Here is a 56,528-nt window from a genome sequence, read left to right as displayed (position 1 = left end):
CTATGCTCCCAAAGGGGAAGGAAAGCAATATAGGGCTCAACTTGAAGAAAACTCCCTGGCATTTTATGTGGTGCAGAAAAGTGAAGTTACTTCAGATGCCTGTTTTGGGAGACTGCCATCTGAGCAGCTCAGAGCTGTTCAGTGACTCACTGTAAACCAGCTATTTCCATCTTTCTGACAAGCAGACTTCAGACACCCTAAAGTCTTGGCAACCCAAAGATTAACGAAGGGTTGTTAGTACCGGTGCCAGCCTGGTGTAATGTATTTCACACGTTCACAAGATGTGAGGCCTGGGGAACCAGGCTGGCTGTGCACTTTTGAGTCTGGGCTCAAGACGTGACAGGGTCAGAGCAGGAGGCAATCACTGCTGCATCCGTGACTCATCCCTGAGTGCCTCCTTGTCTGCAGGATGATGATCGCCCCTCCTTAGGACACCCAGCCACCGTCACATCAGCAGGAATGGCTGTGAAATGGTTCACTACTCGGGGCTGCTTTTTAGCAAGCCAGGTGCTTTGGCAAAGCTGGTACCCTGGTTGGGAGATTGTACTTCAAGTGCATCACACCTGCATGCCATAAAAATGGGAGCTAGACCTGCGAAGTCCGGAGGATCAGAATAAAAGGACTTTGCACAGTTCTTTGCAGTACGGTAAAATCAGACCTTTTATTTTAACACAGAATCATAGAATGGTTTGAGTTGGAAGGGACTTTAAAGACTATCTGGTTCCAACACCCGTGCAATGGGCAGGGACACCTTTCACTAGACCAGGTTGCTCAAGGCTCTGCTCAAACTGGCCTAAAATGCCTTTTAAAATGTTGATCTTCAAAAATAGCTAGATATCTCAAATATGTAACATTTTCCTATAATGCATGTATTTTCTTGTATTTGTTCTGTTTGCACAGATCATTCAGTGCTGTTTCCATTAACAGGCAGAAGCACCTTTTCTTAATAAAAGAGATTAAATAGTCCTGACTTTTAGGGCGGGAGGCCAGAACAGAGCCACCAACACTGCAGGAAAGGATGACAAAAGCCTCAGGTAGCACTGAAAGCCCCTGGCCTGCTCCATCAGAATGCTGAAGGCTGCCTGAGATGCAGAAATTTTTAACTGTTCCTGCAGTTTCCAAAACTACTTTGAGTGATGCTTTCCCCCGGGAGCGGTACCTGCACAGACACACGTCACAGACTCCGATTATCACTGTTTCTAAAAATCATAGGTCACGACCAAAGAAACTCCAAAGACTGGATGAGAAATCATTAGCATCTGCTTTCAAATAAGACATCTGCAGCTCTTCTTTTTACTTATCTTCTGTTTTCTGAACCTGACACTCCATCCAGGTCACGTACGTGAGCTTTCCTCTACAACTTTGAAAGCCAGAATCTTCCACTAAGGAAGAAAACTGAACTGAGATTTTCATGCAATAAGACGATTCCATTTCCCAAGGAGACAGTAAATATCATAAATTAATGGTATGATCAGGAGAAAGAGCAGCACTAAAGTGTTACAGAAAATGAAATAGAAGTGGCTCACGGGGGGAGAGAGTGGCTCACACAAAACCTGATTTGTTTCTTCTTTTGGGGAAATATTTTTCACTACCCTTCCTCCATCCTCTATTTGATTCTGCCCTGCACAGCCCAAGTGTGCACCACAGCGCTGGGTCTCAGCCCATACCTCCCCTCCTGCATCCTTTTTTACTCAGAGGTGGCCCCAGGCAAACCGTGAGACCAGTGACATCGGTTTTGAGATGGGAACATTAAAGCCCAAGATATGTTTCCCTTCCTAGCTCCTGCACAGGGAAGGACCTGATGTTACCACACTGAGGCCTGGCCTACAGCATATATTTAGACTCAAAACTGAGGAGAGCAGCTCAGGGACCATCAACCAGGGACAACCCCCACAGACATCCCCGAAGGTTCCCAGCATGACAGTCACTGGCTTTTAATGAGTAGCTTCTTCTAGAGGTGCTTTGCTAGTGGCTGGATTCTCTCCCGTTATGCTCCAACACAGCTGAAGCCATGCCGCCTTCCCAGTCTTTCGTCCTCCTCTTCCTCCTTTCTTCCTTTATTTTCCCTTCGTCTTTGAAAGGATTTCACTGAATTCACCTGTGTTTGGTTTTGTTTTTTTTAAATCCTTTTCCTCCCACCTTCAGCTACTTCCACACAGCCTGGACACTAGATATGAAGGCTTTCCAGTCCATGGATCTCTCCTTCTGCCCAAGCGTTTGATGAAAATACTGTTGGCTTTTAGTCACTAAAAGTTTCCCATTGGCAGAAAAGTTTTTCAGACAAGAAGCTGAGAAGATCAAGAACATACAGATAAAAAAAAAAACAGCAGTCCTCTATTAAAAAGGGCACAATATGGGCTCAGCAATTCTCTCCAGCCCCACACCTTTTCCACGCACTTTTATTCTTTTTCCTTTGCTTGTTTCTCCTATTGCTTTTCCATCATTATCTCCTCTACCACTATGTGCTTGTGTCTTCACCTGTCTTGGCTGAAGGGGCTCCAAGCTCTTCCCCTTGTCCCATTTAATCCAAAAGGCACAGTCTCCCCGCCATTTGCCATCTGTCTCCCCTGTCAGCAGTGCAACCAGCTCTCTGCCTTCCCTCTGCCCAGGGAATGGTGTTCACAAGCAGCAGAAAAGCCACAAAGCCAGGATCACGCACCAACAAAACAGGATTCCTGCAGAGACACCGAGACATGCTTGCTTTGGAATGTATGAGTGCTTGACCCTTGTGCTTGCTAGGGAGAAGGCCAAAGGCAACACATCAATTTGTTTCTTAATAAAATAGTGCTTTTGGTCTATTTGTCTTCTACAGATCCCCCTCTTCTCCTCCAGCCCAATCACACCATGTTCCCGAAGTGAGTGACCGAGACCCGTTTGAAGAGCCATGCCTGTTGCTGAAGAGCTGCTGTTCAGAGGAGTTCCTGTTCATGTGCACGCATCTGCGTGTACATATGTGGCTGTATGAGTCTCTATAAAGCTTTAAGGTATGGCATGCATTATGAACATCACCCCCCCCCAACACACCCACTGACTCCTGAGTGTCGCAACTATCGTGAATTAAATATTGCTACTGTGCTATAACATCATATTGCAATATGCAGAACTGGCCATTACTGGCTTTTCCTGCATTGCTGAATATTATCTGTAGGAATTTCCATGGAGTCCTCCACAAGGATATCCAAACCTCCTACATGGTTAAGACATCCCGCCACTACCTGAGAGGAACCACATGCTCTTCTCTTACCTTTGCAATCAAGTTTCTCCCCAGCTCTGCCACTGCTGCTCTCTGGGTACATCTGCTCTGTGCTTCTTTTCACACAATTGCTTGAGAGTCTTTTAGCTTCAGCAACCGGCTCTGCTTCATATTTTAAAAGGGAGGAGGTTTAAGCTTTGCTAAGTCCTCCCAAGGCACAGAATCCATCACTGTGGGTCACTTTATAGAAGCATCCTGCTCTTGTTATCCCAGCCCAGACACTGCCAGCCAGTGCATCCCCACAAGGAGCTGCTGCAGACAGCCCAGACATCTGTATGGGCAGAGCCCAGCAAAAGCTGCATGCTCCAAAATGATCCAGGAGTTGATTCTGGATGAATCAAACTGCAATTCACAAAGTAATTCCTTGGACAAACTTGCTTGAAAATAGACTCATGCCGTAGAATACTGAACTTGCTGGAAACTCACACAGCACTCAGGTGCTTACTAGATCGACTTTTTGGCCTAAAAAAAAATGAGACTAGCAAGACAGTTTATCACCAGGTTGGTGGTTGTTGCTTGTTCTCAGCAGGACCCATTTACACAACACAGATAATTTCAACTATGATTAACAGAGACAGTAAAAAAGATACAAAAGGCAGTTCCTAATTTTCACAGGGATGTACAAGGTGCACATACCAGAGCTGCTAATCATCCATTTTGACTGCTCAGCCTTGAACGGCTGAAAAAGCTGTGTATAGGAACCAGTTTCTGTTTAGGAATAAAATTTCCTTTCTGATGACACACAGAAACGACATTTAGATGCTGCTTCAACAAATGCATTATTTTATTACAGGCAAATATAGGGGCTTTGTTTTCCCTGTTACTGTATGATTTACATCATCTGTAACCTTTCTACCAAAAGGTCTCATTTCAAATGACAGTGAAAATTGTTCTGAGAACTAGATGTGTTAGTTCTGCTTCAGATGTCCAGGGGACTTCATCCATTCACCATTCCCAGGTGCTTAGCTGGAGAGCGATTTCATCCCCCCCCCAAAATTATTGGCTGAAATCTGGGGTAAGTTTAGAGTCACACTATTTTCCTGACAGACACACATAGGAAGTTAGTCTGTCCAGCGTAGCTTTAGTATAGATACCAGCCCTAAACCACACATTCTCAGGCTTCTCTGCCTGCACCCCGGATCTGTCAGTCAGGTCTGATCTTTCTGGGCTGGTGATGCCTAAATCGAGAACCAACATCCTAAACATGAGAGCAAGGAAACCAGAAGGGTTTCTCTCTGTTTCTCCTTTCAGCAACCTCACTGCTTTGCAAGCAGACATGCAGACCAGCTGAGGTGGTGGACTCCCCTCAGTGTCAAGCAAGCCAGCAGACTTTCTTACTTCCAAACCCTTAGCATGGCCACTTCTATACTTTCAAAAGGAAGAGCTGGGGCTAAACTGAACGCAGGCATGCGTGGTGGGGTGATGGTCAGCCCAGCATGGATGATCCTGCACACCATTTCAGCTCCTTTTATTTGGGAAAAGACATTTGCTTTTGATACATTTCTGTGACTTCTTCTATTCTTTGTTAATGTGCTTTCTTCCTTTTATGTAACTGGAAAGCTGCAGCCAGAGGAAAAAGGGGAGGAAGCTTTATAAAGACTTCTAACAGAGAAGATAAATGGAATCTGTTATTACATTATTGGTATAAAACCAAACCTGTGGATTCTGACACAGAAAGATGCAATGTTCTGCTGTTTCCTACCAGATGATTAGAGCAATTTAAGAATAGATTCAGAACCTGCTGCACTTGATGTCTCACGTGGCCTGTGGAGAAATTGGGTGACTTATATTCAGATACAATACTCTGTCCTCTGCAGCAGAAATAACATCACTGTGTTTGGCAGAAGAGCCATAAGAAACCCACTCCTTCCTAAAGTTTTGCCTGCATTGTAGTCCCTAGGCTATGACAGGTTGCCTATACCAATTACCCTTCATATCAAAAAATAGAGGAAGGTGAGAACCCAGAAGTTATTGACACCCCGCACCAACTGGGCAGTGAAATCCAACCCTTTCAACTTCATCCCAATTTGTGCTGAAACTTGTGTGTGTGTATATACGCATATACAGACGCTTCCGTATCCCTCTTCATTTAATATAGGAACTCAAGCTGCTGTTTTGAGTTCTGGCCTCCATGAAAGAAGCTGCTGCTGGTTTCTGAATAACCCAAGAAAAACTGAGGTACCAGATAAACTAAAAAAAAAACAGCAAGGAATTAAATACAATTGTTGGACTCTCCAAAAACTTTCGTCTGAGCTACACAAGTGAAAGGGGAATCAGTTCCTAGGGATAAAGGCTGGAAAGGATTATGCCTTCACTGCAGCCTGTGAGCACAATTGCAAAAGCACTCACAGTTGGGAAAGGTTAATCAACTTAATCTCACCCTGCTCTGCTACAATTCATCTAATACCACCTTGCCAAGGTTTTGCCTTGCAAAACAAACGGGAAAAACGGACTCTGTCACACATGGCAGGCCACAAAAGCCAATTTTCTAGCTAACACAAAATCCACATCCTGCGATACCGGGAGCAAACTTACACGCTGAGGTCTGGGTTTATGCAAGAAAGTAACCTCTGGGGGAAGGAAAAATGAGAAACGTGTACTTTTTCAGTTGTGTTTTTTAAAAGACGCTGTAAGTGTGAATAGAGCAGGAGAACTGATGAGTACAATGGTAAATAATTGCAAATATCAGAGTAATTCAGGTTCTAGGACGTTTCTTTTTGAAGCACTGCCTCTAGCATCAAGCCCAGAGTCAAGTAACTGCAATAACCTGAAGATGATGGAAGTAGTTCAAAGTGGGCTTCACACAGGCACCTTGCCTGGGAAGAGCATGCAAAATCTCAGCCCCACTCAGGTTTATAGCAGCTGCTCATCCAACCCTGCACCCAACTTGCCACCACTCAAGCAAAGGAGGACACTGATGCCCAAAAGCAAACAACCAACTGGATGCTACTGGATTTAAGTCCCACAGTAGCTCCACAGGGACCTACAGAAACCCTGGGTTGCTGCAGTACTGAGACAGGATGTCACCCCAACCCCCAAAGATATTTCTTACAAGCACAGCAACCAACTGGTTCCTGGAGAGAAAAAAAAAAGTAAAAATTATGGATGTGAGCACAAAAATGAACCTCAAATGAACCTGCTGGCAGCTGAAAAACTGGAAAGTTGTTCAGGCCAAAGCACCTGGTTTCTGACAGGTTACATGCACCTAAATAACAGGTAGGAAGTGACCCCGCAGCTGACCAGTTCCATGTCCAGCCACAGTAGCCCTCTCCCCATGGGGTACATCCCTTAGGGTTCCTAGGCTCTCCCAAGGCCAAGCACAGTGCCCAGCAGGGGCAGATGGGAAAAGCAGCCCCTGTTCCCATTGCAAAGACTGCTCAGCACACAGCACCTTCAGGACAAGGTGGCTCTTCCCCTCCCTTTTCTTTTTAATCACAACACCAGGTTTTCACTTCTCTCTGTAGTTTTCCAGTCAGCCGAGTCTTTTGTGCTTTACCTTCTTTCAATCTTTACCGTTATCCCATCCCACATTCACATTTCTGTAGCAACCCAGTTACACACTGCATTTTGATTATGCGTCATCACTTTGTCCTCCACTTTCTTTTCATTTCCAAAATTCAACCATCTCTTTGAATTTCCCTTTTTTAATCTATAGCCAATTTTTCACACACAAAGGTCTTTGCTATTTTTAGATGAACGCAGCCTTCTGCTGACTTCAGTTAATGGGTACTTCCCTTTGCCACTTTATTTCTTTTAAACCTCAGTGACATGCAGACGTACCTCTCAGAGTGGGGGAAGACAAAACAAAACAAGACAGACCAGTTTGTATTTATTCACATCTGCATAGTTATTTAATAGCCACGAGCAAGGATATTCTATGGGTGTGTAAACATACCTTTACTATATGCTACAGAATACCTATATCAACTTCCAGCGAGAAAGACAGTCCCTTAAGTTGTGAAGCTGTGGCATAAAACGTTCATGAAAAGAGCTCGTCTTCTATTTCCGAACAGCTGGAAAAGCCGGGAGCGAAGCTTGTAATCAACCACCAGGAAGGAAATGATTTTGCAACTCCACCTAAGCAAAACACATTACCTGTCTCATCAGCCTTATAATAGCTTTCCAATGTTAATACTTACATGGCAGTACACATGAAGTCAGCTTAGTGTCCTCCTCTGCCTGAACCAACCAACTGGATAAAAGGGACTTTTGTGGAAATGTGGCTAAGTACTTGTCATCTGCTTCTATACAAGGAGGAGGGAGGAAAAACCCTACCCCCAGTATCATCACAAGGTGAAGAAAACATCCTTAAAATCCTCTAGGTAAGTATAGCATCAAAAGAGACTGTCAGCACATTTCTGACGGCTGATTTCCTGATGTAGGATACGAGCAGGTCAAATAAGCCTAAAGAAAGTTTGGCTCTTGTATTCACAGTTCACAGAGCTGATGCAAAAATCTCACTGCCGCAGAAGGGTAACTGGTATACTTCAAAAGAGAAATCCAGAGGAAAAAGTAAAAATAAACCCCAAGCACCAGCTGATGATGTCAACTAATTCTCTCCTTATTCCAGACTGGAAACTAACCAAAAGAAGGGAGACAAAGAGGGGAACAACCAACATTTTAGCAATTAAAGTTTATTAAACTCTTGAGGCAGTGAGACACACAATGAGGTGTTAAAGTCAGTGGACATGAGGCTGCAGCACACCAGCAGTTAAACCCTCTCCTTCCCTCTCTCCAGCTCTAAGGATGACAGTCAGATCTTTAACTCAGAATGGCAGAAAATGTAGTTCAAGGTTACCAAAGCCCCAGAGCGCACAAATGAAAACCTCCTGGGGAACTGGCTGCAGTCCCTCCACTGGAACAGCAGGCTGTAAGATGGGGGCAGGAGGCAGAGTCCTTACCATCACATGGCTGGTATAGCAGAGAGCAAAACAAAACCAAAACAGACTTGCTGCAAGGTGAAAGTGACGTAGGCCAGCAGTCAGAACATCGTATCAGATAAACACTCAGGTTGGGACAGATAATGAAATAATACAATGTAACCTCTTATGTAAAAATATGCAGGCCATAAAATTTCATTCAGACCAGAGAACACCACCATTACAAATTCTGGGCCTCATCATTTGATGGGATTGTAAACAATCTCCCTCAAATTACTTCCGTATCAGGACCAGTAGCTTCCAACATCTCTAAACATTCTCTGCTTTTATTTATACCATCTTACACCTACCCAGTTTTGAGCAGCACTTCTCATATGAACATCTTCACACATCAGTCACTGGAGAAACCAGCAGCAACTGAACAGATACCCAAGCATAAACATGATGAGGTCAGCCAGAGTCTGAGGCACTGTGACACTGGCACAAAAAAAGGTGGAGGATTCCCATTGGTATTCTAATGATGTTATAATCAGAAACACATGTAATAACCTCCTGAAGCTGATGAAAGAATCCTGTCTGGAATTTTCTAACTGGAAAAAACATACAGGAGCAGGTGTATCTTAGTGCATGGAATAGGTTAGCAGTTTCACTTACAGGCAAAAGAAGTCTCAGACTTTCCCTGCTACCTATTCATCCTTTTCCCACCCTATAAACCCTTCCTAGATGATCTTAAGGTCCTTTCCAACCCTAACCATTCTACGATTCTATGATTCCTACACACAACAAACCTCCACTGTAGTGTGTCCAGCAACAGCCAGGGTGCTCAGTACCCTGCTTGAGGCTTCTGCTCCGAATCAGGCAGAACAGAAACTCAGGTCCAAGTCTCCCTTCTTTTAGAAGATGCCCCAGCTATTATTTACCTATTCCTGGGAGGCGCCTTGGGCACATTTTGATCAGAAATACTGTCCAAAACCCTTAAACGTCTTTTTGTAACCAGAAATTGTTTTCCTTTCCAAGAAGTTCTTCCCTGGCACATCTATTGTTTGGACATTGTATCTCTGCTAGAGGCAGTGCCAGAGGCACACAAACCCCATCAAACATAACAGAATCAAGACAATAAATGTTCAAGATTATGAGAGCTAGAGAGAAGTGATGAAGCTTTTCAATTTCAATTCCATATAAATTGAAAAGCAAGCAAAGCAGACAACAACAACAAAAAAAATCACCTTAAAACTACACTGTAGGAGCTGGACTTAGTCCCTGCCTCAGGCGAGTGTCCTACTTCCCTATGACACCAAAATAAGTGAGTATACCCATCTGATGCAGTTGATTGGAAATACTAATGGTGTACAACCCACAGACCCACAAAATGAAAAAAAGATTAAATATTCAAGTTGACAAGGGCATTGTTTTCAAAACAGAAGGTTCCAATTTGTTCTCCTACTGCACCATTTTCATTACCCTCACAAGAGATGGGAGCCCTGTCCCTGCAGGGATATCCATCCTTCCATATGAAGCATTTCTTCATGGAGATGTGAAAAATGAAGTAATCAACATTTCCCATTTTAAAGTAGAATCTGGTTTTATTCAACACAGGACTGTAAATGGATAACATTCACAACAACCAGCATTAAAAAACCGAACCTTACAGTCGTACTTAAATTTCGCTCTACATACTGGTCACTCACATTTCTACATATAAAATTTTGTCAAGTCTTGTTCATTTCCAGATTAACAGATATTGACACCCAACACTAACAAAACACACAGTTTATTCACAACTTCTAGGGGACTTCTAGGGTTGTTAAAAAAGAAAAGCAAATCTTTATCTTTTGTCCCAACATATTCATCACTGGGAGGAACCGAAATGCTGTACATTAGCACAGAAGGAGACATCAACTCACTAAGAGCCCTAACTCCTGCCTACAAAGGGCTCAGCCCAGTACCTCCAACACTGTCATCATCCCATACCCAAGTCACTGCAGTGCAAAAGCTATTCAAATAAATAAATAAATAACAGCAGCAGCCCAACAAGTAAAACCCAAGACACAATTAAATACCTTTACAACCTCTAACTGTTAGATACAACCGAAAGCTTTTTAACCGAACACTTCAGCCCTTAGGGGCCTCTCAACATCTGAGTGCAGCAGACTTTAAACTGTTTTGATAAACTAGTATAAAGGTCTACATACCTTTTTGGGGGGAAAGGGATCTGCACCTTCAGCTTAAGCCCCCCATTCTTCCTTCTTCACACAGCCACTGAAGGTGTGCCAATACAACTGTTTTGGGGTTGCAGTGTTACTCTTCCCCCCATGAGAGGATAACATCAGTCCCCTAGTCTGGCTGTAAGTCCCCAGGGTCAGCCTAGCCAAATGAGGAGCAGTGTTCCATGCCACTGTAATAGGAAGTCCTTCCAAATAATATTACTGAAGAATTCTGTCATATTCAACTACTGCCTGAAGCCCAAACGTAGCACAGATGTATGAATTCACATGTTCAGCATCCCCACTGGTCTCAACAGGCTTACTGAAAATCTAAAGTTAACCATTCATTTAGGCAACTGCAGGGTTGGGGCCTGCATACAGCGTTCCTTTGCAAGGACTTGGTGCCTTCCTTTAGTCTTTTGGGGACTGAGGTTTTCCCTGGTTTTCAACAAAACAGTTAAAAATGAACACATACTGTTGAAGTCAAGCATAAAGCACGGGCTGAATCAAACCAGTGAAGTAACTCATCAAAGACTGAACAATTACTAATCAGCCCTGGAAATTAAATGTTGTGCCAGCATATGGAACAACACCAGTAGCTGATGAGACATTTCTCCACGATATTTTGCGGGACTATTTTAGAACATGCTGCTTTGTTAATCAAGTGTAAAGACTACTACATTGTTTCACAAAACCTGAGAGCATAGTTCAGAACAAGATGTGCCCAGAGCTTTAATAAATACAGTTAAGAATAATACAGTTTAAATTATCTAGCCTTCATGATTTGAGTAGAAATGCCTCATACAAAACCCCCTCCTTTTGACTCTGTACATCTTAAAAAAAAATAAAATAAATCACAGGAACATCCGTTTTCCAAAGGAGATAGCTATACAAAGAAATGATACGTTTTGAAGACATTAAACTGTCTATTCGCTGGGTAACACTAACTACTGAAATGTTCTCTTACAACCTACCACCTAGGTCATTTTTCTTTTCTGATATTTTGGCTCTAAATCTGAAATTCTGAGCCACTTGAAATCAGCCACTTGAAAGAGATTTCTGGTTATTAAGGCCCTGATTTGACAATGACATTCACATGCACACACCAACACTGAAATCAGGGAGTACTCAACAGCGATCACGGTGGCAGCAGGCACTAAAGTAGCTCATCTGATCAATCCTGTAGAGCTCAAGTATGACAGCTCACAGCTCTCTGCTACCCTAAGGGAACACCCTCTCATTTCAACCCAGCCTAGTGGAGCAGCACAACAATTATGTGATGCTCACACAACCAGTTTATAATGCCCTGAAAATTATTAGAGGCCCCCCTGCCCCCCACTCATAGTCTACTTTTTCTTGCTTAGGACTCTTGCACAATCCTAATTGAGGACTAACACCCATCCAGAGAGTCTGTGAAAACTGCTAACTGCAGAACACCACAAGAGTAAATTCCATTTCATTGCCTACCGAAATGCTGGATGTTGTCCTTGGGATTAGAAGGAGGACTGTAGTTAAAAACTAATCATATGGTAAGGTTATTGTCTGAGCAGCTTCAAAATACTAATAGCAGTGCATCTTAATAACCAGCTGTTATTGTCCTCTATAAAGCGATGCCCTTGATGTGCACGAGATGACATAAGGGATACATACTTTGCTCACTGACATTGGGACTTTTCACTGCTGGACTGTGATGATTTCAACTTCCTTATGCTCTCAGTTTGACTTGTTTTTGGAAAACATAGGCATTTTAATTAAAAACATCCTATGAAAAGAAATAAAAAGGCACTTGGTATTTTTCTTTGGCTCAGTTGAGGCGCACTGCTAAAACCTTCCTAAAGTTCCTGTCTGTTCATCTGATGAATAGTTGCCATCTTGAGGTACTTATTCATGTGCAAAAATAAGAGCTTCAGGGATTTACCAGCTGCATTTTTCGCACTGCTTCCAGTAAACGTGCAAAGTTCTTCACCAAACAGAATCTCTTCAATGCAGAATAATGCATTCCATGAAGTTTGTTTTTCAGGGAATAGCTCTGATCACCGATGAGTCCTTAATCCAAATCTAGTTGCATCACTCAGTGTTCTTTAAACCTGGGAAAGGGCAGTAACCAGGCAGGAAAAGTTGAGGTGTGAGGCCTAACAGTCGCTAACTTAAAAATGCAGTCTCCAACCCAGGATCCATCCCTTGCCATGCATTTTTCTATTCCCTGACCATTTTACTTCTACAAAATTACAACCAAGGGACTGAATTTAGATTTTGTGTATGCAAGTGTAACCCCATTGATTCAGTGGATTTTGGTTTTCCTCAATTCAAAACACTGTAAATTCAGAGCCACCCCTTCCTTTAAGGAGAACCTTTGGAGAAAGTTACATTTGAAACTATTCTTAAACACAGAACAAGCAATTGAGTAGCTCCTTATTCCCCACCTGCATGCTCCATGATGAAACCCAGGAAGATTACGCGTTTGGGCAAAACCAAACTATAACCAAGAGACCATGACAGAGATGTGTTTTCAGCTACTCTTCAAAATAAGATGTACTAAAAATAAAATGTTCATTCATTAGTTGAAAACATCAAACTGAGGTCACTCTTTTGATATGAAATTAAAACATACAGAAATGGACATACAGAAACCTCAACAAGTTCAGTCTAAATCTAGGTATTATGGGGCAAAGTCTTAGTAACATGTTTTGGGGCAAAGTCTTAGTAACATGTTTTTAAACAGTTATTAAAGAGCAACAGGCATGCATAACACTTACAGGGTATGATCTGCATTACACCAAAGTTCCTTCTGAATAAGACGGAGCAAGAACTGTAAAAGCAGTCATGGTATCTGTGTTAGTATCTATACAGATACACAAATAAACTAAGTTTCAGGACAAGATGTTTACTGTTATTCAAAGAGTTCCTCATTTGAAACATTGCCCTGAATTGTTGAACTGGGTTAAGAAAAGAATAATTAAAGGATTTACAAACACTCAATGTTTGGGAGAGGAGTTTTTACAACTTAAAAACAAGCAGAAAATTATTTCCTTTTCACAACTAAGAGATCGATTTTTTCATAAAAAACTAGAGTGGTTTTCCACTTTCTTTACCAGCAGATGGGTAAAGAAACCAGCAGAGGGAACCCAAGACTTCAAGAAAACACGGCAGATAAAGACAGTTGAAAGCATAGCATGTTTTAGGGCATAAGGTATTTTAGCTGCTATTTTGAAAAACAGCTTTATGTATAAATAATAAAGCTTTAATCACACAATTAGTCAAGATGAATAACGTCAGTCATGTTTAATTGCAGGATCAGGACTTTCAAGTGCACTTTAAAAGCTGTACTAAGATAGTACCCAGGAAAGTGATTTTAGAAATAAAATTTTATGATTCCCATACACATTAAAGCCCGAAGTTGAACTTCCAGGGCTCCTCACTGTTACGGGTTTCCTTATCTTCAGAGTTTCACTCCTGCATATAGAACAATTCAGAGGTATAGGAGTGGTCAAGAATGACAGCACTGAATACCACATAAGAGGTTAAAGCCCCTCCAGATACCTTTGAAGAAATAATGCTTGAACACAGGCATCTATATGCTGTACTGCAAAGAGTGGGAAAAACCGAACATGAGTTACAAAATGCAGGATTTATTATAACAGCACAGAGCCAAGCCTCTCAAAACCAGAGCTTTACAAAGGCATTTTAACTGTTGCTGTAAAGAAACGTGGTTTTAATAAGTAACTATATATGAAAAAGAGCAGAGCTTTAAATTGCCTTGGGAAAACTACAACAATCTCCCAAACCTCGCTCTATGAGCAAGCATGGAACACCTAATACTGAAAACAGCACAAGCAATGATTCACAGAGCTGCTGACTACCAGTTGCAACATATTTCAACATTTAATTACCTAATTATTAACTTATCCAATTATTAGCTTAGCTATTTTAAACTTTTTAATTATTATTAAGTTATCTAATTTATTTACTTAATTTCCAGAGAATTCACATCTTAAATGTGGAAAAATGTACTTTAAAATTTTGGGCTTAACAGAAATTGAGGAAAAAAAGCCTCACTTGTAACTCAAAGCAAGACTTCCTGCTTTTCTTGTGTCAGGAGAGTGGTCTGAGGCACTCAGCATTAGCTCCTCTGCATGAGAGCAAAGCTCAGTGCAATACTGTGCAGGCACAGGTCTTTGTCTGGTCACAGCCAGTATGGACAAGGAGTACTTCTGACGTGTTTTCACAGTCACCTTGCCCTTTCAGTGAGCACTTCCACCCATGACTTCCAAAGGAGAGGATAAGCAGGTGATGCTTCAGTACTGTCCTGAGGTAGTCATAGCAGCATTCTGCTCTACTGCAGAACAAAGCTTGTACAGACACTTGCCAGAGAAATCTGTGGCAAACACAAACACATAACCTTCAGGCTAACCTACAGGTGGGTGCAGCAAGACTGACTTCAAAGCTACAGCAAGACTTTCCTTGCCTCATGTTGTGTCTTCCATGGTCTTTACAAGCAAAACAGGGCAAGCCAGAAGTGGGAAAAAAACCCAACCAACTTTCCAGATCTTCCTATCAATCATACAGGATCTCCAACAGGAGAAAAAGGGAAAATGGATGTGTTTTGTACCAAGTCACCATGTGTGCTGCAATCCTTTTCCCTAAACATCTGCTCATGGTGACTGTCAAAAGTTAAGATGCCAGTTTTCCGTCAAACCCAGTACAGCAGTTTTAGGGCCCATCTGGAGAATGCAATGTATTAACTTTCAACATCTTCAGTACTGTGGTGATTTTGGTGATACAGCAATGTAGCAAGGCATTTGTTACTACTTCGCTAAACCGGCTCTAAAGAAAATGGAAGTAATTCTTCCGTGAGTGGAATCTGAGGCATCTTCTAGGTCTGTGTATGAAGGTTTACTTACAATTATGCCTGCTGCTATCTGCTCAGCCAGCAATCAACAGATGTGTAGTTGCTTGCAACTGAAGTGCATCAGAACTAATCTACACTTTTGATTAAAATTAGATGAGAATTTCAAAATGAGCAAATTTGCTCTTTAATTGAAGATTTCCTACACAATTGGAAGTTTCTTGTTAAACAGAGTACTGAAATTGCAAAAAGAAAATTTGCATTTTAAGATAGCTTAGCACAGAGGAAATACATGGCAACTAAACAGTATTTTTAGACTTACTAGCAAGGCACATGCATCTGCCATCATGAGCATGTAAAATACGTTGTTCCAACCAGATGGGGAAATAAGACCAGCTAAGAGAGGCCCCAAAGCTGCACCTAAAATATAATATTGATACTGTCAGAATGATGCAATATAAGATTTACTAAGCTGAAAGATACTTATTCTGAATTAGAATATCAATTTTAACTCAGTATTTATCTTATGTATTAAAAGGTTACAGAAAGCTCAAAACATCACTAGTAAAGCTGCAAGCCAATGGGAACCCTACCACAGGTGACGTTGAAAGACTAGAAGTTTGAGAAATGCCTATATTCGGCTCAACAAAATGACCATTCAGTATTAAGCCGAATCCTACTCAATTTTCCCTTCCACGTACCAGTGTGGAATCCCTGATCTGAGAAGGAGCCCAGTGGTATCTACTTTTGCTGTTTGCGCCCAGAGTCTACCTCTCTTCCTTCTTTCCTCCCTCCCTCAGGGACAACTAGAGAGATTTAATGCTAAGTTTGCTCTAGTTCTCATTTCCAAAGCTGTACTGCATCCTGGAGAGAGCCCACATTCTCAAAGATGCTTTGTTTTAACCTACCACAACTAAGGCAGGCTACCTTACAGCTCTGGCTTACCTACAGATCCTGTTCCATCGATGATTGCTGTAACTGTGGACAAGGCTCTTGCATTCCCCTTCAGGCTTTTATGGGTACCCTAAAGAGACAAAGACTGCTTAGATCCACCCTGAGCTGAACTCTGAAGTCCTTTCAACATTATCTAACTCACACCCATCCACATTAGATGTACATTGTGAAGATGCCTTGAACATCTCGGATCAGACCCTTTTATCTCTACTTGAACAAGCCTCCTACCCCAACTACCTACTGTCTACAGTGTTCTCCATTATTAAATCATGTTACTTAAACCACAGGAGCCAAGCAGCTTTCTGTTCTGCACACTGTGGATTCAAAAAAGGACAGCACTTCAGCTTTGCATTATGCCTCAAGGCTGTTTCCAGGGCCATCTCTTCCCACTAAGCCCCATGGAACAAAAGAAAAAGAAAACAAAACACTCCTCAACCCAAACAAACAGAAGAAAAACCCCATTGCTGTGGCAGGAACACCAGAATTATGGATATATACTGAAATGCTAATTCAGAGACTTCCTGAGTCAAAAGAAGGCTTTTAGTTCCAATTTTAGAAGCCAGATCTTCAGAGCAAAATAACTGATAAAGGGAGTAACTTAGTAGAAAGACAGAGAAACTCAATAATTTGGAGAACTGCTAATAAGAAACAGTCCTTTATCTCCACTACACTGAGGAGAATCCAGTCAGGTAATCAGTGACTTACATTTGCTTGTTTTAGATGTTTGACTGTTGACATCTGAGGAATTTTGGTTGGCAGTTTCAACCCTCTTCCCAAGGGTCATGTAGGGATCTTGCCATGTCAGGCTGCACTTTCTAGCTAGCGGCCCCTCCAACAAGGTTAAGGATAAAATGGGTGGCTGCCTTTGTCTTGCCAAGCCCCCATGCCAAGGACAGGCTTTCAGAGGAAGCTTGGAGATTTCCATCCTGCTCCTTCTCCTATATTTAGAGTATTTGTTGTTACAGGATTTTCCCCTTTTGCTTGGTGTCTTAAGGAGCCAAAACCTTTTGAGACCAGACTTCCAAAGTGTACCTAATGAAACGTACCAAGGTCAATGTTTTCATATGGCATTTGTGACTTACTGACTGGATCCAGCTGGAAATGCTGGTATCTAGAGTAACTGTATGCTAAAGGGAAGAAGGCAGCATGGACAAAAGTAAAGGTATGTGTCAGATACAGCTTTTTGCACTGATGGGAATTAAGTCACCAGCTCAACTGTCACACAGATACAGCTCCTCCCCTCTTTTAATGATGTAAATTATAAAAGGGGAGAAGGTATTTGTACAGAGACCTGGCTTTGCACGTAGCCTTCACATTGACCTTGGGCTGCCATCTACAAGATTTGGTCTGCCTTATTAGTAAGCAAGAATAATTTAGAAGCCTCTCGCAAGCATGACAATGCATTCACACCAACACACGAACTCCAGAACAATTTCAGTGGCTGAGTTCAGCACCGCCTATTCTGCCCCTTTGCTCTGGGACAACGTAGCCTGTTCACTGATGACCCTGCAGAAGTCAAAGGGCTCCCTATGGAGGCCACAGCTGCTATACTGGAAGCAGAGGGGAAGCCAAACTCACCAAATCAGCAGAAACAGCAGTCGTGATCAGAGCATAAGGGCCATTCACCAGGGCACCACTGATGAGCAGCATCACTGTCGCAAGTTGACAAAAATGGAACATGTAAGTTGCCCAAAAGACTGTTAACCGTAACACAGGAGACATCACAGCCTTATAGTTCTCAAATGCTTTAATCCTTCCTTGACTCCCCGATCCCATAATAGAATTGGGAAAGGAGGAAAAGCAACATACATTCCTACTTCTCTTCAATGCTCACTCCATGATGTGAATTCTCAAATACAGTGAGATAGGGATGAGTTAAAAGGCAATTCCCAGGAACTTTATTGATCCCAGTAGGTCAGAGAAAGGGGAAAATCTGACCAAACTGACCCTAAGAGCAGGGGATCCTCACAGGATCCACCTGTAAATCTCTTCTCTTTTTGTACAGTACCAAGCACCAGAGGGCCCTAAAACTTTACAAGGCCTTTTGGTAGGTGACACACTACTGTCAGCACTTGTGTTACTTCTGTTTTGAGGTAACAGATAGAAAGCCACAAGTGAATTCAGTCTATACAAGTAAAGTTAACATTGCCATCAAAAGGACTTCAAGTAGTCTTTAAACACCTCTGACATTTGGCATAGGGAATATAATAAAGCCTGTGCTGACACAAGCAGCTCCAGAAAGAAGGCTAATAATATTAACTAAATCACTGCTCCCGTGCCACCCTTTACCCATTTCCTAGCCTGCCCTTCCTTACCCTGTTAAAAAGCCGGCAAGACAAAGTCTAGGGAATTTGATTCCAAACTCCCTCCTCTAAGTGAAAAGACAAAATTAAAATAAATAAGTAAAAAAAGACCAAAGGATCATAAATGAAAATTTCACAGAAAGCCAGGCAGAAAATAATTTTAACATACTCACCTATGGTAGCCTCAAGGCCCATTTTACTGACTGTAGAGAACATGTACAACTGTAAAGATGAAAAAACATGCATGCTGAATACCAGCATATGGAGTAATCTTAAATTCCTCATTTCCCCCATGTTTTCCCATTTCCCCATGTTAACTACAAAATATCTTAGCTGCTATTATGTGAAAGCTATTTCTAGGTTTTACTAAATACGCAGCAGGACTGTTTGATTGGACACAGGAGGGAGACAAGGGGTATGCTCCTATTCCCCAGTATGTCCTTTCAGAAGAAAGGGCTGTTTTATGAGATTACTCAGTTTTAAACTCTCAAACTGCCAGCTGCAACAAAGCATAGAATACTGATCACAAAGGAATCAAAGAAAAAATGCCAGTTTTCCAACAGCTACAGCACAGAAATTTTTGCCTTTAAGCAGGTAAAATTCTGGCTAAGAACTGAACATCAAATTTTACATGAGTGACATTTTCCAATGAACAACATGAGACTTTTCTGCTCATTTAGTAAAGGCAGCCTTGATGTCTATAATTGTTCACATGCTCAACTTTCATGCTGGCTTTTAACCTGCCCTGAACTCTCTATATCCAAATTAGAAGATGCTGTCTGCAGAACCTCCCAAGGACTGCTGTCAAAGTCTCAGCCACAGTTGTAAGAGAGGAGCAAATTCTTACTGTGGGTGCTGCAAGCAATAACATCATTCCGCAGGTTGATGCCCTCTTCTCCAGCCTGTCTGAAATCAGGCCTGCCAAAATTCCACCTGAAAAAGACACAGGTGTGTGAGGAAAACACTCTGTGCACGTTTTACACAAAAGACATCAATTACACTTAATGAAACTCAACTGAGATTAAAACATAATATGACTCTTAATGCACAGCAGCACAGAGGATTAGACTGACAACATAATTCACACTTAGCAATACCCTTATTAACCCAGCTGGTTTTGACTTGGAAGATAACAGAAGCAGACAGTTGTTCTTCCTCACTATTTATTCCAAACAAATATCCAGGATGACAGGTTTTGGGGGCAGAATAGAGATGGAAGTTCATAGAATTATATGTATAAATAATTGTTCTGCTGGTTTTGAATGCAAAAACCTTTTTGCCAGCTGCTAAGTGACCTCACTGCTGGCATTTGGGAATCCAGCTGTGTCCAGATGACTCAATGGTCTCTTAACTCCTAACATGCAAGAGTAAACTTGGCTCTCAAGTGCTCTGTCCGCATCGTAGTGCAACCAGGAGAAATGAGCTATTCCAGATCTTGTGGCAAATTAAATACTTTGTTTTCTCTCCAGGTGCTCACTCCAGGCTCTTAACTTTTCCCTACTTCTTGTGTTTGCTAGCAACTGGACACAGAAGTACTAATCAGAGCATGTGGCAGGAGGGGGCCGGAGGCCAGAGGGAAGGAGCTGCCAAAATGATGTAAAGAGAACCTGATACAGGGAGAAGGAAAGGAAGTTCTCCAGATTCTCAAATATCATGGGGCCTGCCTCTCCCTCCCCAGCTGCCCATCTCCAAAGTGCTCATATCCCACTTGAATTTAAATGTAAGTGCCAAAGATCCAAGCAGCACTTTGTTAAGCTTGTATTCACAGGGATATAAGATGCTGCTGCAAGAAGTCATGTCTCTGAGGTTCTACTGACTCTGGCTTCTAGCCGTCTAGGATGAAATAAGAAGTGAGAAATGGCAGAAGTCACATCCAACACAAGACTGGAACAGTTACTGCAACATACCTTGACACCTGCATCTTGAACTATCAGGGCCTCATAGGTCATGATCCAGTGAAACTTCCGAGTATCAGGAACATCGTTTTCCAGTAGACTGAAACAGGGCTTATTTCCATAAGGAAAGTGGGAGAGCTGGAGAGGGGATGGGGGTGTGCATGTGTGTCATAAATCAGCTGGGCATCAAGATAATAATGCTTGCTGGCACCCGGGGAATTACAGACCAGTCAGTCTCACCTCTGTGCCTGGCAAAATCTTGGAGCAGATTCTCCTGGAAGGCATGCTAAGGCACATGAAAATCAACAAGGTGCTTGGTGACAGCCAGCATGGCTTCAGTAAGGGGAAACCCTGCCTGACCAATGTGGTGGCCTTCTGTGATGGGGCTACAGAAGTGATGGACAGGGGTAGAGCAGTTGATGTCATCTACCTGGACTTGTGCAAAGCATTTGACACTGTCCCACACCACATCCTTGTCTCTAAATTGGAGTGACATCAATTTGATGGATGGACCACTTGGTGGATAAAGAACTGGCTGGATGGCCACACACAAAGAGTTATGGTCAATGGCTCAATGTCCGGCTGGAGACCAGTAACGAGTGGTGTCCCTCAGGGATCAGTGTTGGGACCGCTCTTGTTCAGCATCTTTGTCGCTGACATGGACAGTGGGATTGAGTGCGCCCTCAGCAAGTTTGCCGATGACACCAAGCTGTGTGGTTCTGTTGATACGCTGGAGGGAAGGAATGCCATCCAGAGGGACCTTGACATGCTTCTGAGGTGGGCTGATGCCAACCTCATGAAGTTTAACCATGCCAAGTGCCAGGTCCTACACCTGGGTCGGAGCAATCCCAGGCACAGGTACAGGTTGGGCAGAGAAGAGATTTAGAGCAGCCCTGTGGAGAAGGACTTGGGGGTGGTGGTTGATGAGAAAATGAACATGAGCCAGCAGTGTGCACTTGCAGCCCAGAAAGCCAACTGTATCCTGGGCTGCATCCAAAGGAGCGTGACCAGCAGGTGGAAGGAGGTGATCCTGCCCCTCTACTCTGCTCTTGTGAGACCTCACCTGGAGTATTATGTGCAGTTCTGGTGTCCTCAACATAAAAAGGACATGGAACTGTTGGAACAAGTCCAGAGAAGGGCCATGAGGATGATCAGGGGACTGGAGCACCTCCCGTATGAAGACAGGCTGAGGAAGTTGGAGCTGTTCAGCCTGGAGAAGAGAAGGCTGCATGGAGAGCTCATAGCAGCCTTCCAGTATCTGAAGGGGGCCTATAGGGATGCTGGAGAGGGACTCCTCATTAGAGACTGCAGTGACAGGACAAGGGGGTAACAGGTTAAAACTTAAACAGGGGAAGTTTAGGTTGGATATAAGAAGGAAATTCTTTCCTGTTATGGTGGTGAGGCACGGGAATAGGTTGCCCAGGGAGGTTGTGAATGCTCCATCCCTGGCAGCGTTCAAGGCCAGGTTGGACGAGGCCTTTGGTGATATGATTTAGTGTTAGGTGTCCCTGCCCATGGCAGGGGGGTTGGAACTAGATGATCTTAAGGTCCTTTCCAACCCTAACGATTCTATGATTCTATGATTCATTGTGAGCTATGCTGTCTGCACTGGCATAAATTTAATTATTCAGTGGTCACCTCACAAATTGCAAAGAAATGGTCTCGCCCTTACTGTTACTACTATAATCTTCCAATTTTATCACACAGTTTTATAAGGCATCAAAAAACCCACCAAAAAACCAAAACACCTGTGGCCATTCACTTCTGTGCCCACAAAAAGTACCTAACTATACCAGCTGGGATAATTTTGCTATACTAGAGTGACAAAAGAAAACAAAATGATATTTGGATATGTGGAGCGACCAGGACTCATGGGCCAGAGCTGATGGAGCTAAAAGATTCCATAATATTTAGCTCTTGGCTCTGTCACTTGTTCAGTCTGAAGATGTTTTGCTAGGTTTTCAATGTTCAACTCAACTCTCAGCTTATTACCTTTACTGCCACTCTTCTTAAGTAGACATATTGCACAATGACTAATAATAGTACCATAGCTTTTTCTAAACTGGTGTGATTAAGGATGAAATATAATATTAAAACTTACCAAAGATTCCACCCACATCAAACAGTGTGGAAAGGTCCCCAGCTCTTTTGGCATCAAGATGCTCTAGTGAGAGAAGTAAAACATTTGTCTCATTTCCAGACAATAAAACATAGAAACCTCACCACAGTCTTGTCATGTTAGGGTAAACGCATTTTACAACGGTACTGTTTATACACAGGAATAAGCTACCATAAGATGTCATTGTATGAGAAAAATAAGAATGTACCATAAGCGGGTATTCAGGGATACATGCTTTTGAATGCAACCACAGTAACAGCAAGAGACATTTTACCACTTTAACAAACATACAATCATAGAATGATCTGGGTTGGAAAGGACCTTCAAAGGCCATCTAGTCCAACATGCCTGCAATGAAATGGGACATCTTTAACTGGATTAGGTTGCTCAGAGCCCTGCCCAAACTGACATTGAATGTCTCCAGGTATGGGGCATCTACCACCTCTCTGGGCAATCTGTTAGTGTTTCACCACTCTCATTGCAAACAATTTCTTCCTTATATCTAATCTAAACCTACCCTCTTGTAGTTTAAAACCATTACCCCCTGTCCCATTGCAACCCTACTAAAAAGTTTGTCCCTGTCTTTCTTACAAGCCCCCTTTAAGTAGTGAAAGACAATGATAAGGTCTCCCCAAAGACTTCTCTCCAGGCTGAACAACCTCAACTCTCAGCCTTTCTTCACAGAAGTCACAGAGTGGCCCTCTTCCACCAGAGCACAGTAGAGGGGGAAAATCACTTCCCTCAACCTGGTGGTCATGCTTCTTTTGATGCAGCCCAACATACAGTTGGCTTTCTGGCCTGCAAGTACATACTGCTAGCTCACATCCAGCTTTTCATCCACCAGTGCCCCAAGTCCTCTTCCTCCTCAGGATTGCTCATCACTCATTTTATTTATTTCAAGCTCGTATTTCCAGATACTTTGTAGTTGTAATTCTTTATCCCTTTACTGTGATACTTACCTACATTGGTGATATAGAGAGGAAGCCAGAAGAGGAAAGTATAGCTCACCAACTTTGCAAACAGAAGACAGAGGGAGAACTCTATAACTCCCTGAGAGAATAAAAAAAAGTAGGAAGTTAGCACTGTGACAGAGGCTGCTATTTGCTTTCAACGACTATTATAAAAATGGTTTCTAAGAAACACTTAGGCTTTTTATTTTCTCTCAAGTATTTCCAAGAAGCATTTTTCCCCTGAGAGCTCAAAGCTTACAATCAGAGCAGACTGTGGTATTTTACTTTACTTCTCTTAATTGTACTGAATTGACTGAAGAGGGAACATTAAAATGAAGAGGAAGGATTTGATGCTGTTTGGGACACCTGCATCCTCATGTCCAGATTTTTTATATAGTGTTATAGCAGGTTTAGAGTGTATTCAAGAGAAGATGGATTCTTTAGACCCATCCTTCAGATGAGTCTAAGATTTCTCCCTTATCAACTCTTTGCAAAAAGACAGTCAACTAGTACATCACAGTTCAAATCAGTATGTGGCAAGAGCACACTACAAACAGTGCATATGTCTATTTAAAATACCAATTTGTTCCACTCTTTTCTGCAGGGAACATGGAAAATACACTTACTGCAGAGAGCTGTAGCTAAACTGCCAAAATGACCTATCTTTATTCCCCTCACCATCTGATATATTTTTGCTTGAAACAGTATTTATTAAATCTCTGGTTTGGACACCACAATTATCTGCATGGACAGCACACATACATGGCCGGCTATCCTTTACATACAGCTGTAACCCTTCCAAACAAGAGGCAGAAAAAAAAAATTAAAAAAAAACAAAAAAAATCACAGTTAGAGAGATTCCAGGTAGCAGCTGCAGCAATTTTTTTACCCATTACTTGAGGACCAATCTGGTCCTGATGAGAAGATACAGGAATACAGTGGTTGAGTGCTGGAGATTTCTTCCCCTACCTTTATACCTGGTCTGAATCAATGTGCACGTAATTCTACTTGTGCCTCCCATTGGGCTGCTAGGCTTCAAGACCAGAAGACAATGAAGGATAATAGTCCCTGACTTAAAAGAAACTTCAGGAAAACAGTAGTCCAAATGTTTGGGCTGTCTGAAACTTCTCAATATAAACCATGCAAAAGATTTTAAAATTACAGCCGCTCCTCACAGGACATTCCTTCCAGTCTTTCCACCAGTTTTGTTGCCCTCCTCTGGACACATTCAAGGACCTTAACATCCTTAAATTGTGAAGCCCAGCCAGCACAGTGTTCTTGGTGAGGCAGCACCAAAGCTGAATACAGCAGGATAATCACCTCTTGACGAGGTCATTCTTCTGCGCTTGATGCACCTGAGTATTGTTAAAACATGACAAAAGGGCCCTGCCATAACATATGCACCAGAGATGCCAATCAAAGCTTGTGATGCAAAGTTAAACTCATCTGGCACTTCATTTAGAGCTTCATGGAAATATGAATTCTGAGGAATAAACTTCTTAAAGGAACAGTCAAGATATACAAGTAAATGTACTCACAGGTATTCGCAAGGCTCCAAAGAAGCTGATAGCTGCTGTCCTGTGTCTGCTTTCCCCAGTGACCACAGTGCTGGGGTTCAGTGACGTACTACTATTTTCACTGTCCGTAAGTAAATGCTGCACCTCTGGATCCTGTGATTTCCCCCAGAAACACCATATGAAACAGAAAGGAATAATGCATCAAAACATGTATCAGGGAATCCTGTGATTTCCCCCAGAAACACCATATGAAACAGAAAGGAATAATGCATCAAAACATGTATCAGGGAATCAAATAATTCCATTTTTTTTAATCACAGAAAGTTACAGCTTTAAAAAAAGCTTTTTATTTGGAGTTTATAGAGAGTAGAAAGTATATATAGACTACTGGGTGAAAGAAGCCTGGCTGTTTATGTCTGAGTGCATACACTCCACTGTGCAATCAAAATTCTGTTCTATTCTGGAACAATTTCAAATTGCAAAAACCACATATTAGAGTACAATTAGAGTACAATGGAATAAAACAATTTCCAGCTTTCCCTTATGCCACTACATTAATATGGTTTAATTAAGACTGACAATCTACTGAGTACTACAACACATTTCTATACAAAAGCATACATTATCTTCTTTCTGTTACAAACATTAAGCCCATTTTTTAGACTCTGTAACATCATCTTATTCACCGATTTAAATATAGGCCATCCTTCCAATTGAGTTATGGATATTGAGTGCTTTATGCACTTATTTTACATGTCTGTTTCATCTGAACATTACAATCCACAAATTATAAAAGTCTGGAGTTTACCATTATTACCTAAACTGTGAATCCTGAGTTCTTTTCTAGTACTAGGAAGGATTTTACTCTAATAATTCCACTGGCTGCTAAGAATACTTGTGGAGCAAGTCATCACTCAACAAGAACAAGCCATCCCAGTCTAGCCACGAGGATATCTTGTTATTTTTATCCATCCATCACACTGAAGTGAACTCTTGGCATAGAATTGGAAATTTCCATCTTACAGCTGCAGACACAAGAAGAAATTTCAGGTATAAATAGTCCTCAGTACTTCTTATGCAACTCAGAAAAAAGATGGGATATATCTATACTCATTTCCAACTGCTTGCTGAGCAGCTTATCCATAGCTAGTAAAAGTACACAGCTAGGTGTTTTCTACATACTGTCATCTTTCTCCTAATTCTTGTGCATTAGAAGGAAAAGCCTTAGTAAAAAATTAAGCCTCAAGTATGTATTTGGTTGTAGGTTACTAAGGATAAAATACTGGGCTATTCCACTTCCATTTTCTGTTCCATTTCCAGCAGATTAAAACTTTCTAAATAATATTTGGTAAATTGATAGAGGAAGAAAGAAAAAAAATAATCAAGTGCTGAACAAATTTAATTTTACTATTTTACACTCAGCGATTCTAAATAAATTCTGGTTTTAAATAACTTTATTTAGGAGAAGACAAGGGAACTAGAAGTTTCCTAGAAGACTAGGCAGCTATCTGGGCACCTGAACCCAGACACCTGGCATGGTTTTAGAAGCTACCACGCAACATCCAAAATTTTTGTGTAGGATTGGCAGATAGGATGCAGGATTTACAGGAGACCCTGTAGCCTGATGAAGTATTATCTAGAAGAGAGGAAAAACATCTAGGGACCTCTGACATGGCACTGTAAACTTCTGTTATGGCACGAGTCACTCCATCATCATCCGAAGTATTTATCTTCTGTATTACTGGAGCAACTTCAAAACCTCAGCCATTTTAACAGTAGCAATTCAATCCATCAGGTATTAAGACTGAGGGAAAGGGGTAAAGAGAGTAAGAGGGAAAAGGGGAGCAAAAACCCCAAAGCCTTAAGCAGTGAAACTTCCCACTGGATTCAATGGAAGACAATTTTAGATAGTGTCTTAAGTGAGTATCTCCTGCACAATTTGCACAGCAAACTTAACCAGGATTGTCTGACGTAATGCTCCTCATTTCTCAGAGAGGCAGCTCTAAGCCTACTCAGGAAGGGTGGATTAAATATTGAAGCAGAAGTGACCAAAGTCCAAATAATTTATTTAGCAACTCATGCTGTAAAGTTTTATTGACAATATGGGATTTTTATGCTGCATGTAGCTAAATGATAAATAAAACCAGCATTTGTGCTTGGCTGAGACAACATTATTCAGCCTTGCCAGCTTGTCATAGAGTGTGATTAGGCATATGGCACACTCTTGATCTCTGGGGAAGGATTCATTATCCCTCAATTTTGTATAATTTTTAAGAGGCCAACCTGACACAAGCAGTAATGAACACACAGAGGTATGCAGATCACGTAGCAAAAAACACGTTCTGCTTTCAGTCACTGCACATCCTGAGTATTTGCTTTCTTTTTACAGTAATTGAAGAGGTCAATGAAAAATCAGTAAAAGCTGCCATTCCAGTGTGCTTGGAGACCAGCCCATAAATGCAAAACATCTGCTGTTTGTACAGGCACAAAAGCTGACTGCGATAATCAGCTCAGTTTAACTGTAAGACAACCACTGTAAAAAGGAAAGATGTTGAACTCCACTTTGAGAGCAAAAAGATTATCTTCTGTCACTGGCAGAAAATCAGGGGACCCCAAACAGGGACAAAGATTTTTGATGTTTTTTATTAATTTAGCTTTGAGTCTTGTTAAGACTCTGTATTACAAACATATAACTCAGCTGGCAGGATGAAGCACGGGGGAATATTGACAGGATTGCCAGTAAGTGCCCTCATGCTTTGCTGTCCATTGCTGTCTCTGTCCTGCTCACAAGGGAGAACCAGTCAGCATGTGGGGGGTACGTTTTCCTTGCCCACTTGTTATACAGACTCTTTGCACAGTCCTCTTATTGTAGAGGTACTAGTAGATTTAGAAGAGAAATCTTTGTCTACTGATCTGCTGACTGTATTTTAGTTCTATCTTCATGACTTGTCTAAAGACACCTACTTATAGTCTTACATCTTCTCCCCTTTTCCAGTTGGTTGTGAAATAATATTGCCAAATGGTTTCTAGGATGGAGACTGTTCTTGGGCAGCTCAAAATGAACATGAATAGAGTCAGTACAGAGGGGGCTTAAGTTGGACTGATGAAAATTATGAGTGAAATACTTCCTTACCTAAAATTTCAAAACTTTTTCATCAACACTGATTAATACACTCTGTGAACACTCATTAATTCTACAGGCAAAGGATAAAAAGAACAGGAAGTTTCTATTTTCCTGTAAAAGTCTGAAAGCAGCTAAAAAAAATTACCCTCTCAGGATATGGCGTGCCAAGTGTACTGAATACAAAAACAAAATTTCAAGTGGAAATTTTCAGTCAATGTCTGTCTCAAGATAAAATGTCTTTTTGCTCATAAATGTGCAAATCCGGAATTCCATTTCTAGTGAGAATTAATGGCACTTTCAGTTACAAATTTTAAGCAAAATTTCTGTCAATAAGTGCTCATATTTAAGACTCTCTGTCTCCATGTATAATCTTATAAGTACATAAATTTATTACACTAAAAAGGGACAAATGTGAGACTGCAAGGACAAGACAAACATGATGTAAGTAGTTTAAAGATTTCAAAGGGGCTATCTTTAAAATTTGCAGTACATTTCTTTTGTGGAACATGAGGATCACAAGATAAGACCAACTGAGCACTCTACCTTATTCAGCTTGGTTTGCAGTATTTATACTAGATAATGTTTAGTTCCCTTGTCTAAAGTTAAATTTGTGTATGAAGATGGAAGTAGATTTTAGCATCATAAAAGGAAGAGCAATCTCTGCCAACAGTAAATCTACTGTAAATAGTCCATGTGAGCATTAGCAAGTCTTCTATACTATTTTATAACAATATGTTTGTTATATTTTACCTGAGGTTTACTGGTTTCCTTAGTATTCAAGTTTGGCATTGGGACTCTGAATCGAGATGCACCATTCAGGAAGGCTTTAGAACTCTTGGGGGAAAATAAAAAAATAATCAAAACAAACCCGCATACTTTTGGTGCTTGTTTTTTAAAGGATTACGTTAGTGTTAATCAGTTTTCTGCAACAAAAGTCTTTGTGCATTGCAACATAAACATAACCCCAAATGGAACATCTTTAATCAAATGACTGCACATTTGGGTTTTTAAAGTCCTTACGCAGACCTATAGCAATGTATATAAAATGCAATCACCAATTTGCTTGAATGCTAACTTCATACTGCTTTTATATAGAGGCAGCATACTTAATTCAGAACACAATCATGCCATCCTTAATAATCATGCCATTCTTAACTTCTTCAGCTGCTTTGTCCTCTACTGAACTTTCATTGACATGGCAAACAGTTTTTTTCTCTCGTAAGCAGATGATCCTACATGGAGCAACTACAGAAGTTGATTTATTTCAGGAAATCTCTGATTCTTCATTTCCCTGCCTCTTTGAGATTAAAGCTTACCCTTTAGCTTATGCTCACTGTATTCTTCTAACCCAGAAATAGACTGTGTTCTTGTTGAAGAGTCTGAGCACCTCCAGTATGCTCAGTAGAGAAACTGAAGCCCCAGATGAACCTGCTTCTTATACTTACTTATTTACAAGTGCACTACTGTATCAATTCACACCAAAAAAGGCATTCATTGGAAAACATCAACCTGAGATCCTTGGTCTAAAAAATTTTTCAGGGACATTAAGGTTTGTTTGCCGAATTAAATATACAACTTCAAAGTAGGTTTGCAGTCAGGTACATATAACCTATTGCTAAGACCTCAAGAGGTATTGTGCATTCCTCAGGGATGAGATATTTGTGTGTCTAATCACACTGTAGGTGCCACATTAAAACAGAAAAAAAACCAAACCCAACAAAACAAAAAAAAAAAACCAAACCCTGACCCAAATAATCCCCCAGAAACACCACCACAAATAAAAAAAGAATGCCCATCCTCACAGAACATTTTAATTCAAAGTTAATCACTAGATAATTCTTCTTCAACAAAAATACAAGGGTACGTATTGCAGAATTCTTTAGACAAACTGCCATTCATCAATGAAGTCCTTCTAACGAGACAAAAAACTTCTGAGGACAAACGAAAGCAAGAGCTGATGCATGAGCAGTCTCAGGCATGCATTCCCCAAAGCAAACAAACAACACTCAAAGGCCCAGGATCTGATAAAACAGATTTAATTTTTATCTTACATGAAATTAGGCTCTTGTCAAAAAAGTGATTCATAGTAATCTGTGGGGAAGAAAATCCAGTATCTAGAGACAAGTCATTTCATCTTTATTCAGCAGCTCAGCAGAATAAAAGAAATGAAAGACTTTTTCATTTGACTTCAAAAATAAGATTTACCATGGTAAGGAGGAAATGTCTGGGGAAAAAGACTAGACTGAGAGGCTGCACATTTAATACTTAGACTTCTTTCTCCTTTTCAAAAGGTAAGGATTGCAGCCTGGTATCTTTTAAATGCACTTTTGTTACAGGAGTTTAAGAAAGCTAAGTTTCCTGGAAATGCAAAGTCAGGCTAAAGAAGTTCCTAGAACATAAAGGTCTGTATGAACATGCTGCAAGTAACACATTTACCTAGGGGAATAAAAAAAAGAAAAAAAAAAAAGAGGTACAGGGAGAAAAGATGACAAGCGGTAAAAACAGATCTAAATCATGACATTTCACACATGCCAGTAAATCTACTTTTTAACTTTCATTATGAAAGTGCAGCAATCAGCAATGCTTAATAAAGCATACTGATTTCTTGCTTGCATTTGTCATAGGTATACCCTTTCAGAAAGTCACAGATGAAGGTCATAGGTTATGCCTTCAATGCTAGCATGTAAAAGCACTTTATTGTACTCAAATATTTGTTTTGAACAAATTTCAGATTCATGAATCAGAGCCAAGGTGAATACAAGCAAACGAAGCACAGCCCAAGAAATCAGTGAATAAAGAGTAAGACTGCACATTAAAGGCTCTGTGCCTGCTTCTCCGTCTGTGCTTCTGTACAACTCAAATCAGATGATTCACCACTACAAACTCTGTAGAAATATTTGGCTCACAATCATGCTGCAAATAAACAGTAGACTAAATTCATCCAAGATAGTGATATCATACAGAGATGAATCTGATCTATAAATCTTAATATAAATCTAGCCTAAGTCCTTCCCTTATATTAAGCATTTATTTTAGTTGTGCTTAAATTTAACTGGTCTCATTCTTCCACAATGAGGTTTGACTTTTGGCACCATCTGGCAGAGCTGCCTGCACCTAACCATCGGTCCAAAATAACCTACTAGGCCTTATGAGCAAAGCAAGTGTATATGTTTCTTTAAAGGTTTTTAGAAACATTCTAACATTTCTTACTGTTTGCAAAGGCACACAGGTTGTTCAGGTTGTCACTGAAATGACTGAGCAAATAGGGACAGCTAGAATTTCATGCCTGCTAGCAAATTATACCTCTAGTACTATATGGCTAAATTTTTTTGCTCCCAGTAATAACACAGACTGTTTACACAAACCTTCCCTCACTTGGCAATCAGTTTTCTTTACAGTCAGACCTTGTCATCACCACATCTGTATTTGTAGATCATCTTGAACTTCTTTCTTACCTTATTAATTTCCTTAACTTCTAAAAAACACTTTCCCTGCAACGAACAGAAACTGTGAGCCCTATTCAGTAAGGATTTAGAATCCATTCTACTTTACAGACCACAAGGTCTGAAGAGAGGTATTTGAGCAATTCAAATGGCATACAGCTTTCCAAAACAATGGCGAATCTTAAACTGAGAAGGGTTCAAGGCAGGTGGGGAAGCGCTTTTACAAACCTCTTGTGAGATTTACAATGTGAATATACAGAATAGGAAGAAGTGATGCCTTTTGCTCTGGAGAGCAAGGTTTCCAGGGAAACAGAAGGCCAAACGCATCCCTACAGACTGAGACTGTGCCTGAAGCAGTGATCTTGCTGGGTGCCCTAGAGAAGGTTAGATCAAAAGGGTGGTGAATGGACGGGAGGGGAAGCTTCTAAAATACTGCATTTTTGTTTAAAATATCACAGCAACTAGATATTTAATGTCAAGTATTTTCCATAACAGCTCTTTGAATCATATGAGCACCATATGGTGCAAAACTCTTTAGCTATGCTTTCCAGTAAAAATGTATTTGAAACAAATAACAAACATTTACTTCCATAAAGCTTAACAGCTAATTCTGTAAACATTATGCTCTAGCTATTATAAACAGCAATTGAAATGTTCATAGGAACATTTCGGAGCTACATAAAAGCCAAGGGAAAAAATGCCTCCTCTGTTATGATAGTTGACAGACATTACCTTTATGAAATGAAAGAGAATTAAATGAAAAATACAGAGCACATTGTAAGTACACCTTATCTCACAGTAACAAACTAAGAATAGGAGTGCCATAGACCAATAGTAGTATTCAGAGCCTTTATCAGAATCATTTTATATAAGGAAAAAATCCCAAAACATTAACTGGCAAAGAAGAGAGAACACAGACTAGAAAAATTGCCTTCAGTTACTATTCAAGAAGGAGAGGGCAGTTAAAATGTAAAAAGCCATCTATTTGAAATTACTGGGGGATGGTAAAAAACACAGCAATCAACCCTGTACAATCTACCTGTAAGACTTGCAACTAAAAGGTTTAGTTCACATAAGCCTACATGTGCAGACAATCTCCACACATAATCCCATACCACTGGAAAACATGTGGGATTCCCTTAGGATCTTTTGTCCAATACTTTCCTCAACAGCCCTGTTTGCCCTCACATGTGGGAAACCTGAAGACCTTCTTTGCTAAGTTCCCCTTACTATTTGTGGCAGACCTGATTGCCCACAGGCCCCTGGGAGTCAAAGGAGAAAGAGCCTGGAGCAACACACTGCTCTAGGTTTTGGTTACAATACAGACAAACATATACCAGAGTATTATGGAATATGAAACAGAGATGAACCTGCAAACTCTTACATGCAACTAGGCTACAAACTACTCTTACAGGAAGTTATACTCAGCTGGTCTTCTTCCTAATGCTCTCTTTTTTGTTCCCTTTCCTTGATTTTTGTTTTTTTTTCTCATTCTATCTGAATCGCCCCCCTCTTCTTGGGGCACAGCTACACAAGGCAAGAAAGGAATCATCTCATGCAGTATCTAAAACTTTCTAACACACATCTTTCACCATTGACACAGCTTCCTACATTACTCGGAGTACCTAAAATGTCTCATGAACTTCCATTTCAAAAGCATTGAGCAAATACCTTGGTACCAGAGCTGAATCACTCCCAACCTACTTTTAAAATACTGTTTGAACAACCTTACACTAATACTTACAGAGAGAGATTTCCTTTTCGAAAAAAACTAAAAAAGTTGCGAGTTTTGCTCTGGCACAATGAAATATACATGCAGTGTTCCACAACCCAGAAAAAGCTTAGATGTTTTCACACACACAAGCACACACTTCAACCCTGCTTCAAAAATGCCTTAAGCAGCCAATCTCTGATACTGGATTTTTAAACTCTTGTGTCAAGACCTGCATTCTCCCTCGTGATCCATGCAGTATGCATTCCACAGTTTGTGCATGTAACAGTATATTTAGAGCTTAGTGAATTTCACTACCTTGCCAAAATTTAAGCCCTTGAAGTATAAGATCTCATACAATAGCAAAATCTACTGCCTTGAGGCCAGTAAAACGTGATCAATGCATTCTAAAACTCACTGTATGTTAAAAAAAAAAAAAAAAAATCAAAAATCTATGTATAAACAGCTTCTTCATCCTTGAGGATTTGGAATTTGCCAGGCAAGTCTTAAGCAATTTGATCCTATGTCAGATTTAGACCTACTATGAGCAGAGGGTAGGACTATACAATGTCCAGGGGTTCTGTCCCTTCCAATCTAAGTTATTCTGTGATGCCACAAAAACTAAAGCATTGATTGGCTATGTGACCCATACCACTAAGCACCGATTATTTCTCTCCTTCTCACGGCTCTTCATTAAGGTCAGTTTTGGTTAACTAAAGACCATATTATATCATGACTAAACTCACTGTCACAGACTGACTGCTCCAGTCACTTCATAACCACCCCTTGCTTCCTCTTCTCCCTAGCCATGTGCTCCTACTGTACTTCCCTGTAAATACCACTTTCCATTCCCCAGCCCATCAGTGCATGGTTCATTGATACTATCTCAGCAAAAGGGCTGTTTGCTCTTTCTGCAATGCCTAATGCAGGGTTCTCAAACAGCAAGAGACCCTTCACAGAATATGGCTGGCAGCTATCTCATCATGCTATAGCTAAGCAAGGAAAGCAACAGCAGGAGATAGGTAAAAATGCTCTGAAGATACCCAGGAAGACTGAGGGAGAGTAAGAAAACTCAAGAATGATGAACAGTTTTTAACTGTTTTACTGAAGTAAGATCATCTGTTCCAAAACCTTGGTTAAAACAAACTCATTCATGTCCTGATTCACATTGCTTTGGTAGGAAGTAAGTTACTGGCTTGACAGTGAAGCATAGAAGACCAATATTCCCTGAAGTATAAGGTCAGTTATAACAGCATAGCACAAAAAGGCCACACAAATTATCTAATTGCCAGAACTATCATAATGAATATGTGTATTAAGAGGCAAAATTCAAAATAGAAAAAGCATTCACTTACACTGGATAGTGTGCAGGAGCAACTTATATCTTTAGGATCTGAAATACAATACCACACATAGTTAATAATGAAAACAAGCATAATGAATACCTCTTAAAAGACCAACCAGTAGTGTCATTTACTGATAATAAACAAACAGTTCATATAACACAGAAACAGTCCTGGTAGAAATGTGTAACTGTAACTTTAGAGAAAATGAAAAGGGTGCTGTGGTACTTTTCCCATGCTATGACCACATTAAGTACTATTCTGGCAGTCCAGCTCATTACAGCATTCTACTTATATCTGCATAAAATTTTACTTCCCGAGTTAGGCCAGTTACAGTAAAATAAGCAATCATAAGAGTCTACACAGGGCCAAGATGGGGCACTCCCTTTTATTTTCTACTTTAAAGTGAGAAAACTTCCTCTATCAGCTGACTTCTGTATTTCACAGTACATAATATGCATGTCATAGGTTGAATGAAGCACAGAATATATTGCAGACAGGTGGGACATTCTGCTAAGATACACTTGAACAATTTATACAGACAGTGAATTAATGACTGAATTCTGAAGTCTTATTCTCTCAGGTATACCAGAGTCCGAACAGATACACTCTTCAGACATACATGGGTTCTTCTCCATCTAGTATTCTAGACAGAAGTTCTTTTAAGTATCATCAAAGCTTGAGGAATATACTTCGCACTGGGTCATTTAGCTTAAACAGATGGTGTTCTTCACCCATAAAGAGCCCTCCATAGTTCTATTCCATTAAAGCACTTACGTTCAATAAGAAACAGGAAACAAACAATTCCCATCACAGCAATGATAACACCAGGCACCATGAAGGAGAGACCCCAACACGTAGACACCCAATAAGCAGCAATTAAGGATCCCAAGATATTTCCCACTGAAGTGTGTGAATTCCAGATTCCCATGATCAAACCTCTCCTGAATTTAAAAAAAAACAAACAAAAAAACAAAACCACACAAAAATTTCATTATTCCAATAATAAGCATTACTATTTTGAGAAAAGTGTATCAAAAATAATTGTTCATCTGGGGTGCCAGTGAAATATTTGCAATCTTACTGTTCTTTAACTGACCACTTCTTTATGCTACAGTCTTTCATCTGGCAATTTCAAAGACACCTAAATATTAATAGAAGTGTTATAAATACTTCTCTGTGCATGACACAATTCAGCCTGCATTTAAAGGCACCGCTAGGGCTTGTCTATTTCTGGACAGAGTTTCTTTGATAAAAACAAGCATGCAGATGTTGTGCAGCATGTGTGTGATAAGACTGTTGCTTCTGGGAATGACAGCCCTCCTGTAAACACATTGCACCAATGACTTCATCTTTTCTGGATATGTTAGATTTATCATGCAGAAGAAAACAATCTATACAGGATAAGCAGAGCAAATTCAGTATCTTCTGATCACATTCTGGACTTGCTAGGCACCAGAAGATAACATCTGCACAAGCCTGGATAACAGACACATCAAACTGCTGTCTGCCTGGAAATCACAGATTAAAGCTGCTGTAGAATAGTTCCAGCCAAGCTAAAATAAGCCATCAGAATACTGCTGAAGTCATGACAGTTAATAGGTTTTTCCCGTGACTTACAAGGAAAGAAAACTGCCTTGCCTTCAGCAGGAGTCTACCTGGGACAACCTAATTTTAATTAAACCAAGCCTTTTCCTTTGGCTGAGACAAGATTTAAGAGGCCTGCTCATGTTACACAAAACACACAGCAAAATAAAAACAAGAATCGGATCACTGACATTCAAACCAAAGCTGTATCCATCAGTTCACTATGCAGCCTCCTAAAAGCAAAGGCTGTTGCTTGGGCACAAAGCAAAATCTGAATAAATGTAATTGTTTTGCCAGGCTCGCTAAAGCGGTTTAACATTATATGATGGTTATCATTCTCTGCATTTTGTAACATTCACCACAAAGGCTGCAGGGACTATGGAAAACCAGTCTAAACCTACACCTTCTTAACTATGCTTTGATTTTACGTAGAAAGCGTATATTTAGTTTCCTTATGTCCCTTTTCTTCAACCAATTGTCAGTTATGTTCATTCAATGGTATGTATCTACAATGAATGGCACTACAGTGGCATTATTATATGCTACATGCATCAAACATTGAATTTGGCATGCAGCTCTTGCAAAATTTAAGGAAAACTCCTGTATGACATGACAAAATAAACATTATGAGTGATCTTGATGCAGGATTAAAGGGGGGAAAAAAAGGAGGCGACTTAAGGAAAGTGACAAAAAGAAAGGTTAAATCAAGTGACACAGGTATTTTTTAAATTGCAATTTTTGAGTTTCTGTAAGTTGGTTAGGGAAAAAAAAAAAGACATTAGGCAAAAAGATACTTTTAGAGTTACACACCAAAACTGCTTTGAAACACAAATGAAAACGTGAGACATTCCAAACTACAGTGGCATGATAACAGCCTTCATTGACAATAGCTTTAGACTGCTAATATTTGCTATAATTATTCTTAATTCAATTCTGAAATATTTCATCTGAAAAGCTAAACATCAGACTAAAGAGCTACCACAAAAATCTATTTTGATATGAGGAAGAGTATTTCAAACCAATGTATCAAAGATCTACCTGCTTGTTTCATCCCCAGAAAACACTGAAGCAAAAGAAAGATATTTAAATTGCTTATAATATTACAGCTCAGAATGTATCAATTTGTACTCCCAAACTCTGGATTATGTATTATTTACCTTCCTTTTCCAAACCAGTTGCCAATACATGTAACGACACTCGGCCAGCCAGTAGTTTGCACCAACCCATTAGCTATCTGAAAGTATATAAAAATAATAATAAATAAGCATAGCCTATAATAAATCAGGTTCCTAAGCAATCCCTGCCGAGTACTGCATTGGGAAAAGGAAGCCTACACAAATGCTTTGAATTTAGAAGTTTAGTGGGATTTTTGAAAAAATTCTTTTCCAAAAATAACCAAGTTACGAAGTTTCAGAGAGACTCTTCCTTCTACCTACATCTCTCCAATTACGTGTGATTTAACACAATCACACGTGTGATTTGACTCAATCACATGCTTATCAAAAAAATCACATTGCACTGAACTGAACAGAGAACTGAATTCCCACATTCAAACAGCAACATAGTATTTAGCTCAGTTTGAAAAGCAAAGCATACCTGCAACCAAACAAAGCAAGAAAAAATAAACTTTTGGGGAGACTGGATAACTTTGAACATTAAGCTTAACAGACACCTGTAAATAAATCGAGAAAACTACTACATTCAGCCTGAAGTAAGAACTATTTCAGCCTTCATGTTGCACAGATCATAATCCCAACTCATCTCAACTCAACCCCTAAAAAGCGTTTTAGCTAGAATTATACATTAAGACAGAGATCGCAGTGCAGTTATTCATAGAATCATAGAGTGGTTTGGGTTGGAAGGGACCTTAAAGAACATACAGTTCCAATCCCCTGCCACGGGCAGAGACACCTTTCACTAGACCAGGTTGCTCAAGGCCCCCTCCAGCCTGGCCTTGAGCACTGTCAGGGATAGGGCAGCCACAGCTTCTCTGGGTAACCTGTGCCAGTGCCTCACCACCCTCACAGTAAAGAATTTTTTCCTAACAGTGAATCTAAATCTACACGTACAATGCACATTTGAACATGCAATGAAGCAACCTCACTCTTCCCAACAAAAAAAAAAAACAATTAGGCTGGCAGTACAAGACCACCCATGGTATTCCAGGATTTACTGACCACATCAGATGGTGCAGCACTGGTAGAGATTGTTAGCGTAACACTAGAGGAGACATCTCCTGGCTTGGAAACCACATGAGTTGGGGCAGTGACATGATTAAATGGATGACTTGGTGAAATGGTTATTAAAGCTTGCAGTACCAAAGTTAGTATTGCTGCACTACCATGTTGCACAATGCCATGCAAACATGCCAGTGGTGAAAGTGCTACTGCAGTGACACAAAGAAAGGGGCAGTGCAAGGTGCAGGCCTGTCTAATATGACTCAGAAATGCTAACCATATCCTGGTCCTGATCTACATTTAGTTTTAGGTCAATAGTAAATATTCTTGTGACACTTGATTAGATCTACAAGGGCTCTGAAAAATCCCACACAACAAATCTCGTTACAGAAGCTGCCCGTTCTCAGCCACACCAATGTGGGAGACTGCTCATCATTACCAGTATAAATGTAATTTTCCTGCAGAGAAAGCCAAGATGCGTCACTCAGGTCTTGGCAGACTGACAAAAGTAAATACTTTTGTTTTAAAGCTCACCCATATTTAAGCTTGCAAAGATTTGATCGCTAACTTGACACAGACTGAAACACTTTCATTTGTTTTCAAAGATTTCTTCCACCAAAAAAAACATCTTTTGAAAATAAAACCTGGGGCTATCCACCCTATCATTTTTGCCTGTCATCAACAACAGTGTATTCCAGCATTTATATTCTTCCATTCAGCCACTAATCCCTGTTTACAGCTGAAGGAAGGAAAACCAGTGCAACACTAAACAGCACCATGGAAACCCAGGAGTATTGAAATAATATTCTGCCTACCTGGGCCATTATGTAAAACCACAGGTTATGTATATTACAGAAATAACCCAATCCAAACATTGCAGTGAAGAGTCCGCTAGCAAGCATCCCGACTGTCAGATAGTACCGGATAGGTAGCCGTTCTCCTATTAGTCCACTTGGAATTTGGAAGGAAATAAAAAGAAGGGCAGTAATTAAAAATCAGATCATATCCCAGGCCTTCACAAATCAAGATATTTTATGTTGCTTAATTCTGGTTGAGGAGAAACTTTACTGGTAACTGCTGCTCCTCTTCACAGCAGCAAATGAGCAATTTTTAGCACTTGACAGGAAAAAAGAAAACAACAAACATTTCATCTTTACTAGTACTGACATCTGCACAACCATCTTTCAGGGAGATGCTCAGCTGGAGCACACTGAAAGTCATTTATAGAGTCATATTCCAAATGACCCCTAAGGTGAGGTACATCTTCAGCCATTTAAAGTGAGACTTGTCTCCCTCGCTAATGATTCTAGTTTTGAAAGTTCTGGGTAGAGTCAATAAAAAGCAGCATATCCAAACAGCAGCCAATATTGCACATTTTAAAATGACTTAAGCTTCTGTGCACTGACTATAAAGAAAACCAGGACAATTAGTTTCATCTACTTGTGCAGGTTGGAAACTGATAAAGTTTGAGGATGTATACTTCTTCATATTCCACAGGAAGGGAAGACAGGCTAGATGGCAAGTTCTAAAGCATTCCTGCACTAGGCATGCAGGGTGGGTGCAGGTAAGAAGCTTTCTATATGCCAACAGGTATGATACTGCTGGCGACACAGGATGACATGAATTTTTTCCCCTTGGCAACCAAATTCTCACTCTTTTCATCAGAAACTTTGCAGTAGGAAAGGACAGTATCTCAGTAGTAGCACAGCCTCATTAACAAACAATAAGCAATAAAGCAGGTATCCAAGAAAGTGATGCTTACCTTAAATACATCCCAACTGCATATGCACACAGAAATGAGTAATCCAGTGCTCCCAGTAACTGTTTGTAGTTGTTCTTATCTAAGAATAATTTTCAAGCCAAATTATCAGTTTAAATGTACCAATAACTTCCCAATCATTTTTATACACTAGTGAACATGCACTGACATTTAATTTTCATAAGGCACTTTTAGATGTAAGCATGCACTTCAAAAAATATTTTATTTAATAAACAAAACCCTCAAATCCTTTTTAACACTGACCCTTTTGTCTGTAACATACTATGAAAACACTGCTAGGCCCATTCTTAATTCCATCTTATTCAAAACAGCACTTTGGAAGAGAAGAGTGTAAGTTATTAGCAAGGTGCCGCCTTCTTATAGGTAATTATACAAATGAAACCCCAAACTGTAAAGGGCTTATTAAAAGTGGAAAGATGTGTTGCAACTGTGTGAGGTCCCAACAGTCAAAATGGCTAAAAAAAATGCATCATACATACTTTTAAGGAATCAGTTTAATGTATTTTTGAAATGGTTAAAGACTTCTGCGTTTCATTTTCCAACTGCTCAGAGACAGACATCTTGTTTAATAAAAAGCCAGAAAGGGGTCTGCTCTGTACAGCAAATGACCATAATTACAACTAAATAGGACTTTCAGGAAGGACAGAGGGAGCAGGAGGGACTCCACCCAGATAGAAACACCAAGGATAGCCTCAAGAGACCTGAGCTCATATTAAGAAAGACAGTTTGTCCATTTGCAAGGACCTGTAATTCCCATTGACTTTAAGAATAAAATCAGTTATTAAACCATTCCTTCTTTCAGTGTTACTCCCAGCTTGCCAGCTATGTTGCCTGAAAAACAGAGCTGAAAGAACAAGTCTAGAGTGTGATCCCAAAGGAGTAGCTTTGCAATAACCTGTGTTTACGGGAAAAGGATGACACTGGAGCTCAGAAGTCTTCATTAAGATAACTAATCAGTGTTTTAGACAAGCAAATACAGACTCCCTTTGATCCAGGGACAAGAAACAGCAAACAAGTTTAACTGCATCCAAATGCGTTTGGAAACCTGTGGGACCAAATAATTTCAGTAGATAGATTACCTCAAACCAGGCAGTTAATACACAGAATTTTGCCCACAGAAAATGCAGAAGTCAGATCTTCAATTACCATTGAACAGAGTAGGGCTTTTTTAATGGCTAATTAAAGAACAATTAGAATAGATAGCTAGATAGAATGGAGTGGGCTGGCATATCAGCAGAATGGACTATTCTACTTCACTGATGTTCTTGGCAGTGATAAAAGTGTCAAGGAATGATTCAAATTTAATTTAATTCAAATACAATTAAACTCAAATTCAACTGTAAGTAGGCAAATATTTTTTCTATCTAAGTGAAAGGCCAGGTTCATAAGCTATTCAGTAAGTTGTCAATTCTATTCTGCAAGTCTACCAATCTTCTCCATTAAAATGGAGAGACAAATATTCCTTCTGGCAAATAAGGACTCTGAAAAGTTCCAAATTAGATAAACACCTAGTAATTTTATTGAAATGATTGCTGGACCTTGACTTAAAACAGCAGGAAATAATGATTAATTTTATTCTTCACTTTTTTTCCTTAATAGCCATTCTGAAGATAAATAATAGAATCATAGAATGGTTTGGGTTGGAAGGGACCTTAGAGATCATCTAATTCCCAACCCCCTGTCATGGGCAGAGACACCTTCCACTAGACCAGGTTGCTCCAAGCCCCATCCAACCTGGCCTTGAACACTTCCAGGGATGGGGCATCCACAGCTTCTTTGGGTAATCTGTGCCAGTGCCTCACCGCCTTCACAGAAAATTCCATTTTCTGACTGAGAACTGATCTACTGAAATCAACTTATAACAGGTAAAATAATGTTATTTAGGTGACATTAAGTAGTAAAGACATTATAAATCACCACTTAACTTTCTTCATAAATATCAGTGAGAACACGGAGAACAATACACCCCTCCCATACACATCTCCTGAATCCTTCCACACATGAAGAAGAAATAGCAAGAGGCAAATAATCTAATTATGAACAACAGCTCATTATTATGAAGGAAAAAAACAAAACCAAAAATAAATAACCCTTACCAAATGGCTCCCAACCGCACTGAGATACATTAGATGGCTTTTTCGCAGACTGAATCTGGGCAGCATATTCTTTGTATGAGTTGAGTTCAACTTCATGTGAAGCAGCGCAATGCTTATGCAGCTCTCCCTGATGAAGAACAGGAATGTGAAAATGGAAAACTCACTTATGACTGTTAATCCCCATACAGCAACAAATTTAACACCTCTAGCTTTGTACGAACTTGTGTCAAACCCTCTGAAATCAGTAAAATTGTTAGACATTACTGTTTGGTATTTTGCTGGGTGAAGACACCATTACATGAAAGAGTAATTACATGGTTAGAAACAATAGGAGGCAGTGAACTGGTGCTTCTGATAATGAAGAATTCTGAAATTCTGCATTAACATCAAGCTGTTATTGTTACCCATTATTACTCATCAGTTATATTCAACACTGCCCTGGGGGATATGATTTGTGTTTAGCAAGTTACACAAGTTGAAGGTCAAACTAAGAAACCTAGAATCAGGTTATATTTTGCCACCAGCTTCACTGGGAAGAGAATCCCAGGTGTCCAGGCAAATATGTCTGTGATGCTCAACAGCACTTGTAACAGTCTCGTAAATGTTAGCAGAATTTTATCATGTTCAACTCATCACTTATGACTGACTTTTTCCAAACATATGAATGCAAACCTGGAAACTCCCAAGTGTCTATAATTAGATTAACGCACATGAATTAGGTGCAGGCATAGGTCTTTCAAGTCTTAAACCCAAAGATTAGACACATACACAATATTCTATGTGGTCTCACTACATGTTATCAAGTAAATGTCACTGCGTACTAGCTTTATCAGGTTTTCAGCTTTTAAACCATTCCAAGTTAAAGTTCAACACTGCCTTTCACAAAAGGAAATACTGAAAAAGGTGACTACTTCCGTGTTTGATACGAGTAGAAGGATGTTTAAACAAGGATACAACCTTGCTTACCTTAACTATACTGATAGGTTTCCTTGATAAATGGAAGCTGGCATACAACAAGAAAGTGAGAGAGAAAATGAAGGCTCTGTACCTACAATATTTAAAAAAAAAAAAAAGGAAAAGAAAGTATTTGAAACTTATTTTATTCAGATTTACTTTTAGCACTAAGTCACACAACCATTACAAAAGTCACTGGTAATCTTCTAATAGTGGAAGACATTTTTTTTCCATGTTCCCTAACAGCCCGAAGAACCACTCCAGAAGTTACACTACTTTACAACATCTGCTGTGACCTGGCTTTGGGTGGGAGCCGCGTAGCACACAGGCACAGGACAACATCACGGTGCTCTGGAACCCACAGAGCCAATCCACCTTGTTTACAGCCATCCTTTGGCAGCTATTAAAAGACAGCTCAACATTAAACATATTTATAATCATATTTCACATTTCACTGTCTCATCCAGTTTTCTGGTATGATTAGGACATAAATTATAGCTCTGTGAACTGTCAGTTTGGCTACTGTGGGTTATTCCTTCTTTCATTCCTTGCTGCTTTTAGGATTTTGCTTTACTTTTGCCTTCCTCTATAACAAAAGAAATCGGCCATGACAGGGGACTGACACTGCCTGTGTGTACTGCCAGCTGGAGCACACGAACATAATTAACCAGCTGTGGGATTGCAAATTTTCCCTGGTACCTCCCTGGCATTCTTGGGTCTTTCTCTGCAGCTCATCTGAATTAAGGTTACCTCAAAATCCCTGTCACTGCAACCATTAAAGAAAGATAACAATCTGATCTATTCTATTCTCCACCTACAGCACATTTCAGTTGTTTAAGAAGGAAAGTGCTTTGTGGATTTGTGCTTTTAACAATAGACAGATCACAGTGTATCAACTGGCTTCTGCTAGCCTTGATCTTAAACCTAACATTTGTAAATGAAAGGATATACATACATACAAAGATCTGATATCACACAGCCTACTACAGTCCCTAATTTTTAATGAACCTCTTTAAATAATTTTCTGCTTATGCACTTTATGATAACAAGAGTCTTATTTTATAGTTCTGGCATATTCAGAGAGATGTTAAAAAATAATATAAAAATAAAAAAAGAGTTATCCTGCAGCGAAGGTATTCACCCCCGTAACTGAAAACATCCTGAAAGTGGTAAAACTGAAATTACTTTGTTGCTGTACTAGAGAAAGTATGGTAAAATTGCTCAAATGGAAAGTGCTTGGGCTTTCATTTGTTACTTTTTGTTATTCACACACAACTGACTCAGTTTTCTGTCTCTGAAAGCACAAGAACTAATGCCATCCAACTTCCAGGATTAGTTTTCCTAAAGCAAAGAGGGTTTGGTTTGGGATTTCTGAGGGCTGTTTTGTTTTGGTTTTAAATATTACAGTAGCAAGAACTAAAACTATTCTACAAGGGTATATTACACATCAAATCTGGGGGGAGAAAATACACTTCTGGTTCAGAGAAGAAAGCTAACCTCGAGCACCCCTCCCACCTAGGAGTCTGAACATAAATATCTGAAATTTACCCCTTCAAATCCATACCTTGCAAAGAAAAGGACAAAAGGCTTTATTCTCTAGTGCCCTTGACTTGTAAAGGTTTGTCTGGGTTCCCTCACAAAGTATCTCACTTTTTAAATGTCAGCCAGATTTATTTATTGTACAATTGTCTATATTTTCTTCTGTATATATTAAGCAAAGAGAAAGCAAATATAGAGCAAGGCAACAGTATTTGCCTTGCTCTGTTTCTGGTACAAATTCACACTGTTCAAAACAAAGGTTGCCACCATACTTCAAGACTTACCACTGATCTCGTGAAAATGAAGTGATGAAGCGAATCCCAGGAGGAAGCTGAGCCATCTACTCAACAGCTTGTATCAAATTTTAGGCAACACAATTATGCACTTCTGACAACGTTATTTGTTCTTCAGAATGCATTACAAAGCTCCTCCCAAAGCCGTGTGATGATAGGCTGTTGAAAAATGTGGAAGATACGCTGCTGAGTTGATCTCCCTGTAGGCTTTTTTCCTTACACCTTCAGTCACGACGTGGCAAATTCTTTACTCTGCCATTGTTAATTGCTGATCTTCAAATAAAAGATGCTGATAAGTAAATATTCTTATCGAGTTACTGTAGTATTTTCCAATCGTAGTATTTGGATCAGCAGCTTCCCGTTTCAGAAACGGGTAATTACCATAACTAACCTAGACATCAAAAATTGAATGAAGAATTTTAAGCAAATATAAATAGCAGCCTTTTCTAAATTTCATCCTGTATAATCTATTTTTAGAAGTCAGCATAGCATAAAGCAGTGAGGACACAAGGGAAAGACAGAACACAATCCAAAGACAGCTGACATCCAAATGCAGTATTTTTGTCCCAGAAAGACTACACATAGGCAATTCCCCACCTTACAAAGATCTATTTTACTACATCAGAAACATTCAGGAGGCTGAAATTTGTTCAAAAATGACTGTAGTGTTTTCAGACCAGAATAGACTCCTCCAGCCTGAGAGTGGGTGCTGCTGAACAATGCTGCCAGCAAGACTCAACCCGCACTCCCTCTTCCAGCCCAATTTCCCTGCCTCAGTTATCAGTGCTGCACAAAGCACCACATCCTCAGAAAACTCAGAAAAGAAACAAAAGAAAACCAACCAACAAACAAAAAGTGGTTTTTTTTCAGTACTTGATCTCTCTGCACCAGCTTGCCCAGAACCAGAGAGAGGTGTGTAAGTGAAATGCAGGGAAGAGAGAGACCATGGCAGCATCAATTTAGTTTGGTTTAAAATTTCAGAGCTTTCCTCCTGTTGGGCCAAAGCCCCTTAACAGAGGGGTAATACAGGTACTGCAACAGGAATTAGCTGCACTATTATTTCACAGCAAGTGTGAGCCAGCTGTTGAGTAAAATGATAAAAGGCACTGTGGGCAAAAGGTGTGACCACAACTCATGCATGCAAACAAGGCCTCACTGTGTGCTAACAGCAGAACCACCCCAGCAGGATGACAAGTAACACACTGGGGGCTACAACAAGAACCCATACCCTCCTGGTAGCCCAGCTATTGGGCTTAACACCAGCAACAGCCAGTCATGCTCCTGATTGGCAGCTGTTGGCATACAGGACTAGCTCTCCAGGCAATAAATGGGAGGTAAACTAAAGCAGAAGAAAACACACCTGCCAAGACCAAAGGTTTGTCTTAAACTGGAAATTTTAGAGGCTGCCACAGGGCAGGCAAAGGTGTAAGCCTCTCTCCTCTCATCTTTATTGCCCCATTTTACTACAGAAATCAAAACTACTCCTCAGCCAGCTGAACTGCAATATCAAACATTATCTGCTGTGTCAAAGACAGCAACCGACAACCTCACTATCCACAAAGACTTGTTTCCCCCAGCAACAGTAGAAAACTACCACCTCTTCACATAACAGAGTACCCCACCAAGAGATCAAGAGTCTTCTCCTTTCTGATGAAACATTTTTGCCATACCTGTAGTTTTTCCACACCTTTGTTTTTTCCAGTGTCCTGGTTCAACTTGTCACCTCCCTCCCCTAAAAGTGAACTAACGTGTTAATCTCGTTTGGCATGTTCCACCACCTCCCCCTGGCCCTGCATCACATAACTGGCTGTGCAATTAATCAGCAAACCCCATAATCATTCCAAAAGGAGTTTCTTACCTCCTCTCTGAGGTTGCAGAGATTAGGGAAAGCGCAATCCTACACCCTCCTCCAGTCTCCCATCCAAAGCTGCAGGTCCCTGCCTCCCTCTACATCAGACCTTGTAGTCACAGAGCAATGGTTCAGGAGGCTGATCCATCAGAAAACCTGCTCTGAAAAACAGCTGGTCCAACAGAGAACATTAAGTCAACCTGTGGCCACAAAACTGTTACGTAGGATGAATCTGAAGCAGTAAGAGCATAAAGGCAGCTACTAAAGGTGGGACTCCCCTTACAGCCACGGCCCATTAGTTATGTCAGCTGAACTCCGATTTCGAAACAACTGCTTGTCACTAATTTCATGTTTGGTTGAAATGAGCTGTTGATAGCTCCAGTGGGAGAAGAAAGGCAAGAAGAGGTGGGCACAAGCATCTTACAGTAGGAGTGAATCTTTCTTCCAGCAATAAGAGGCCTATTTCAGGGTGATCCCAAACCCCACTTCTCCTATGTCACAGACATCCCAAACACTATACTATTTAACTGATCACGGGCTGGCAGAAATATCTACTAGGAAAAAAATGAGAGGCTAACAAAGAACAAAACTCTGAGGTCATAAACTTCTTTAAATGGTTCTCTTAAAATACAAAGGGACAAGGCAATTGTAAACATAGAAAAGTAACTGTTTAACAGGTTTACTGCTTTAGCGTAAGCAGAAAAAGACTTCACGCCTGGTACAAAAAGTTTCAGTGCTATAGTCACACAAGGTTGCTCATCTGTGGACCTGCCAGACAGATCACACTCACTACTACCTCCTAACAGTGTATCCCTGCTGTAAGACCGGAATCACACGGCCCTAGCAAAGGTGACTGGACTTCATCAGTGTTTAGAGAACTGCACTCTAACCATCTGACTGGGCCCGATTTCATTTCACCTGCTGCAGGCAGAGATGAGTTTTCATTTACTCATCAACAATCTCTTTGTCTCCATACATCCATAAGTTCCTCTGACATTCCCGTGCTGTTAACAAGCAGAACTTCCTCCACAAAAGCAAAGAAACTAGTGGCAATAAAATTCCTGACAACAGGCTATAAAGATCACATCCTCCTGTAGATTAAACCAGATTTTTAAACCAAGCTATTCTTTAGAATGACATTAACAGGCTACAACACATAACTGGTAGTTCACCACTACACCCTTTACGCTTCCATTTTACTAATGAAGTCCAAGGAGAAACTCCAATTCCATCACTCAAACCGGTTTTATGTTCTTTCCTTTTCAGCAACTATTTTCCCTGACAATTAAAACAAATACTACACTTTCTCCTCATACCGTATAAAGCAATACTCTGGTACTTACTTTGAATCCATATTTACCTTAAAACTTTGTATTGCTCCTTCAGGCTTCCTGCCGCACTGGCTGAAACATAGCTCCCTTCCTGTTTCAGGAAAACACCACCGTTTGTGACTGGCCTTTACCACTGCAAACCTTGGCTCAGCTGTGCTGCACGCTGGGGTACCAGAGCGAAGCTCCTGCCTGCTCCTATCCCCTTCCCCCCGCACAATTCCCCTGGAAGACAGACATTAATTCTGTGTACGAAGGGACAGTGGGTAATGCACGTCCTCATCAGGGTGCCCTTAAGGACTCAAAAGGCCTTTAAACACGTGCAGAGCAAATGCATATTGTAATTAATTCCCAGCAGCTCTGCACCTGAGCCATAAACTGCCAAATCCGTCACCTTCGGACCTTAAATGGCTGTATTCTTTCCATTTAATGCACAAAGTGGAAAACGGTTAATCCTGGCTTAACAGGGGACAGGAACCCTGTGAATACACAGTGAATCCACACCTGTGTCCCAGCACCCGGTATTAATAACCGCAGCGGCAGCTACCGCAAGACAAGATGACCCTGTGGAATCCAGGGCAGTCACCCAGCCTCTCCAAAAGTCGGGTACAGGCCAAGGACGTAAGCACAGCCTCACCGCGGGGCCAGCCCAAGGGAAGGCGGCACGCACACACCTCTCTTTCGGCGGCCTTCCCCAGCAGTACGAGGCGCAGTGACCCTAGGAGCCGCTGCTCGCAGCCCACGGGAGGATTCAAGCAGCTCAGCGCCAACCGAGGGCTGGACACTGCCCTTGGGTCACAGCTGCTCCGTAGGCGCCCTTCGGGGCATAAGCCAGCGGCTGTTCCCGCCGCTACCAACGTTAGCCCCTGGTTCGCCAGGGGCGCCCGCAAAACAACCTTCCCCCTGTAGGGCGTCTGACCCCACCCGCTGGTGGAGCCCGCAGGGAAATAAGAGGGTGAAAGCAAGACAAAAGGTGAAGGAAAGCGAACGGAGAAGCTAGTGCAGCGGCGTCCGGGAAGGCGAACGCCTGAACCCCGGCAGCACCGCAGCTCCTTCTCCACTGCTACCGGCGGACACTCGGAGCACCCCACGCTGCCGCCCCGCCCGGCCGCTTCTTCCGAGCAGCCCCGCGGCAGAAGGGGCCGATTCCGCCGCACAGGCGGGAAGCGCCGGCGACGCCCCCGCTCCGCCTCCGCGGCGGGCACGGCAGGTGCACGGCAACCCCCCCCCCCCAAGCCGAGCTTACCCGGTGCCGCTGCTCTCTCTGCCCTGCTGCCACCGGAAGCTTTCTCCTTCCTGCCCGGCCTGTGCCGCGCTAAGCCGAGCGGCCGGGCGGCGATCCGCAGCCGCGCTCGGCCGCGGGAGCTGCGCGGCGGGACCGGTCCGCCCGGGCCCCTCCCCGCCGCGACGCCTAAGGGGAGGAGGGCGCCCTGCGGTGCAAGGCTGGGCCGTGGCTGTACTATGCGGGACTCGACTCGGGGCAGCCGGGTACCCTCGCAGGGTCGGGCCGGGCTGTGGCGGAGGTAGTTTCCCCGCCGAGGTCTCGTCCGTGCCGGCCCCGCTTCGGTGAAGCCTGCGACGGGAACTGTAGCCCCTGGCGGGGCCTCGCCACTGAGGGAAGAGAAAAGCGGCTGTCCTCTCAGACCACCTGTCACCCCGGCAGCCTCTCCCATTTCCCGGAGGCGGCCCGACCCTCTGCACCTTACCCGTCATCGCTAGGGAGAGCTCCAGGCAGGACCCGATCCCGGGTCCGGCTCTGCGTGCAGGTGCTTCGCTACAGCGCTTGTCAGTTGCCTACCTGAAATACGGGAAGGTATTTCTGGTGCCTAACCGCAAATGTTAAGAAATTGCACAGCAGGGTCATCCTAAAACTGGTGGGGGAAAAAAAACAAGCAGTAGCACGTCTTTAAATGTTTGCCTTCTGGTTTCCTAACCATGCAGTACTTTTTCATTTTCAGCAAGTATTTCAAAGCTTAGTTACTTATATAAATATAGATTTCCAGCTGCAGCTGTATTTCTTTATCATGACCACCTCACCAGCATGGATAACCCTTACACTGTCTATATTGTCCAAAATGGAATAGCTGCTAACAGTTACCTTGGGCAGGTTTTAATATCTCTGTACATCTATATGTCCCTTATGGAATATCGCCTGCCCAGCACAAGCAACCGAGTGAGGGCACTTGTTAAAATGTTCTATTTCATTTTGTCTCTTCCCTCTCTCCCTGCCTGTGCTGGTAATACCAGTGAAAGGAACTCTTGCTTCCGGTATGGTCTTTCTCAGGCCCTGCATACTCATTTTTGCTCCAGGATCCTCACGGCATCTTTCCTTCCCCCCATCCCAGTCAATAAACATGCCCTTCTCCCTTACAATGACATTGGCAGAACCAGGGTCTTGGAGTCACACTCAGACCATTGCGAATGCTGATACGTGTTACACAGTCTACTGCTTTTAAGTGCTTCACTGGCAGATGTCAGTTCCTGCCCAGGCTCACTCCTGGCTGAGGTTTGTAAGTAGTGAAAGCACACACTAACATCAGATATAGGTGGGGCAGTTACAGCCAGAGCAGAGCAGCTGTGTAGGCTGATGTTTGTTGTTTCTGCTGCAACAACCATTTAGCAAAAACAAACCCAGTCAGGGAACATTTCTCCACCTACAGTGATTTCATGAATCAGGTGTCTGCCCTTTCTTGCCAGCACAGGAAGGCATCCAGGCCTTCTGACAGGCACACACACACACCGAATAATGAAGATTTGTCTCTTTACAACAGAAGAAGTCAGACTCATCAGAGAGTATTTGTTTGTATATGTGATTAGCCATCCTGAATTATCATAACAACTATCACCATTATGTGAAATACTTGTATTTTTTAAACTGCGGTTGGCCTGGCCCTTCTTAAGTTCCTTGAGAATTTAGCCTTGCTTGAGTATCTATCTTCAGTTACAAGCAACTTGCAAAAAGTACAAGCCACACAGCCATAGAACCCCCTGATATTTTAAAGTAGAAAATATCTCCCATTAAAATAAAGGTCCTGTATAATCCATTCCTGTAACATCACTGAAACCTGCTGGCTGCCATGCTTGGCACAGCTGCTCTCTGCTACCCCAGTGCTGATCACCGGCAGCTACAGTTGCCAGAAGCCATCAAGTAAGAATACACAGAGCAGAAACAGCAAGAGCTTGTGCTGCTGGCTGCAGAACAGCCTGCTAATGTAGAGTGTTAAAGAAGGGCCAGGTGTCCATTCTTTATTCGTCATCAGAAGTAAAAGGAGGTCTGCAGCCAGGAGTAATGCTTTATAAAAACAGAGCACAAAAACCAAAACCAAAACAACCAGCCAAGCAAAAAACCTATATGAGCCTCACCAAAAATAGTAGAAAAGACATTTTGCCAGTTCCTTTCTAGAAGGAAATACAAATGAGGGATACAGTCCAGCAGATGGTTGTGTTGGGTAGCAAGCATGGCAGCAGCTTGGATTTCTGAGCCTCTGGCAATGTTCACGCTAGAGGAAATAGGGGCATGTTCTTGTCTGCAAAACCAAACAGCAATAAAGATGTATGAGCTGACAGATGCTTACGTGTGCTTCTGCTGACGCGTCTCTCAGAAAAGATAATCTAATTTCCTGGTTGACAGTTAAATTCTACTTCCACTGAACGTGAGTGGTGTTCTTAACTCCTCAACTCCTGATGTAGCAAACCACTTCAAAGTCAGTGGATGTCAGCATAGGCTTTCCTTTGCTGAATAGTTGATGATGGCTGAACAGAGGTTTAAATGCAGACCATTGCACCGTTTAGCTGTCTATGTATTTATTTTCTTTCCAGTAGATTGTAAAAGTCTATTTTAAGATTCGTAATTGTACAAGCTAATGTTTTGCCCCTGGGTACTCTCTTTGTCTTAGAGGATGAGAAAAGTTCATAACTTCTTTACGTAATAATGAGTTGTTAAATAGTGTTTTACTATATGAAAATTGATATTTACTTAGGCTTTATTCCACACAAGTAGTAGAATTCTCAGGACTGATATAATCACAGCTTTCAGTTGTCTTTGTTAGTTTTACATGCTTTGTTTTCCCAACAGAGAGCAGCAATTAATATCAAAACTGGGTGCAATCCAACTATAACCCGCCATCGAGCTATGGCAGACAAAAAATTGTCTAAAAGATCCGAAAAAAAGGAGGCTGTAAAGGCTCTGCTTGCATATATGGGAGTGGACAGGCAGAGCCCTGCTGTGGCCACACTAAGAAAGGGCTGGAGGCAAGCCAGCTGTGATCTGGAAGCTATCTAGTTGAGTTAGCCAGTATGTCCTGTCTGTTGATGAGAAATTTTAGTGCTGGCACAGCACCATACTGACTACATAGTTTCCAGACCAGTATTTTCATCGCATCTGGCTTGCCAGAAAGCAAGGGAGAGTCACAAGTCAGTAGCTTCAGACAAGACCACTGAGCCAGCACAGCCTTGTCCCCAGCCAGAGCAGGATGGTATGCAAGTACTAAAGGCTACTTAGGAATAAAAAAAACTACAGCATGTGGAAAGTGGAAAGGGCAGTAAAACTGCCTCCAGGCCTCCTACATCAAGATAGATATCGCTATGACTGCAGGAGACCTTTAGGAATGACATCGTTTATTTCAACCTCGTGGGTCACCTATCAGTCCCCAGTTCCAGTCAGAAAAATGAAATAACTGGTGCTGGCAGTATGCTACTCTGACTGTCCCCAAGGCTTTCCAGAGGGAGAATGGGAATGGAAAGACACCTCGTGCTATCTAAGATCTGTAAGAAAAGCAGTTATAGCAACAGTGGTGTCTGTTGGGTAGGATCTACTGGAGGGAGAGATCAGGAATCAGTGGTCCCTGCAGCTAGGATGAAGGTTTCCTGGTTAGAGACCTAAATCATCTTTCATACTGTTAGCCATATGCTTGCAGGAAAATGAACAAGAACATACTGAGAACACAGAACCTTAAAAAAACCCAAACACAACCAAGCTGTATTATTATAAATGGAGTCTGTAAAACAATATATAGACCATCTGTCACTACAAGAGGACATCTATTTTGAGGAGCTTATCTTGAAAAATTTATTTCTGCTTCCAGTAGGAAATGGAAGAGTTTCTCCTGTTATTTTGTCCTTTTTTCTATTCTTCGTAAATTTCTGGAGAGCTGAGTGGAAGTGTAAAAATGGCTACATAAACAATTGCTGAGGGGTAAACAGATTGAAAGAGGCAGGTAGACTACTGGTATTTTTCATTTCTCCGTGCTCGCAAATGTGATCAGGTGAGGTAATTATATGAGAAGAAAGGACTGAGGCATATTTTAATAGGTATCAAATACCAGAACATTTACAAATACCATGGTAAAACAGAAACCAGACCAGAACAGAGAGCTTAATTTAATGAATTGTCTTGTGAGTCATGTATAAGATGAAGTCTGGAGATATTCAAGCTGACAGGAATAAGGAGACAGCAAATCAGTCCCATCTACCTCAATTGTTTCATTCTTCTCTGTTGAATTCTTTCTGAGTTAGGACTTCAGATAGTATGAACAAAAGAATTGGGGTGCTTTAGTTTTATGTCATTACAAGCTATGCCTGACTAAAGAAGCTTAGGTTTGGGGTTTTGTTTGTTTAATGAAACAAAACCCACTTCCAGAGAAAAGTAAAGAAAAATGTAGTATTAACACTGCTTTATTCTTACACTGACTATGTGATAGTTTTTATGTCACAAATGCCAACTGCTTTCTTCATAGTAGTAGTAACACTGTCATAAAAGTCTTCAGAAAATATATTAGCCACAATTTCCTAAATGGAATAGAAGTGACCTGTGTATGTCCCTGCTGCGCTTTAGTGGAAAGGGAGAACCCATAGGTAAAAGATAAAGCTGACATATTTCCTATATGTCTGAAGAACAGAATGCACTCTGTACTTCAAAAAGAGCAGTAAAGTCAGAGAAATGGGAGGAAAGTTATAAATACAGCATAATGCTTTCCCTTGGATACCTTGCAGAAGGGAACTGAAAGGTTATATTTGGCCAAGATGCAGAAGTATTACCGGTATTCCAAGAATAGCTTCATGCAAACCATGCTTTTCCAATCATCCTACCTTCAGGATATCCCAATGTTAATTGTATTTGGAGGAGGCAGTTGTAAACTGAGTGGCTTGAAAGGTCATTTACTTGTTTTTCTGGCTTGGTTGAAAGCACAAAAAGAGGTTATCTTCACTTAACATACAAACATACTAAGCAGCTTTCTTTTCACCCATAAAGTGCTTGAAGAGAGCTGTGCGGACAAAAGTTCCCATTTTGCAAAGGATTTTGACATTTCAGAATCCAATTTCATTTTGAATTGGAGGGAAAAAAAAACAACACCAAAATACATGGAAGTTAGTGATAGAAAATGCCACTTTGTCCACTGTTTGCACCCATAATGTAAGAAAATATTTTGAATTCTTTGTATGTCTGATAGTAGATATTGCAGAATAATAAAAAGACCTGAAATATATGTTCCCAAACAAGAACTTCCCTTTAGATATTATTTTAATTCCACAATCCTATATTTTTTCTCCCAAAGGCTAATTTAAAAGTCTGGTTTATATTTAAGTTTTGTGGGGAAGAGAGCTGGTTTCATTAAATTTTTCTTGACAACTCCAGTTTATGCTTTGCCAGGATCTGATACCACTCGACTGTGGTTTTAGCTTTTACAAGGAGAAAGATGTAAATGATTGTCTTCTAAAAGATAAAGTGTTTCTCCAGAGATTTCTGGTTTTTAAATCCCTGTCAAAAGACACAGTCTTGACCAGGTCTGCCCTTACCATAAGCAATAAATGGTCATTTGCATATCTAATTTACCCCAGAGGAAAACTCGGATTGATTTGAGTGCCCAAGGACTGGCCCTCACAAAGTAACCATCTCTGTCCACAGTGATTGAAGAGCACGTGAAGTGAGGAAACCAACCTGTAAACCAGGCAAATTGCCACCACACTTCCTAGTAATTTTAATGGCAGAATTTGAAAGGCAGCTCCCTAGAGTCAAATCACTGGTCAGGAGGAGAAAAGCTGGTTCACAGAGGCATTGTCCCTGGAAGAAGGATGAGTGGTGGGCAGGAATGAATGCAAAGTGCACCTAGTGTGAAGTAAGAAGCATGCCACCTTTACCGCATCAGATGTAATGTCTGTACCCTGCTGTATTGTTATCACCCCTTGGAAGCAAAGACACTGATTACAATGTAGAGATGAACAAATAGTACTGTTGTTTCTAACATTTATTGTGCAACATGCCAGAAGGAGCCCCAGTGTCCAGGACTGGCGCAGCAGCATTTTCCCTGCAAAGCATCTGCACTGCCAGAAGCCTCCTCCATCTTTAACACAGGGCAAAGTCCAAAGACAGCCAAGAGCATAGCAGGGCTTAAAAGTGCCTTTTAGCAGTTTGCCCCTACAGAGGAACAATGTGACCAAATTCAAAGTGAGGACCTGCAAAGCAGGATAAAATGACACCCAGGGAGTTCCTCCAGTTAGGAGGAACCTTACTAGGCCCTGTGCCTGGTAGCCTTTTGCTTTGCTATGTCACTATCTTTTCCTGTCTGTAAGCACCTCTGGCAGCAACACCTTTGGATTTCTCTGGAGTTCTCTCTCTCTATGTGGGACTTCTGCTCAAACTACAAACCAGGTTTCCTGGCAGCTCCTGCCCTCTCCTGCCAGGGTGACTGGCAGTCAGCGCCAGCAGTAAGAGCAGAGCAGACAATGAGCACATTCACTTACTCTCTCAGGCTTTTGCTACATGAAATTTGTATAGAAGTTCAGTGGGACCTTAAGAATATTTATGGTATTATGTTGGTCCTTTGATGCAAAAGGAGGAAGAACAAGAAAATAAGGATAATAGCAGCCCTTTCAGTGTTAACATACTTAAGGCTTAACTTTGAGATCGAAACACACCCAAATGACACTGGAAGAGCAGAAACTACAAAATATATCCTCCTTGTCACTAATTATATGCATCCGTATAAACGAGATAGTTTCTGGGTACAGAAAATTTTAAATGATGCCTCCCTCATTTAGGTCAAACGATGTGACCCTGATGTATAGACGTTTGTGCTGTCTGCCACTCCTAGGTTCAGAGCAGTTTAGATTTTATGAATAAACAGTTCTTGGCTGCTTCCCAAGGAGAGTGAACTGTTCTGCTTTCAGACCCTTTCCTCCTTCAGGACTCTGAAATAATACGTAGAGCAGGAGCAGTAAGTGATCATTAGTGGGAGTGTCTCTGACAGCTTGTCACTGCTTCCTGTTTGTGTCACAGCTGTTCCTTGGGTTATGTCAACTTTGAAGCCAAAAGGCATATTCAGTTATTTTTGTCATCGAGGCAGCACCTCTATATGCATCCCAAACATATTTTCCCTTACATTGC

The 56,528-nt window shown here is 41.2% G+C and overlaps 1 protein-coding gene across 5 annotated transcripts; it reads right to left on the bottom strand.

Moving 5' to 3' along the window:
• Positions 1 to 11,682: 11,682 nt before the first annotated feature.
• On the bottom strand, positions 11,683 to 49,546 carry SLC37A1 (solute carrier family 37 member 1). 5 transcript variants are annotated; one of them, XM_057404999.1, is made up of 20 exons: positions 49,392 to 49,546; positions 44,960 to 45,241; positions 43,149 to 43,230; positions 42,183 to 42,309; positions 40,069 to 40,147; positions 39,122 to 39,257; positions 37,287 to 37,363; positions 35,320 to 35,486; positions 34,555 to 34,592; positions 28,796 to 28,879; positions 24,943 to 25,074; positions 23,414 to 23,504; positions 22,437 to 22,499; positions 19,288 to 19,373; positions 18,614 to 18,662; positions 17,716 to 17,789; positions 16,129 to 16,207; positions 15,506 to 15,603; positions 13,094 to 13,146; positions 11,683 to 12,424 (listed from the first exon to the last, which is right to left on the bottom strand). In XM_057404999.1, the coding sequence occupies exons 2-20, from the start codon at positions 45,013 to 45,015 to the stop codon at positions 12,409 to 12,411; spliced, it is 1,587 nt and encodes a 528-aa protein (XP_057260982.1). In that variant the 5' UTR covers positions 45,016 to 45,241; positions 49,392 to 49,546; the 3' UTR covers positions 11,683 to 12,408. The 5 variants fall into 5 exon arrangements, with proteins under 5 accessions (XP_057260982.1, XP_057260977.1, XP_057260978.1 ...); XM_057404994.1 differs by having other exon boundaries at positions 11,683 to 12,099; XM_057404995.1 differs by having other exon boundaries at positions 11,683 to 12,099; positions 44,960 to 45,236; positions 49,392 to 49,543.
• Positions 49,547 to 56,528: the final 6,982 nt, after the last annotated feature.

Source organism: Pezoporus wallicus, unplaced genomic scaffold, assembly GCF_028554395.1.
Source record: "Pezoporus wallicus isolate ANWC-B61680 ecotype Strahan unplaced genomic scaffold, APGP_CSIRO_Pwel_v1 contig_1739, whole genome shotgun sequence".
Lineage (NCBI taxonomy): Eukaryota > Metazoa > Chordata > Aves > Psittaciformes > Psittacidae > Pezoporus > Pezoporus wallicus.
Note: the sequence above shows the minus strand (reverse complement) of the source record. Positions and strands in the feature narration are given on the sequence as shown.

Excerpts from the sequence above, each read along its gene's own strand:
- SLC37A1 (XM_057404994.1), bottom strand. The coding sequence starts at position 45,015 with ATGGCTCAGCTTCCTCCTGGGATTCGCTTCATCACTTCATTTTCACGA. Across the intron at positions 22,500-23,413 it reads TCTCTATATCACCAATGTAG|AGCATCTTGATGCCAAAAGA; the intron begins GTAAGTATCACA and ends TTCTCTCACTAG. Across the intron at positions 17,790-18,613 it reads GGGCCTTGAGGCTACCATAG|TGATGCTGCTCATCAGTGGT; the intron begins GTGAGTATGTTA and ends AACTTGCGACAG.